General features: G+C 32.0%; 1 protein-coding gene across 1 annotated transcript; it reads left to right on the top strand.

Annotated features, from left to right (window-relative positions):
- The first annotated feature begins 7,240 nt into the window (after window positions 1–7,240).
- LOC126778259 (homeotic protein empty spiracles-like) lies at window positions 7,241–43,094 on the top strand. The gene is made up of 3 exons (XM_050501748.1): window positions 7,241–8,369; window positions 24,014–24,186; window positions 40,747–43,094. The coding sequence occupies exons 1-3, from the start codon at window positions 7,919–7,921 to the stop codon at window positions 40,945–40,947; spliced, it is 825 nt and encodes a 274-aa protein (XP_050357705.1). The 5' UTR covers window positions 7,241–7,918; the 3' UTR covers window positions 40,948–43,094.
- The last annotated feature ends 17,854 nt before the right edge of the window (window positions 43,095–60,948 follow it).

The raw sequence follows: 60,948 nt of genomic DNA, 5'->3' as shown, positions 1-60,948 counted from the left end.
TCAATATCGCATATCAATTTTCGATATTTTACGACCGTTTTGCAGCGGGGAGTTTCGAAATTGTTCTTAACTCATACCTATCCACTATCTCAACTGCTCTGAACGTGTATGAACGGAAATAAATATAACATTCTCTTGTCAAATTTCTTATTGAAAACAATTTAGATCGTCTTAAGCTAAAAATAAAATCCATTGACAAACAAAAGAAAATCTACTGAACTGTTTTAGTTTCGCCTATTTATATAATATATACTTATAACTGTATACGTAACTGTGTTTTTTCCTAATATATAACAAATAATTAACTGTTCATGTAAATAAACATGTATAATGAAGAACAAATATTATCGTTTTGAACTACAAATTTATTCCAATTTACATTTTAAGAGCGGTAAATGTCAGTAACTTTCGCTAGATGGCGTTAGTAGTCCGAAAGCGGGTTGGTCCTGAATTATAGTTTTATTTGAATCAGATTACAAATGAGCAACATTCTTATTGCAAAATGTTGACAACATTATTATGAAGCTTATAAAATGTTAAAAGAATATATTTTGTGTAAAAGTTCTCGAGTAATAGATTTTTAATTTATGCGACTTTATACTTACTATTTTTATTTTTCAAGAAATTATTTTTAAAGTTGCAAATTTATGTTTATTTTTGTATGAAATAAAAAATGGAAAGGACAATTTAATTGTAAAAGGATTAATCTTTATCATTGTAAATTGTGTGTTCTTTGGATCAGCTTTTACATAAATTTTAAAAAGCTCAGGTGATAATGAATGGCTGGCTATAAAGGTGAGGCCACACATAGCGGAACTGAACTGCAGTGGAACGAACGCGGCCGAATATTTTTTATGTGATATCCTATGTGATTCACAGGATTACGTGGCCACAGAATTACGTAGCTTTATATTACGCGGTAAGTTGACAAGCTGGCCGAAATAGTTGACGGCTCTGGTTGCCATTGGTGCTGTATTTTTTAAGTACCTCGCTGGTCAAGTTGCTAGTTTATAAAGCTACAGCCATGACCCTTGGATCAAAACCCTGGTGCCGCAAGTGGGCAGTGACAACTCTTGGCTCTTTAGTTGTGTCAGATTACTGTCCAATTGTACTATTAGAATGAAAGAATAAAGTATCTGCTTTTACGCACGAATGTGTGGATTATTATATACTTGCGCAATTGACTAATCTTCATTGAGTACGGCCACCACGACACGTAGCCCTTGTATTAATGTATGTTATGTTTGCCGTAGCCATAAGGCGAGATGGCCCAGTGGTGAGAACGCGTGAATCTTAACCGGTGATCGTGGGTTCAAACACGGGCAAGTACCACTGAATTTTCATGTGCTTAATTTATGGTTATAATCAACATCGGTTATAAAAATATCGTGAGGAAACCTGCATGTGTCTAATTTCGCTGAAATTCTGCCACATGTGTGTTACACCAACCCGCATTGGAGCAGCGTGGTGGAATAAGCTTCAAACCTTCTCCTCAAAAAGGGAGAGGAGGCCTTAGCCCAGCCCAGGACATTCACAGGCTGTTACTGCATGTTTGCCGTTATAGAAAACGTCATCCTACAAGTCTATTAACAAGTCAGTATCTGTAGGGCTATTCTGTAAAAACAAAACTGACTAGAAAACGGTCGTAAAATCTCAGAAATTGATATGCGACATTGACCATTATAATCATAACATTTCAAGCATACACGCATCAAAATAGGATATCACCGTAAGACGCTTGTCAATATTTCGCGGCTGAGTAATGAAGTGAATTCTTATAGAATAGATTGCTGGACTTTCAAAATGAAAATTAGATGATAATTAAAAACTTTATTTAGGAAGATTCAAAATTCTATTAAAATGCAAGATTTTCATGCAATAATGTTGCGAAACGATTGATAGCTACTCACGGCGTCGTTCCTGCGTTTTGCTGACGTTATGGATGGAACCGCATCATGCTGCAGCGTTCTACAGAGCAGTTCCTCTTAGTGTCACCAAACCCTTAGATTTATTAGCTCACTACGGGCACAAAGATAGTTTTGAATGCTATTGATTGTATTATAATAATTGTTTATAAACATTCATTTGAAATGAAGTAAAATCTTATTTGCACTTACAAGATCGGATATCAATTTAAGCAGAGATAATTTATTGCGTCTGCATATAAAATATGTTCCAATTAAAATTTCCACAAACGAATCCGCAGGCAACAATTAGTTTAATTTTATACTAAGTTAATCAGTCATTCAAATTAATTGCAAGCTTTATGTTCAGCGCTTGTTAGCGCAGTCGCAGTAATTTGTCATTGTTTAAAGATAAATAGCTTACCTAGACTTTATCTCATTAAATCTAGGTCTGATTTTAGTACTAGACAAATATGTATTAAGAAAGTTTATAGTATTTGTTTGGTTACGTATTTAAAGTTAGTTATTATTATGTAAATAAAAAAATATTTTATTATTTGAAAAAGTTAAAAGTAAACATATGTTAGTAAGCTTTAACTTCTCTTTACATAAAGATAATATATAATATAAGTGCATGAGCGTCTGTTGCGTAAGATCCTCAGCCCAGGGCATGTGCCCTCTTGGCCAAAGGCCATTGCACATACTACTGGAGCAGTGTGGTGAAATCAACTCCAAAACTTTCTTTTTAAGTGGAGACGCGTTTGTTCAGAAAGCAGTAGGCAGTTTCTTGCCGGTCCTTTTCAGTAGAATTTATATTCCGAATAAGTTGTCATTCACCTTTTCTATCGCCAATGAGAAATAAATATAACAAAACTAAGTCCCAAAGGTTAATGCTTCTAACAAAGTCAATGTATATGGGTAATGTATTGCACATCTGCTTTCTTATATATAAGAGTATATATTATATGCATACAACATATATAAGCCAAACCTTCAAAATTTCCAAGCCTTCTCAAAAAAGGAGAGGAGGCCTTAGCCCAGCAGTGGGACATTCACAGGCTGTTACTTACTGTACATATATAAGCCAAACTGATCACGCCTTCGACTGCATAATCAATAGTTCTTTTAAAGAAATGTGAATTTGAAAATGATATTTACAGTAACAGCTTTTTTTTTGAGGAGAAGGTTTGGAGCTTATTTTACCACGCTGCTCCAATGCGGGTTAGTGGAATACACATGTGCCAGAATTTCAATGAAATTAGACACATGCAGGTTTCCTCACGATGTTTTCCTTCACCGTATAGTACGAGACGAATTGTAAACACAAATTAAGCACATGAAAATTCAGCGGTGCTTGCCCGGGTGTACCCACGATCATCGCTTAAGATTCACGCGTTCTTACCACTGGACCGTCTCGACTCATGGGTGTCCTGCTCTTCTTGGTAACGCGTAAATACGTGTGCTGACGTAGATACGTCATGAGGGGAATTCGACTTTGGCCACTCATTTTAACACAAGTTCAAGTGTGATTGATTCAAGAACATCCAGACATTTCGAGATTAATTTTATTAGTAAGATGAGATTTCAGAAAAAAGGTTTCTCTAGTAAAAACTGCATTATATGGATTTGATCGAAACATAAAGACAGATCGAATTGTGAAATAAATTGAAATTGTAAATTAACCAGAAATAATAGTGGCAATTATTTTAATGAAATACATTATTTATTCAAATTAATTATAAGCATTATAAAAGCTGGGGCCCGTTAGTGTTAGTATGGTAATTTGTCTAGATTTGTATAGGATACCTAGACAAAAGTCTAGCCTGAGGCGATTTTATTGGATATAAAGGTGTATGCATATTATAATATTTATTAAGCAAAATATTTACATGTCTATGTACGTCGGATGAAAATAATAGTATTATTTATTCAAATAGTAGTAGTAAGTAAATATTTACTTATTTATTTTTATTTTAACAAATTATGCAAAGGTATGTGACGTAATGCCAAAAGGCATTCCTATCCAGACAATATATAAAAAAATCTATTAAATTGCTCATCGTAACGATTTATCTAATTAATACATTACATAAGTTAAAAAAGCGACAATATATTCTGTGTGTATACAGTTTATTATTTACGTATAACAGTTGGCCTTATCATTAGGACCTCCTTTAAGCAACTTTTGTGAAAGGATACAGAACGGTACGAATTTAAACTATATTATAAACATAATCAAAACACCTTCGTTAATCAATATATACATATAAAAAATGATGTTTATTTGTTTGTCCCGCCTGCGTTTCTGAACTATTCAACCGAATGAATTGAAGCTTTGTACTCTAGCATGAAGATTCTCGCATAACAATATAAAATTGATAGATGACATGTGATCTAATAATATACATAAATACAAAAAATGTAGAGATGACGCAATGCAAAGTAGATATTAGCTATAGTCCTACTCATATTATAAATATGAATGTGTGTATATGTTACCCAATCATGCAAATATGACTGAACAGATATAGATGTCTTTTTAAATAGCGACAGCTTATAATCTGACGTAGGCTACCAAACTTTTCCCCGCTAACAGGTGACACTAGTACACTTATATTATTCAACTACTAAATGTTCCAGCGCTGGGCTAAGTTTATTTCTATGGCGGTTATGACGTCATGGTATTTTCCTCTATCATTGAACACGAGTTGAATTATAAAAAGACACTTAAATAATGAGACACGTATTTGAATTCGCAATATTCGATTAAAATCCACGTGTCCTATGTACTAAGCATAGGTATACCTATCAGCTAGTATACGTCGATATATAAACAGTTAAAATGAGGAATAATACCTTGTGACCGTTGCATTAAATAAAAAAAATATATTAAAAATGTAAATGATAAAATAATGCGTTCCAGTTATAAAATATAAATTAGACTAATATAATTAATGTTATACTTATATCCCATATATATTTATAGTTTAAATAATCAGCTAATATTAAATTACGTAGAATAAAAAAATATAGATACTAAAAATATATCTATGGTCAAAATTGATCTTAAAATACTAATATTACAAAGTTATTTGTTATTATTATATTAACTAGATGTTAGGAACAAACATCATACATAAGTAGGTTTTATTGTAAATCAAATATTAGATATTTTACTATATAATCTGTTTTTCGTGTACGCGATTCAGAGTTAGACTCTAACGAAATAAATTAGCAATTTTAATATGTCTACCTAGTTATTTTTTTAAATCGCTTCAATACATACATTTATACTATATATTATACTTTAAATTAGTCTATAATATTATAATTAGTTTCAAATTAAATATGTTCTTTATTCACGTGGGCTCGTGTTTAAGCACATAGGTACATGTGTTTACATGTTACAAGATTTAATATTTATTCTGCTGATCTATTAGAGATTATGAAAAATTCAGACGAATGAACGATATGACAAAAAAAAAATTGTTAAAATAAATCGTGCCCGAGATTTGTTTTATAATCTTGTTAATTAATAATTTTAATAACGATTATTAGTGAGCTTCTGTTTTATGCTATTAAGTATTGGATCTGTTTTTATTTTTAATTATAATATTTAATATATTATCCTGGGACTTTCTGACATCATTCACACGCGGCCATCTGATCCCAAACTAAGCTTGTACTATGGAAACCAGACAACGGATACACTTCATATAGGTACTTCTTTTCCTTAAGGCAAGTATCTACCAACCACGCCAACCGGCCCATCATTTTTTCTGATATTGATATATGTAATTCGAAACTTGCTTAATGTTTAATAAGAGATAAGTTTGTTGTAGATTAAATAGATAACATTTTACATCAAGTATCTATATACCCATTTGTTATCATCAATATTACAATCTCAATTATATGTATATACATTTTACTTCTCTGTGTTTAATATTTTCAGGTAGTTGCCTATTTATTTTTAATACTAGTTAACGTACTTTAATGGTTAAATAAGTTTACAATGCTTAACAAATCCATTTATATTTAAAAAAGTAACAACAAACAATATAAAAAGTTAGACTAAGTTATTTGAAACTTGGCATAACATGTTCGTTCATAGGCTACGTATGTAACTATAAAAAAACTTATTTGTGTTTTTTTTCCGAAATTTATTGATGTTCTTTTTTTAAATCTCGTTTCTTGTAACTACATTTGGACGTAATTTTTTTTTGCACCAATATATTATGACTACGATGTTAGCTAGGCGCGGTGGAAGCGAAATATTCTGTAACAGTGGATGCATAAATGGAAAAACAATTCAGATGCTTTCTTTACATTACGACCTTTATGTGTCCGCGGAAAGTTGGTCTCTTAGATCAGTCATTACACAGGGGGTCAATTCTCCTGACAAACCGTTACTTTATTGCAATAGAATCGAAGCGTGATCGTTGCCGTTTATGCGTTTTTTTACTCTTTAATTTAATTATCGACTATTGGTATGAAAGTTAACAATTAAGTTTGGTTTTGACACAACGGTATATGTTAACATCATATCGGTTCGGTTCCGATCCGAATAAAATTAGCATAGTCGAGTTGGATTAGAATTGAATCGGGAACGTATCGTTATTGTTATAGGTTAGTAGAATTCAGAGGCGGTCATCTCCGTTGATAATTATCGCGAGGAGATTGCCGAGGCACAATGCGAAACGTCTCAATAATTGTACCTAGCTGTGTTTCTTTCAAAATTATTTAGAGGATTTAATGGTCTTTTTTTATTTACGATTTGGTATTCGATCATGAGGCATATCAACCTCTTTTCGGATCGCGCTTGGGTCTACCTATCAAGAGTGAGCCCTATATACCTTTAGTCCGGAACACATCAATACTGAGCAGTTATGACTGAATGAAATTTTACCTTAATATTTATAGGTATATCTATAGCAATTACTGATTTATTTGAAAGTTAATTCAAAAATAGTTTGTTAATATTCAATATCAGCAACAAAAATCAATGTGAAGTTAAATTGAAACGAACGCAATGAAAATGAAACGATCAATTATTTATCTGAATGGTTTCTTAAATTTATTACATTGTTTTACAGAAGCAATGAAATATATGCAGTTGTAATCAAATGTGCACCAAGTAGTTACATTACGTGACTGACGTTAAAATTACAATCAATATTATTAAATTGAAATCAATCGTCTCGTATATTACAAAACAATTTTTAATTAAAAAATCATACTATTTACAAAACACTGTAATATTTATGACGGCGTTAAATTTCCGTGAAATATAAACTTTATCGTATTTCATTAAAATTTAAATAAACAAGCGAACGGTGAGGTCGCTTCAGCCATTATATTATTGTCGATAAAAATTATTACGAACGCAAAACACCGCGGCGAATCAGCAATTTCGCACCGAATCGATTATACATCACTCGGAAACCGCTGAAAAACTTTATCTCGAGACATTAAGCTAATAAAGCATCTCAGTTAATTAAAGAGCATCGCTGTGTGGACGACGCGACCGGCTCCGACGGACCAAAAAAGACCAAAGAGTACCTCGCTAACCTACCCAATCGGTGCCTTAATTGTTTCATACCCGACCAAGTTCGAAAGCCTCTCAACCCCGCTTGAACGCGACGATTTTGTAGCGTCTCTCCATCTATCCGGTTGAAAATCACGAGTTTCGAACCGAATCCGCCCACTCAGGAAGGTTCTAAATTCAAATTCCACCTCTGCATACAGTTCAACCAATGAAGTTCTCGTAAGTTGTCTAACGAACGTTCTTAGGAGATCGGACGCCACCCATTGGAGATCGGTAGCCAATCGGAGGACGGGCGTCCATGTTCGTTATTTTTTTTTCGTTGGCCGGGCGTCGAGAGAACGCGTAGGGCTCATTCGGCCGCGCGCCGCCTAGGCGTTCGTATCGCGTGTTCGCGTAACGATGGATTGTGCTTGTGACATGTGGTATTGATTTGGTGTTATTTGTGACGGAACCGTTGTGTGAAAGCATGATGCCTCTCGCACCGACCCCTGTGGTGGCGGTGCCATCTAAGCCCAAGATTGGATTTAGTATAGACAGTATAGTTGGTGGTTCGGAGAGGCCGAAACAAACGTCGCCTCCGCTGGCGAGTCCTGGGTCGCCGTCGCCGGTGGCGTCTCCTCGTAGTCCATCCCCAAGGCCGTTATTGAGACCTAGTGCGTTGCCAGCTGTATTTCCAACTCCTGAATTAAAGAGGCTACCGTACTTAGACGCTCAGAGCCATCACCACCAGTTTCTGGCCCATTTCCAAGGAGCGGCATTGGCCGCGGCACTCGCTCATCAGCAACAAGGTTTTGGAGCTCCTCTCCCTCCACATCCACCCCCACATCCAGCAGCGCCTGTGCCTAGAGAATCTTACCAGCTCTACCCTTGGCTGATCAACAGACATGGCAGAATATTTCCTCACAGATTCCCTGGGGGTAAGTTTTATTTCACACTATGTTAAAATTTGATTGGAAGTTTTATTTTAATGATAGAGTCGATTGTAGAGCTTTCTAATTCCGTCGCTACAATTTGATTTTTATAAATTTTGTAGTTCATCGCAATCGGTTTTAATATAAGCAAGTAAAAAAACTTACCGGTTTTTATTAATTAGTAAATAAACGTTAACAAATATCTTTATTAGGTAACTGAAATTTACATAATATTGTCCAATTGTCATTTCAAACACACATCACATTCTGTAGCGCTTAACAGATTAAGGAAAGGATGAATATTTCTTACAGTGCTAATATTTTTGATCTGACCACTCCTCATCAGATCGCATATTTATCCACCTTCGTGCCTACTTAACATTAAAAAAAACTTTACATTACATTGATAGTAGAATAGTTTTGTTTTTTTTTTTTAAACGGATATTTCAATTTTATTTCCGAATTCTCGTTTATAATGTTTACCTATATAAGTTTTAGTTTTAAAAAAAAATTTAATCAATGTTTGTTTTTTTTTAATTCACTATACAGTCTTTGACCGTGAAATATTAAATTAAAAACTTGTTAAACATTAATACGGCTAATTTATTCATGTTTTACATAATATAATTACGTTTATAAATCTTTATAATTGTAGAATTTATTTAAGACTTGTTTTAAAATAATATAAAAAATAAGTTATTTTATAAACATATTATTGTTTTGTAAAACTAAGTACATACTTTTAATTTTCAAGCCTTTTATAAGTATTCATTGTTTTTGATAGTTGGTAAAATAATCAATTTTATTTTCTATTTTTTTTCGGTCCGGTCGATTAACTAAAAAAATAAAAATAAAAAAATATACCGATATCTAAGCCGCATGACAGAATAAATTATTTATCACAATTTCAAAAGAGGTTGTTATCGAAAAGTTGTCACTTCCCGCTAAAGATACATACATCGAATTAACCGCATAAAAAATAGTAGCTTATCCGTAACATGAGGCTATTAAGATAAAAATTTATCGAGAAGAAACATTTCAGATCGTTGTTCTCTGATAAATAAGAAAGTGAAGATTGCGCGGGAAACGATCTTTCTTTTTTTGAATTTTAATGGCGGCGAGTTAAATATTTGGGAAACGTCAAACCGATTATTATTAATACTAAGCTATATTCAAAACAATAATTTAAAAAAAATGTTTTTCTGGTGTTAGGTATTAGGGTTTTTTTAATATATTTAATAGCTTGTTCTTATTAACTTTGCATAAATTATAAATTTATTCGTTTTGAAAACTTGTGCTAGAATAAGCTATGCTCATCTAACAACATATAAATAATATAACAATATCATTAAATCAATTCCGGACATTGACATTTTTTGTCACTCTCCCGCAATCTTAAGAAATAAGTTACTTAATTATTATAAAATGCATGATTAGTTTTAATTAATACTTTTAATAATTTTGAATGATGATTTCGCCGATTGATTTTTTATTATAATAATGACATTATTTATTATTTAATTTTGACATTTTTTTAAAATAACTGATGATTTTTTGTTACTTTTAATTTGAATTTGATTAGATGAATCTGGAAGTGCTATGTACACTTGTAATTGATATGCATTAGATATACTATAATTGTTGTATAAATTAATCTTTTCAATGCTTTATATGTACGCTGTAAGTGTGCTATTATAACTAAATAAATAAATAAACATATATATACGGACAATCAGTAGGTATTTAATCTTATGTCTGTAGGACACCTAAAAGGCTATAAAAGTGCCAGTGAGCCAGTGTAATTACAGGCACAAGGGACATAAAATCTTAGTTCCCAAGGTTGGTGGCGCATTGGCTATGTAAGCGATGGTTGACATTTCTTACAATGCCAATGTCTAAGGGCGTTTGGTGACCACTTACCATCAGGTGGCCCATATGCTCGTCCGCCTTCCTCTTCTATAAAAAAAAAAGTCATAAACGACTAAAAAAGGTAAAATCGGAGCGAGTATCCATATTTATTATCTGTCAAAAAGTTATCGGCTAATTCTACGTATGTATTAACACGTTTGTGTATGTTATTTAGTACATATGTCTTTGATTAGAAGGTAACGCGTAATTATGTGTACATTTTAAAGTCTGTATTAATATGTATTAATTATAAGCTTATAGCTAAAGAGACTGGAGTTTTGTTTGAACATTCTCGCATTTTTTTTAAATCATAGTTTTTCTTTTGCAATTTATTGAATATAATATTACGTATTTTATAACAAATAATATTTTTTTTTTTTAGTTTAAAACTAATAAAATTTTAATTCCGTGTTCAATTGTACAAATGTAATTAAGGTATATACCAAATTCTATTACACGCTGAGAAGTCGTACGAGCGCGATGGAAGAAAAAATTAATAATTAGAGTAACATGTATTTTAAGTTGTAATACATTTTGATAATGCTTAACATAAATTAAGAAATGATATTTCTCCTTTTCACTTTTTAAAATTCAGATAAATATCACCCCTGACTCCAAAACCGCAATTATATTTGATTGAATACAACAATAACTCTTTGCTGTGACTTTGTTTATTCAAACCATTCATTACGCCGTCAATACGCCGCTATAGGACCCACGGCGTTGTTCCTTGTGCCCGTTCCGAATTACAATAGCTATTTAAAAAAAAACAAAAGAGCAAATGTTTGCTGTGACATCGTTTATGTGGTCTTCAATGAATTTAAAATGATTGTACTAATACTTTTACTGGTGGTAGGGCTTTGTGCAAGCCCGTCTGGGTAGGTACCACCCACTCATCAGATATTCTATCGCAAAACAGCGGTGAAGGGTGAGTGAGCCAGTGTAATTACAGGCACAAGGGATCTTAGTTCCCAAGGTTGGTGGCGCATTGGCGATGTAAGCGATGGTTAACATTTCTTACAATGCTAATGTCTATGGGCATTGGTAACCACTTACCATCAGGTGTCCCATATGCTCGTCCGCCAACCTATACTATAAAAAAAAACTAAATAGTAAGTAAACTTCGAGAACGTTCGCAAAACTAAACAAAATATCATCACAATTATATAAATGTTAAAGGAACGGACGCCATAAACATTCATAAATAACTATTCATTGTAGTTTTGGGGATAAGTTACGCGTGAAAATTAGACAAACTTTTTTTTTGAAAATGTATGATTAAAGGTACGGTGTTTAAAACATAAATACTGTCCTATTTAATAAATTAAAAACGGCTAAGTTTATAAACATTCATGTATAAACGCTATCGTTGCAGCAAAGATGATTAATCTGTAAATAAAATTTATATTTCTAGTTCAGCGCAATAAAATTAACAGAAGTCATGTAAAAAGGTTAGTTAATTCCAACAAACATAAATTCCTTATATTTATAAAGTGCTAAACCAGTTTTATTATGTGAAATAGTTCAATAGTGCTGTAATGGCTGTACAAACACAATCGTTAATCATTATATTTTTTATCTGTGCGTGGTTGACAGCAAAAAATATGGCGTTCAGAACTAATCTTGTATCAATATTTGTTGTGAGTAATTTGAATAATTACTTATCCAATAATATTAGATGCTGACAAGCTATTTATATTAATGTTTAGCAAAAAAGTGTAATGAGGGATGAAATTGGTTTTATCAGTTTAAGCGCTGTGATTTTTTATTACTTTTTTTTTTTAAATTTAGAACGTAATATTTAATTTATTGTTATTAAAGAAGAAATAAAGAGAAACTTAGTATTTGTGACTGTCATAAATTTGTTATTGTTTTTAAATTTATTCTGTAAAGGTAAAACTTCGTTTGTATGTGCCAGCACTGTAATAAACTTAAGCTCATAACGTTGTTAATTCTTCGCCAACAATGGGCCTTAAGACGTTTTCCCTTGTGTCTGTAGTGAATTGAACTAGCTAATAAAAAAAAAACATTAAAATTATCTTTGTCCGTTTTGATCTTGTATAAACGTCCTCATTAAAATCGTTTATTAACATTTAGCTTAACAATGCTGGCATAATATAATCTAATTAAAAAGTTATTTTGATATATTATCTGTGACCTGCCAGCACCATTTCGTAATTACTATGTCTTGTGTCAGATAACCTCTTACAATGTAACAATCGCTTCATTAGTTGTAATTATTTGAGATAACTTAATTATAACGATAGTATATTCAATAAACATAGTTTATTACGATTCAAAATCTCTTTTTCGGATGATTGTAAACAATCTGTCAGGTTTTAATAGTATGTTGCATATTTTATAATTAGCATATTTATCTGTAATAATATTATAAATTAGCGAAAGTAACTCTGCCGATATGTTACAGCTGAACCGATTTTTTGAAATTTTGTATTAGGCAAGCTTGAACCCCAATGTCTGTTTCTGAACCCCAATGAAGGACATACACTTTTTTATACATGCAGGCGAAGACGCGGTCGATAACTAGTTATCTATACTGATATTTTTTAATATGGTAAATAAATAAATATAACACAATGATCGTTAGTATCATTTCATTTCGATAAATGTAATTGAATTAATGACAAAAAGTAAGTACACAAGTAAGTTACACATGTTGTGATTCTTGCTTCTTACTTAACCAGTAGCTTTAAATTTTATTCATTCTTGTAAGATAATAATTCAAATAATATCAAGCACTGAATAAAGATTGGAATGTTCTTGAATAAAGTATAAATTTTATTTTGAGTTCATAAATGCATTAGAACTGTTTTTTTTAAATTATAGTGTTATATTATGGACAGTAACGTTAATGTTAACTTCTATCTTTTACTTTTATTAATAATAAAATTATTGAAAACAGTAATATTGGAATGGGGAATTAAAAACTAATTAAATTATTTTAAAGATGAATTAAAAATATTAAAAGCCGTTATGTATTTTTTTTCATTCAATAGAACAATAAACAAAATGTTGATATCGTTCCAAATTCAAACTCCGTTCCAGATTTAATTACTCGCTACTGTTCCCAAACCCCTCATAAAATTCTCCATTATCTGTGTCAACAAAAAAATATAACGATATACGTAATGTATAACGCTATAAAAAATATTGTTCGACAAATAACTGAGCGCCCTGCCTCAATTGACTACCACCCTTCTAACAACAATATTATTTTTATGAACAGAATAAAAATGGTTTTTAATCAAACCGGCTTAACGCGTCAAAATTGTCGCCTAAAAGAAAAAAAAAATACAAATGTAATATGGAAGCGGGTTGACAAAGAACTTTTGTGAAGGCGGGAATGAACGCCTGCGATTATCAGCCAGCGCCATTGTTGTTCCAAATTTGATTATTTCCTAGAGTTGGTAGCATTCTATCGATACTATTTTATCGCATCATGAATGTATACATTATGAAACAATTTGTAGTGTTTTTTTAATTATATCAATAAATCGCTGGTATAATTATAAACATCACATACTTTACTATTTGATGTCTATAAAATGAAAAAAATTACATACCTAATAAGTTAACCTTGGTTATCTTTGTTCCTATAATCACTGTTATTAGTTTTTTTCAACACATTATAGAGTAATTATAGTTTTAAATCGTTTAAATATATGGATAAACGTTGACATTTAAGGTTCCATCGATACTAATTGTAAACCTTAAATGGGACAAAGCGAAATTAGCTCGTGATAATCGTCCCCCATCTATCGATAGACGAGCATCACTACTCGTCCGCATCGTTAAGCATGTTGGTAGCTCGAAACGTCAAATCTTTCGTTACGCGCCTTTTTTCTTAATGACCGCGATTGTTACCGGATGTTTTTTTACAATATACCTCTAAAAGGATTGAATGGTATATAATTGGATGTAATTTGAGACTTTGTTGTTGAGTGAGCGAGATTAACAGGCGTCCTAAATTAAACTATTTATGTTCGTTATGTTGGCAGCGGCAGCCATCTTGAAACAAGATCGGTGGTTAGATGAAATGATTTACGTTTAGGAGCCGAGAATATTTATGATTAATTATTTTGTATGGATGCTGTGTTTAAGTGAAGTTCAAAAGTTCGTTATATTTAATAGTTGTTTACTCTGTTGTACGGTATAATTAAGTGTTTAACTTGTAATTGCGTGGAAATATAATAAGTGCCTACGTTCGTTTAAAAAATGTTATTTATTGCTAGTGTTAAGTGATTTATGAAATTTAAAAATGTTTATTTGGCCATTATTGTATTAATAGATACGAAAAAAACAATATTCCATTTTTTATTTTCTCTCGAAGCGTCATAATTAAAATGGAACAGATAAAGAATATTTTCAATGCTTTATCAAGTGGGATCATCAAAAAGGTTTTAATTAGACGAATTAAAACATCGTAACTAAAAAAACTTAATGTAATTTTTGTTTGTTACAACTTTACCTGTTAACAGAGTCATATATCACATAAAGTTCATGTAACTTTACTACTTTTTGATAAATAAATTGATTCCTAATACGGCTTGGACTAACGTACTAATTATCTTAGGCATTCATTTTTGATTTCTTAACTTAGCGTAAAAATGAAAGATTATACCAAACTAGACACAATTTAAATGTATAAAAATATGTCGACGTTACAAATAACTCGTTATTAATAATGAGAAGCAGTTATTTTGATTAATTCATTGATAAATTAAAAGGGTCTTCCGGCTATGAACGTTTTATTTAGCTGCGACCAATAGGAACGCTGTAAATCGAGAAAGTTATGGAACAGTCTGGAAGTCTACCTACATAAATATACTTCTCCGTTTTGTAAGTGAAAATTGTTTTTTGTTTGTTAAGATTCTGTCAAAATCGAAATAATATGCAACGATTTGTTATAACGTTTAAATTAAACTTTTTTTTTTCATTTTTATTTAAAATATGAAAGCTAATGTGTAATTGTGAATTTAATTGCAACGATTCAAAGTTTAAGTGAAAACGTTTTGGTAGTAGAGTCGTACGTTAATATATATATTTTAATTTAATTAACAGTAATAAGGCATTGGATAAATGTGTCACATGACGCTTGCAATGCGCTGTCAACGAGTGGGCTTAAAAGAGTAAGTCCCTTGCCATATTACGCTTAGTCACTCAAGTTACATGAGCCGAGATGGCACTGTGGTTAGATCACGTGATTCTTAATCAAAGATCGTGGTTTTGTCCGAGGCAATTTATTTTTTAAATGTTTAATTTGCGTTTGAAAAAAAACTTCGTGAGGAAACCTGCATTTCTCGACCTTTTTTTTTCACTGGGCTGTTTCAATTAAGCAATCACGCAAACATCAAAATGTTTAGAAATGACAGAAGCATTTGACATGTCATGTGACCATAGATATACGAATGAAAATTTGGTAGAAATGGCTTCACTAGAACCGAATAAAGATTCACGTGCTATAGAGAACCACGGAAATAATTAATATATAATACTTGATAAAATAGCTGATTATTAGTAGCCGTTACATTTGACCTTTGGAATTTAAGAATTTATTATACGATTATATAAAAACAGTTAGTCAAAGTAAAAAATAAAATACGCATTACAAATTTATAGAAAAAAAAACGCCGTCCAAAAGATCCAAAAGGTCGAGATCTAAAAGGTCCTGTGGCATTGTACCCAAGATGCTGGCACTATTGCCTCTCTGCACCGCTAGACTCAGCCTTTAGGCTAAATATGCGCTAGCTCTTGGGTCTCCAGAAGCGAGGACCACTTAGTGAGATTTTTTATATTATTTTAGTATCAAATGACCGTGGACCTAATGTTTCAAAGCCCAGCCCCGCAAATTCAATTCAATTCAATTCATATACGATTTGTTTATAGTAGCTATCGTTAGAGTTTGGCTGGAACAGATCACTACTTCCATGAAAAGACCGCCCCTTGCGAGCTTTTATATTATATATATATTTATATATATAAAATAAAAGCTCGCAAGGGGCTATTAAATATATATATATATATATATATTTATTTATAGAATAGGAAGGTGGACGAGCATATGGGCCACCTGATGGTAAGTGGTCACCAAACGCCCTTAGACATTGGCATTGTAAGAAATGTCAACCATCGCTTATAGCCAATGCGCCACCAACCTTGGGAACTAAGATGTTATGTCCCTTGTGCCTGTAATTACACTGGCTCACTCACCCTTCAAACCGGAACACAACAATATCAAGTATTGCTGTTTTGCGGTAGAATATCTGATGAGTGGGTGGTACCTACCCAGACGAGCTTGCACAAAGCCCTACCACCAGTAAAAGGTGGAGGAAAATATCGCGAAGAAACTTGAATGTCCCATCAAGTCACAAGGAACCTTTGCCCAGCCGTGGGAAACATACGAGCTGTTAATTTAAATTATTATTTTAAGTAAAAAACATTGGAAGAAATATCAACATCTTGAATGATACAATAACCAATTTAATGACAGTTTTATTCTTACGTATTTTTTCAAGACATTTCAATGCAGTAAATGATTCGTTCATTTAAAAAAAAAGATTGATGGCGTATTGGCGATGTGAGGAATGGTTAATATTTCTAACATTTTACCATCAGGTTCGTTTGCCCGTTAGCCTACAAATAATTTAAAAAAAAAGAGATAATACAATCCGGCTATGTATCTCCATAATAATAAGTGAAATACATTATCCTCCTATACTTCTGTATTCGGTTAAACATAAGATATCAAATATTGATAATACAAACGTCAATGGAATTATCAGAATCGTTAAACTTCCAATTTATGTAACTCTTGGCTCTAAGGTCACTGATAATAAATAAGAGCACGCACATATTTTCGTTGTTATATTGAAACTAGTTTTCTCCCACGGCTTCGTCTGCTTGTTAGAGGGGTAGGTGGTAGGTATAAAAAGAGTCCTTATTACTTCGAAACCACTTATTTTTTTATTACTCACTTAATTCTATTTCTTAATCTATGTGACTTAGTCGCGTGCATTATGTTTATATTAATATTTTAAATGCGAAAGTAATTCCGTCTGTTTGTCGCGCTTTCACGTCTTAATTACTGAACCGAATTTGATGAAATTTAGTATGAACCCCAAGGAAGGACATTTTTTTATGGATAAAACCTGCCCTCCCCTAAAACGTCTCACAACTGGGTCAAAGACCTCTTCTCAGGAGCTTATTTAAAACAGTGCTCCATTGCGGCTCTTATTTTAAATGAATTGATGATATGATGCCTTCACTTGGTGGTAAGGCTTTGTGCAAGTTCACCTGGCTAGGTCCCACCCATCTATCACTTATTTTACCTCTAAACATGGGTAAGCCATTCTTCCGAAATTATAATCATATATATACTTAAAATTAGTTTCTCAAGTGATATTGAAAAATTGAAGTTCTTTTAATATTTAAAAATACCCTGAAAACCGGGACCCTTGAAAAGCTGGCAACTCTACTTTAAATGTCATTAAGGAGTTAAATATAATTTAATAAACACGTATTCGTAATTTATAATCCTACAGGTTATGTATAATTTTTGACAGCCATAATGATCTTTTTGCGTGTTCACCCTGAAGAGTTTTGTTAATAATCCGTATGAAATGGCATAATTATTAGTGTCAAACTTTACATCTTTATAACTGTTTTTTTTGACATGCTCGTTGGTTAATTGCGTAGCTTTCAAAGCTGTTGGTCTCGTGGTAGAATAGCTATTGAGTTTTTCTACCGAGATGCTCGGAGTTAGGTATTTCTTAGTGTTTTAATATCGTGCCTCAGAAAGCGCGTTATAATTGTTTGGTCTTGCACTTAATTTCTTTTCAGTATGTGTATTTCTATGTTAATCAATTATCCTCGAACTATGGGATTCTAATGAAATGGGGTACTTTTTATATTTTAACGTACGCCTAGTTGTATCACAATCGTGAAATGTTGTAAACCCACATACGTTGATACGCTATTTTGATCCATGTACCCTTTTATTTATAATTATTATAGTCAATGTCGCTTATCACGTTTTGACATTTCACGATTGTGTTTTGCGGTGTTTCAAGTTTGTTCTTACAGAAAAGCTACTGCTAGTTTTTAATTAATTTATATTTTAATAAACAAACATACATCGTTTCTTTTTTTAATGTACGTAATATAGTTGTATCCTTCTGTCACTATGGAATGTGAATTGTATTTTTTCTTTGTTACAAACAAATGTTTATGTAATATTTATTGACAACTTGTTGCCTTATTTGTTTCTATATGTGTGTTGGTTGAATTGTCGAGGTGTCGTATCCGCTCATGTAATTGAATAAAGAATATTTTGTGTTTTTTTTAATTAAGTGTTTTTCGTCACTGTTCAATAAATCCGAAATAATTAATATATATAAATATTAACTAGACTTAAAACCTCTTTGATAATAATGTAATTAATAATAACCTCATTAGTTGAAATAGAATAGTAAATTTATAAATGGAATGTCATGTTTTAAAATATATTTAAATTTAGAATCATCAAAAGGTCCAATTTTAATTTTGTTTACGTAAATATAAAATAGGATAATGATTGGGCATTATTAAAAATTTGAAAACAGAATATATAATTATAATATGATTTAATGATAATTATGAATATGCATGCTTCGATATTTTTCTGTACTCTCATTTCTCATTTATTTTATCGATAGCGCTAAAGGTCTTCAGGGAAAACCAAAAAAAAAAAAACGAATTTTAATTTAGTTTTATTTATTTTTCTATAGATATTGATAAGCATGTTTATCGCGATTAATGTTATGAAAATACATTATGTACGAATAACAATGTCTCGTTTATTTAATTATATTTAAAGACATGTTTTAAAATTGTATTGTCGAGTTTAGCTCAAAAAGAACCGTGGTGCTAGTCTGTAAGAAAAAACGCGTTACTCACCGCAGCAAATGATCGTAAAATATCCGTGATATGCAACATTGATTATAATAGTTATACAATTTAAAGGACACACGCATCAAAATAGTATACCACGATAAGTCGGTCGTCATAATTTCACGGGTGAGTAATAAAGTGAGTTCTTACAGATTAACACTTCTGTAGTGCTATTCTTTAAGAACAAACTCGAAACTTTTTTTTTTTTTTAAATGTATAGGCTAGCGCTTGACTGTTATCACACCTGATGTAAAGTGAGCACTCACCGCAGAAAACGGTCGTGAAATATCAGAAAATGATATTCGATATTGACAATAATAATTATAAAATTTCAAGAATACACGCATCAAAATAGTATATCAACATAAGTCGATTGAACAACATTTCATGAAGTAAATTCTTACAGAATAGCACTGCTGATATTGGAGCAATTGATAGTGGACTCCATATTGGATACTATAATGAGTGAGAGAGATGGTTGTAGTACATGTATCATGTTCTCTGTCTTTATGTATTTAAATATAAACTGAATTACATATTTATATATTGTATTTGATTCAATAAAAATATAATCGGTTTCAGAATGTCATTTTTATTTTTTGGTAATAATATAAAAAAATAGTTTTCACGCGCTTTTTTAATAAAAGAAAACTATACGACTGTAATCGAATTAACAAAATATGATGTATTGTTTTAATTAAATTTAAAATATCTCATAAGTTTATTACATTAAAGATATTAAAATGAACAAATAAAAAAATTATTACTTCTACTGGTGAATTTATTATTATGAAGAAGAAAATTCACTTGTAATTATAACGCTAACTGTGGGAACGAGTAATTACTAATTAGGTATTTTTATTCGAACATATATTATGATTTAATTTTAATATGTGTTAAGTTGTTAAATTATATACTTAATTATGTTTTCATTGCATTCATATAACTCAGTGAATAGGATGGTAGGATCGTTTTTTTTTTATAGGATAGGAAAGCGGACGAGCATATGGGCCACCTGATGATAAGTGGTCACCAACGCCCATCAACATCGGCATTGTAAGAAACGTTAACCATCGCTTACATCACCAATGTGCCACCAACCTTGGGAACTAAGATGTTATGTCCCTTGTGCCTGTAATTACACTGGCTGGATCGTAAATAAAAATCTCCTAGTCATAAGTTTGGTTTTACTAAATTATCTAATGCCTTTCTTGTCAGGCTTTTATTAAAAGATAGACTGGTCTTGATGTCAGTGTGCCTTTCAATAATTACACGAAACATGTTGTTACTTGAAATACATAAAACTTTTATTTGTATATTAATAAATTTTTCATTTTAAAATTATTTTTCTATCACTTAAAAAAAAAAACGAAAAATATGAAATGTTTTAATTCGAATATAAAAAAGGTAATAAGCAAATCAAAGCATTACTTTGTCGTCAAAAACGTTTCATTCTGAATCGTTACATACATAACGTTGCACTTATATAATAAATCTCATTGCGTCCTAAGAAATTAAGTCTCTAAATCGTCTTTACATCGTTCACTTGCCCATTAAAAGTTATCCTACACCGTGCCGACGGTAAGCGTGGGTGGCGCTGTGGCCTTATGTTAATGTCCGCAATTTGCTAATATTATTGCACTGACTATATCATTCGTAGACCATTTAAAGTGTGTCAAAAACTTTAGATAATTATATTAATTGAAACTTTATGCATTTATGTTTTTAATAAGTAGTAGGCTTGATGGCACACCCGGAGGTCCTCGGTTCAATTCACAGGTCAGGCCAATAAAAAGTTATTGGGTTTTTCTGTCAGAAAATTCTCAGTAGCAGACCGGAGTCTGGAAGTTGGAAGTGTGAACACTTCCGTGCCTCGGAAAGCGCATAAAGCCGTTGGTCCTGCGCCTGAACTCTTTCCGGTCGTGTCGGATTGCCATCCCATCGGATTATGAGAGTTAGGGAATAGAGAGTGCACTTGTGTTTGCGCACACATTCGTGCACTATAATATGTCCTGCGTAGTTGGCTAATCTCTTTTGAGATTGACCGCCGTAGCCTGAATCGTTCGGAGGATATTTTTATTATTTGTTTTTCATTAATTTGAATTTGATTGATTGTTTTTGACGTATTTAAGAGTATATGCATAGAATAATTGTGTTGTATGTTCAAGACTAAATAAGGTACTGTTTAAGTGTTGAAATTTTGAAAGTAAATTCATTTTGTCTTAGTTCTCATTGCATTTGTTATAAATAGAAACTCAACTGCATTTTATTTATTAGTTAGCTCCTTTTCCAAACAAATAAATATTGAAACAAACAAAATTATTCATACGCGGGCAGAATATTTTTTTTTTTTTTATAGAATATGAAGGTGGACGAGCATATGGGCCACCTGATGGTAAGTGGTCACCAAGCGCCCTTAGACATTGGCATTGTAAGCAATGTTAACCATCGCTTACATCACCAATGCGCCACCAACCTTGGGAACTAAGATGTTATGTCCCTTGTGCCTGTAATTACACTGGCTCACTCAACCTTCAAACCGGAACACAACAATAACAAGTACTGCTGTTTTGCGGTAGAATATCTGATGAGTGGGTGGTACCTACCCAGACGAGCTTGCACAAAGCCCTACCACCAGTATGAATTAACACGGTAATTATTCTGAGTAAAATTTATGTTCGAACGAATCCATAGAGAAAATCTATGGTTTTAATACTTGGTAATACGATAACGAAACTTTTAATTATAATATTAAAAAAAACATCCCTCATACATGACCTATCAAACCGAACGAATCTATTAGAAGTTTCTAGAACATTGCCAGTATTAATATAAAACCTATTTAATGATGATAATAAGGCTTAAGCCTAGTACACACGTTTGTTTTTATACACGTTTATCTACAATCTACAAACTGGAATTATCTGGTTTTTACTTAGCAATATAATATTTTCTACGATAATTAACTAACATTATAATACGAAAACGTTCGGTTAGATCCTTACTCATCAGCGTTAAAGTCATGAACAACATGCAATTTATAAAACAGTATTATTTCTTTCCTTACTTAATAATTCTTCGTAAAATGTATGTATGTAAGCGGTTGATAGATTAACCGGCTGTTGGTCGCTTAGCGGTAATCTTTGCTTAATTTAATTTTAATAGCTGACCGCCATTACAAAGATACTCCGTACGAAATAGCCTGTTATTATATTTGCAAGCTTTTAGAACTTGAAATGTTACGGAGATTATGTTTAATGAACGTACAGATAATTAATGTATTTAATATTTTGTATAATTAACATAAATGTTTGTATAAATGTCAGTATAATTGAAAATGTCTGAATGTATTAAGTTTGTGTTTAATCAATGTTTTATGATGATTTATAACTTTAAATATAACTAATAATGTTTCGATAAATGGTTTAATTATTTAATTAATTACAAATGAACCTTAATTATATTTAATTAATTTATGCGTACATAATGCACGTAAACACGTTGGTTCTGCCTGAACTCTTTCCGGTCGTGTCGGATTGCCATCCCATCGGAATATGAGTAAGGGAATAGTGAGTGCACCTGTGTTTGCGCACACACTTGTGCACTCTAATATGTGCGCAGGTGGCTAATCTCTTCTCGGATTGGCCAGCGTGGTCAAAAGCAGTCAGGAGGACATCATTCACTGTTAGCACGGCTTTCAAATGCTTTCAAAATATTTTATAGGTTAAATCTTTATAAAGGTAGACAAGGAAAAGACATTTCAACTCATTCAGTTTCTCCTCTATTTGTCAAATTAATGTCTAATTAATCGTTATATTTGTTTGGTAGTTATAAACAAACCCTAAAGTTATCAATTAAAAAAATAAGAATAGAAGAAAAAGTTCGAAATTAAAACTAAACATATGTTTTTTTTTTAATTTTTAATAATGGTTATGGTCTTATTATTTAATGTTTAAAGTTTCATCAAAATCGATAAAGCGTTTGAGATTATTAATATGATAGTAATTATTATATGGATATATCATGTGTTACTTACGGTATAATAAACTACCCTTAAAGATCATGTTAATGGCTAACTTTAAATTCTGCATACCCTAAATCGGGTCAATAAGAACTGCTGGGTTTTTCTATTAAGAAATTCGTTATTATTTAATTCAAGTATTTAAGCTTTTTTCATTAATTAAATTGTATATTTTAATTACTTTAAGTTAATTTATACGCATGAAAACAAATGGATACTAACCCCATCTAAATGAATTAGCGTGCTTTAAAATTATTTCATTTTTATATAATTACTTATAATTAAAATGTCGACACGTCCCAGTATATAAAATCAGAAAATATTAGATTTGTGACAAAAAAACCGCGGCTTCAGGTATGTATCTATTTTTACTGGTGGTAGAGCTTTGTGCAAGCTCGTCTGGGTAGGTACCACCCAATCATCAGAAGTGTAATTATAGGCACAAGGGACATAACATCTTAGTTCCCAAGGTTGGTGGCGCATTGGTGTTGTAAGCGATGGTTAACATTTCTTACAATTGTTGATGACCACTTACCATCAGATAGGCCATATGCTCGTTCGCCGTCCTTTTCTATAAAAAAATGTAGCAATTGCCATGTCTCATTAATTTATTCTATTATTAACTGATTATGACAATCCGGTTCCAACCGGTTTAGAGCTTTGATAAATCGATAATAAGTATTAAATAATTAATAATGTCTACAAATTCCTTAGAATGAAAACGTCTATTAGTTCACTGAAATACATTTTAATAAGTCGATTTTGTCACCAGGTCCAGATATCCCCGGCTTCCTCCTTCAGCCGTTCCGCAAGCCGAAACGAATCAGAACAGCCTTCTCCCCCTCCCAGCTGTTGAAGCTGGAGCACGCTTTCGAGAAGAACCATTACGTTGTCGGTGCTGAAAGGAAACAATTAGCACAAGCGTTGAGCTTGACAGAGACTCAGGTAAATGACCTCTCATTTATTTTATATTATTTATATCCTTGAATTTCGGGCATGTACTCTAGATTGCTAAGTTAGGTAGAACTTATAAAGATAGCCAATAAATATATATGAAACAAAATAAAAACATAGTTTCTAATATATATATAAATATATATATATATATATATAAGCGAAATACTACTCATTACGAGATCTCCTAAACTATACGCACGATTGTCACAGTTACTCCTTCCCCGACGTACACGCTCACTAAGAACTGATTTTACGCGCATCCTACCCAAAATACACTCTTCTACCCGTGCCAAGCCCGGACGCTTAGCTAGTATTATATGTATATGGACGTAAAAAATACACATGACAGCGGAGAGGAGTAGGACCAGATAAGAGAGCGTCATTCTTAATGTTTCACATCAAACAACCGATATCGAAAACTTTAGTCGACCTCTTATTATTGTCATGTAAATTTTTCATTCACTAATCCGATTGATCAATCAGTAACAGCCTGTTAATGTCCCACTGCTGGGCTAAGGCCTCCTCTCCCTTTTGAGGAGAAGGTTTTGGAGCTTATTCCACCACGCTGCTTTAATGCGGGTCGGTAGAATACACATGTGGCAGAAATTCAATGAAATTTGACACATGCAGGTTTCCTCACGATGTTTTCCTTCACCGTCAAGCACGAGATGAATTATAAACATAAATTAAGCACATGAAAATTCAGTGGTGCTTGCCCGGGTTTGAACCCACGATCATCGGTTGAGATTCACGTGTTCTAACCACTACGCCATCTCGGCTTTTATCAATCATTCGTTCGTTTTAATTTCAAATGTTAAATTTCAAAATCATTATGATATATAATATCAACGTAATGTTGGTTAAACTGTTCGTACTAAAACAACTGCAGTATCTTAGGACCGTATAGAACTGGTCATTTTAATTTTGCATTAACCGCGTTACTTATAAATGATAATAAGCGCCTGTTTAGTTAAACACTGATTTCACTCTCTATGTAATTAGGTTTTGATTTAACATTCGAAAAAAGAAGACAGCGTTGTTTTATTAATCATACGCTTAACTTTTATAAGTAAGGCCGCAAAAAATTAATTAAGAAAAAAAAATTTGAATATTAAATTATAAGATAAAATTTTTTTATTGAGATTGCTTTAATTGTACTAAAAAATTGTATTCATGGTAAAGATTTTTAATGTTTAATTTCAGAACGTAAACAAAAAAAATATGCAATATAATAAGATCATAAATTTTGGCAGTTTAAATATCAATTACAGATAACAAATCGGCGTAATGTTAAATATAGATGCAATATTAATTGTTGCTGACGTATGTAATAATGAAATCGGCAAAGGTATCAACATTGCGTTTAATACTAAAATTGATAAAAAAACTCAATAATTACGTTCATTAGGCGTTGCGTGCGTCCCTGTCCGAGTACAGATAGCAGAAAATATAATTACATGGTTATATAGATTAAATATTAACTCCTTGAAGCTTCTGTTGGTTTTTAGATATAAAACTTGTTGTATCTTCTGGATTTACTTGAATTATTGCTTAAGTAATATCTATTTGATTTTATTATTATTGCAATCTTTATTTGAATTGAATCTCCAGTGAATCAGTAGCGCAGCATCATTACTTTTGAAGTCTGTTAATAGTAACTATTTATGCATTTTTTTTATGAAAGAGAAATTTATAGCAGTTGCAGTTGTTTTATGTCAGGTTCCTTAGAATATAGTAATAGTAACTGTTAATGTCCCACTGCTGGGCTAAGGCCTCCTCTCCCTTTTTGAGGAGAAGGTTTGGAGCTTATTCCATCACGCTGCTCCAGTGCGGGTTGGTAGAATACACAAGTGGCAGAACTTCAATGAAATCAGACATATGCAGGTTTCTTCACGGTGTTTTTCTTCATCGTCAAGCACGAGATGAATTATAAACACAAATTAAGCACATGAAAATTCGTGGGTTCTAGTCCATGATCATCGGTTAAGATTCATCCGTTCTAACCACTCCATCTCGGCTTTTTTTCATTAGAATATGCAATTTTTTAATTATGTTGATCATAATATACGTAAAAAACATAACGTAATAATACATTGAGTGATTTGTAAAATATGAGAACTGTGTCATAGTAAATTAAATAATATGCGCTTCTTCTAACTTATTTGGTGATTAAGCCCGTTGGTACTTTGGTGTGTAAGCCCGTCTCGGTAGGTATCACCCACTGACCAGATGTTCCACAGCCAAACAGCAATACTTACTATTGATGTGTTCCGTATGAAGGGTGTAACGGGCACAAGGGTTCTGACCCTTAATATAATATCTTAGCTCAAGGTTGGTATAGAGTGGCTGATATTTCTTTGTACTAATGTCTACAGGTCGTGGTGACTACTTACCATTGCCAATTTACTTACCTAATACAATAAAAAGAAAACTTAATCATACTTAGATTCGTGAAATTATTATCATATGAAATATTCATCAGCTGTCTCCAGCAATATCATATACAAGCCACCACTGATCAAATAACTTGATACCTCTTTAATAATAATATCCTGGGACATTATTCACATACGACCATCTGATCCCAAACCAAGCAGAGCTTGTACTATGGAAACCAGACAACTGATATACTACATATACTACTTTTCTTTTGTAAATACATACTTATATAGATAATTATAACCAGACTCAGGACAAACAGACATGTTCATGCACACAAATGTCTGGGTGGGAATCGAACCCACAACCTTCGGCGTGAAAGGCAAATATCTACCAACCACGTCAACCGGCCCGTCATCTTTAAGTAAATATAAGGCCGTTTAACATCTGTCGCATTTCCATTTAAAAATAATATAAAATATAAGTAAATGATAATGTTTCTGCGAACCATACTAAAGACACGCCCGGGTGTGGCCGGCGATTATTAGCCCAGTTTCTACAGCATTGATATTATTTACAGCTGAATGCAAACGATGATTGCAAGAGTTTCACATTTAGTGCATATATATGTGGGTCATATATATATATATTTATATACTTAACTATTTAATTAATCATTCCGTCGTCTAACGTCATTTCTGTTTCTTTCATTGCCGTTTTGATTTGACGTTTCTGTCATTTCCGCGTTGTCATTTAATTAATCTGTGCGGATCATTCAATAAATTAAATGAATTTAACATTTCTTATACACGTTTATGTTATCTAAGTCAGTATAAATGCGTCAGATTATTAAGTTATCGTTTAATAAATTCAATGTCAAACGTTACTGATTAAAAACTAACTTCGTTTTGGAAATAAAATATTCTGATGAAACTGTCGAAGGAATGTTAGCGAGTTTTGTTTCATTCGAACTTTATTTATAATTTTCATTATGATTCATCATAATACGACGGGTAATAAAAAATAGCGAGCCGGTGTTTCGTTTTTGTTTTGAAATATCTTTACCTTTTAGTCTTAAGTTAAATGGATTTCATTTTGATAAACATATCTTATAGTACTTTACATAAATGTTGGTAATATTATTCGCATTCTTATGAACAATAAAATTATTTAAATTATACCTTTTTAGGAATCGTCATTCTCTTTTTTACTTGACAAGCCACTCTGTCATTACCACGTCAACAGCTCAAAATTGTATAATTATTATTTTTTTAATTTTTCATTTTAAGGTTGGCAAAATGTTTTAATTACGTATAATTTTATGGCTAATTAGACGTTCGACATAAGGTAGGATTTAAAACGCTAGCCATTTGTTACTAAGATGAAAAATGAATAATATTTTATAAAGGAAGAAAATAAAAAAAAAATGTCCAAGTTTCTAATTTAAAAAATAGTTAGTAATAATTTCATTGGGTTATCTAGATATACATAAGAATTATGTCAAATAACTTTTTAAATAAAGGTCATTTTTCTGAAGATATCAGTTAATACTTTGAGTTAATTAATGGGACACTTTTAATTGGAATAATGAAAAAGACTTTCTATATTTATTTATTAGACTACACTGGCATAATATAAAAAGGCTACTCATATAATAAAAAAAAGATTATACCACTAAATTTTTAATAAATTATAACATAAATGAAATAATTTAATAATAGTATACACTTTATCAGAACAAGGTTTTAATAACATTAATCATTGATACAAGTAAAAAAAAACAGCTCATTCGTTGGGAATCGCTTAAAAACTATTCGCTAGATTAGACTTACATAAACAGAAAGACTGTGGCGCTATTGTAAATCTGAATTACTAGGCTTTATCTTTGATGTAGCAGTCACAAATACAAATAAAAAAAAAAAAACATGAAATAGTTATGACTAATATCTTTGAGCTTCTATAATACAAGTAATCTGCTATCAGATACATTTCATTCGTATAGGTATGTCATATTAAACATCACATACTGTATATATACTGTATATACTGGTGGTAGGGCTTTGTGCAAGCTCGTCTGGGTAGGTACCACCCACTCATCAGATATTCTACCGCAAAACAGCAATACTTGATATTGTTGTGTTCCGGTTTGAAGGGTGAGTGAGCCAGTGTAATTACAGGCACAAGGGACATAAAATCTTAGTTCCAAAGGTTGGTGGCGCATTGGATATGTAAGCGATGGTTGACATTTCTTACAATGCTAATGTCTAAGAGCGTTGGTGACCACTTACCATCAGGTGGCCCATATGCTCGTCCACCTTCCTATTCTATAAAAAAAAAAATATATATATATGTAACATCGCATAAATGTAGCTTATTTATTATTTAAGGCATATTATATAATGTTACAAGATTATTTTATAAAGATGTCGTAAGTATATTTATTACAGCTATTTAGTTGTGTACGTTTAACATTGTAAGTGTTGTCATTCGATAGTGATGTATTTACAACAGAATCGGGCATTATAAATAGACAAACATCGGTTATAATGTTATCGTGAATTTATTAGCTGCATTAATTCTAATGACCATGTGTGTAGACGACATTATTATTTATTGATGTGTTAAATGGAACGTTTTAATTTCTATTTAAATTGTTTCTTTAAATAAAGATATCATTTTGACAGTTTAAATTTGTATTTTTTTTTTAATTATAAAAAAGAAAATTTGAATTAAAATAAGGAAAGGGTTTTCTTACCTTTTTTAATTTGATGTTGCAACAACTTGCTCTTTAAAACCTTCCGTACCTGAAAGCGTTAAGAATTCATCCTTTAATCGAAGTAACGCACAAACAACAACACATTTAAAAAAATATACACGCCAAATTAGCTTTTATTACATTTACATAAATGTGAATGTAATGTGGATTATTTTTAAAACATGTATCTTATTTATTATATTGCAAGCTCAGTCATTCATGACAGTTGCTTTTTCTGTGTATTTTTTTACAAAGCATGCGTTGTTCTTGTGTACAATTAACATCGAAAATTGCGAGGTAATGAGCCTTGAATTGCTGTTATATTTATTACGTTTTGATGAGGTTTTACTCATTTTTTTGTGCCAATTGAAAGTTTTTCATGCGTGAAGTCGAGAGATCTAGATCTTTTTACGATTCATATTTAATTATAACATTAAAACTCTTTCGGTATTTCTTTTGAATTCTTATATCAAAATATTAGATTTTAGGCATTATAAATTAAATCATAAGTCAACTTAAATAAGAAACATTTCCTTGTTTAAAAAAAGATATGTCAATATTGTAAAGTTGGCTAATAGAACAGCTCGAAAGTAAATAAAAAGCGTATGTTGATTTATTTCAACATTTTCACAATTCCCAATAATCAAATTATCTACATAAACATTTTATTATAATCGCTGCAGACCGTATGAGGCAGGTGTACAATTTACTTAATAATATAAAATTACGAGGCTCGACCAGTTTTGATCATCGAAGAATTTAATGTCAGGCAACATTGAAGCAAAAACAACTTTAATTATTATGAATGCGATAAATGTATGTTTTTATTAATGACACTCGCCTATATTTGTTAAATTTCATTTATAGTAATAAAAGTATATTGTAATTACTTTTACAAAAGAGTTTCTACAGATACATCGTAAATAATCGTTTGGCTCAGCTGCTAGTGATGATTGTTTTTTTTTAATATTGTCAGTGGCAACAGTTAAAATCGGAAATCCACAAAATTGCTTTATTTTATTTGTTTTTTTATTTTGTATATTATAAAAATGTTGTCCATAGTTAATGACACATTAAAATATATCAACTTTATTTTATTATTAGAAAAAAAGCAAATTGTTAAGGACTTCAATATTGTATATTTATAATAATGTTATGTTATATATTAAAACTTAGGCCTCAGGGGGTTAAAGGGGGTTTTTATGTAGAGCTATGTAATAACTGCAATTTTTTACAATAAATAATTCCTTTCTTTCTCATAAAAAAAATGAAGTGGTTATATATCAGTAATAATAATTAATTAAGTAACGAAAGTAATCGAAGTAATCGAAGAGTAATCGAAGTTCATTAGAATACATTAATATTGTAACTGAAAAATCTTACTTTTGATTTGACTTTTATATGGAATTTAATTTAAGTTTTGGCAGACATTTTTGTTTTAACTACATCGCAATAACATGGTTCGGTTAAAGAACACGAAGTTTAGAAAGGTGACTATTTTGTTGGTACACAATTTGACATGTCTAAAACTATTGTTGTCTCTTTCTTATGTGTTGATTTAAACGCATGTTCGTATTTACATTTAAATGAATTCACTTCTCTCCGTGTAAAGTCCGCTTGGTAATGTTCTCTAGTATAGATATTTTAGAAAAGCACGTCAGTTATTTACCGGTTCATCTCGGTAGAATGTTAATCACGTTACACATTGAAACGTTACATTAAAGTTTGATCTTGAAATCCAAAAACTATTTACAAATAAAATATATTTTATTGTACTATTTACGGATACATATACTAAACAATATAGATAGGTAGAATGTCTATCTTGGCGCTCCCCCTATTTGGCTTAGGGAAGCGTTGATAATCGTCGGCACCCTTTGGCCACGCCCAGGGGATCATCTTATATGCGTCTTTATAATCTATGTAATCACATTTGCAATTATATATTTAAATTGCTCTCTATTTATCTTAATAATTTAAAATGTTTGTGTTAGGATTTTTGTGTCTCAATAACGCCCAAACTGATGCAAACAGTCGAAATATAGTAGTATATGTATATATGTTTATCATATATTTGGATATCGGCTAACATTATTATAAAATGACAGTTATTTTCTATCCTTATCTAATTACTAATTAATTAATTTAGTATTTATATTTCAAATTAGATACTATGCCTTATTAAAACATGTTTTTGGGTGGCTAACCAGAATGCTTATAAAATATATTTCATCAATATTATAATGGTATCATAAAGGTGAAGAGTATGTTTGTTTGAGCGCGCGAACCTCAAGAACTGCGTGGGAGAATTTAAAATAATGCAATAGATTATTTATTGAGAAAGATAGATTACACAAGACAAAATAGTTTAAATAATAAAAAAAAACACTATAATAATAATTTTGATGTCAATTAAAATAGATTTCTCTTTTATGTATAACCCAGTTTCCTCTTAATATTAAAATAATTTTCTATGAATGAAAATATACTATTAATGACTGTTTTTTAAATTACAAAGGAAAAAATAGCATATCATATCTTGTTATGATATACAATCGGATATATTTCTTTATTTGATATGAAGTTATTTCGTTTAACGCGCAACCCTGCTCCCTGAGGGCGCGCGTGTCAACACGACGGCACCCCGCGGCTCCGCCCAGGGGATCATGACACTCGTATCATATAAGATTTATAACACGTATTTATATTATATTTTATGAAAATACCAACGGCTTTTCGCAACATCCGCTTTGAGTATTCATTCTTGTTCGATTTATCTTAATATTAGTGATATCAACTAATTAATATTTTATTTATTAGTATTGCTTATTATAACCTAATCCAATTTGGAATGGATTTGGCGATCATTTTTTAATTTTTATATTTGTACAGTTGGTAATATGTTTGTTAAAAATATATATATCTGTTATTAAATCGGTTATGGGTTTCAACACGAGTGTTGCTATGTTAGATAAATAATAAACAAGCAAGTTTATAATGAAAAAGGAGGTTGGAAACCAAAGAGTTTATAGCTGTAAGAGTAATTGAATTCAAACAAAATGTATCTGTTCTGAAATTTATATCTTACAAACACCTTTATACAATTGGTACTTCTTACTTCGTATCTCACTCGTGAACATTTTGATAAAAGACTTGTGGTGATGTTATTTTAATTTTATTATTATTATTAACGTTTATGTGTATGATCCCAGTCTTGGTTGGCTTCGAGAGTGATTTTACGGAATAAATATATCAAAGTAATTTTATTATCGTAAAATTTAATGATTACCTCGTTCGTATTCTGTGCTTTTTTTTCTAGTGTTAATTTGCTTTTTTTTGTAGTGTTAATTTGTAGTTAGTGTTGGTGTGAAGGTTTCTGTTCTGAAGTAAAACCATAATCGTATCTTAATTATTTATAAAACAATTGAAATAAGCAATTTATTAAATTGGCAATTATTTTGTTTATTATAGTTACCTATATTTGTATTATATTTCACGTTCGTTTTCTGTGGTGGGTATCGAGTTTTTTCTTACAGTATAGTCCTACGGCATAGACAAAACATATTGTATAGAAAAGCTTGCTATTAAAAATGCTTTTTTTTTTTACTAATAATTTATTTACATTTATATTTATTTCAGCAAATAATTACGGTATAGTATTTCCTTAATTAAATCTATGACTTCTCTGCTTTAGACTATGTAGCACCAGTAAAAGCGGATACTAAGTATATAATAGTTTATTTAATTTTCATCGAATGTATTATCAATAAATAAACCGTTATAAGTTATGACAGATTCAGCATAATAATTTGATAGTAATGAAGTAACTCCAAATATATTAAGTAACAGCAGTATCCGGGGTAAAACAGGATATTACTTTTTTTTACATCGATGAATGACGATGACGTGAAGCTGTAAAGCCATAAAGAATAAAAATAATTGAAAAATATTTTGATGAATTGCGTTTTTTTTTCGTGAATAAAATTCAGATGATTTATTTCGTTCGATTGATTGATGTAAATTCAAATGTTTTAGGTTTTATAATTAAAAACTTCGGCAACGTTTTATCTTCGAGTAGGTATTTTACTGGTGGTAGGGCTTTGTGCAAGTCCGTCTGGGTAGGTACCACCCACTCATCAGATATTCTACCGCAAAACAGCAATACTTGATATTGTTGATCGATGGTTGACATTTCTTACAATGCCAATGTCTAAGGGCGTTTGGTGACCACTTACCATCAGGTGGCCCATATGCTCGTCCACCTTCCTATTCTATAAAAAAAGAAGGTATTTTCATGATGGCAATGAGGCAGTTTGATAGCAACTCTTCTATAGACTAAACTCAAATGCTAGAAAGTGATATGCGAAGTTTATTACAATAATTATTATGTTTAAATTGATACACGTATAGCGTATCTTTTATATTTTATTACTGTTAGGTCAAAATGTCGTAAGAGTTAATTACACATAATTTTACTTAACATAAGACTGTTTGTTTCCTTTCGTTTTATTAATATAACATTCATATATTTACTATTTACATGTTAAATCATAATTAACGTCTTAACCTTTAAGTTAATAAATAAAAAACTACGACTTAAAACGTGCGTTTTCAAGTTTTAAATTGAACATAAGCTAAGTAACGTAAGTAAACCTTTACGTGTATTATAAATGCAATTGTTTGTTTTTTATTCTTTCACGTTAATATCCGTATCCGTCCGTAACAGCCTGTGAATGTCCCACTGCTGGGCTAAAGGCCTCCTCTCCTCTTTTTGAGGAGAAGGTTTGGAGCTTATTCCACCACGCTGCTCCAATGCGGGTTGGTAGAATTCACATGTGGCACAATTTCAGTGAAATTAGACACATGCAGGTTTCCTCACGATGTTTTCCTTCACCGTAAAACACGAGATGAATTATAATCAGAAATTAAGCACATGAAAATTCAGTGGTGCTTGCCCGGGTTTGAACCCACGATCATCGGTTAAGATTCACGCGTTCTTACCACTGGGCCATCTCGGCTTTTACGTCAATACTACTTAAGTTATCATCCAGAAATTTTTCACGTTTTTAGGGGTACTGAAATGGACGTCGGGTATCTAACAACTGTCCCCCTACAAAACGATTACTCTATATACTTAGTAATAAGTGTAAATAGATCCGGTATTGACATAGTCTTACTGTCCAATATCATAGATACCTAGATATAACCAAAAACATTAAGATGTTACCATATACATTTATTACATTTTAACTTGTTACAAGTATTCCTAACCATTACATATTAAAAATCGACAATTTATTACTAAACTTTATATGACGTTTATATAATTATGATAAACAAATTTTTAATATAATATACACGACCATCTATAATTTTAAATAAGCACTCAGTTTAACATTCTCACGTAATTATTATCTAAGCTAACAAAATGGCCGCCCACAATTTTAAGAGCAAACATTAGTCAGAACTAAACTACTGATTATGAATCGACTTACCAATTATATCTGACAATGCGCTCATTATTAACAAGTAATTGATCTTTCGTAACCGTGACATTAAGTTCTTTACAGCCATCTCTTTTGCGCACAACGAAAACGTATCCAACGTCCTTGTCTTACAGTAGCGAATTGCGAATAGGGCGTAAAAATTACAATCGCCTAACAACCCCAATTTGTCGCATAATGATGTCCCACTCTATCGCATACATCTGTCCTGTTTCCACACTAATGGATCGACAATAAAGTAATATAGAGATAAATAGCTTTTCGCTTAAATTTTGGCTCAATTCGTATCTACCCCATAATTGCGCATCTCCCCCTCTAGCTATCCCTTTCTTTCTTACTGCGACCGCTCCTCCCCTCTCGCTCTAATCCGTTAGGGAGTATAATCGCGTATATAAGCACTTAATCGTATTTTGGGGCATGTTTTGAATGACACCCTTTATTTATTCAGCGCGGGTATCGTTATAACACGGGTACCCTTCTATCGGAGTTGTTTGCGGAGTCTTACAACGTTTATGGGTCCAGTTATTTAAGAGCCCTTTTGACACTGCGAGTTAGTTCAATCGCGGGTCTATTTATTCTAGTCAGTGTAATAGCAGATGCGCTGTTTAAATTATCTTCATTGTGCCCTCGTATGAAATGTGTTTCATATAATTTGCATCAGCTCGTCGTAATTGTTTAATCACTTTTCACATTTCGTTTGTTAATCGCCACTTATAAAAGATTTACTCCCGCGCGAGTGTGACATTTGCATTTTATTATCTGTGGTTCAGTTTTGAACGGATAATGGCCATTGTATTATTATGTATTTATAAATGATAGATTCTTCTTCTTCTTCGTCGTGACACTCTTGTCAGAGCGGTCGTGGTCGCCATGAAGTATTATAAATTATTCGGCGTAGATGTTATTCGCCTCACGAGCCTGCGCCATATGTCCCTGTAGTGGCAAGCCTCGTGCTTTCATGCAAAGGACCGCCAACAGTTGTTTTTATTTGGTCGGTCCATCGCATGGGCATCCTTCCACGTGGTCTGATGCCATCCATCTTGCCTTGAAAAACCAGGGCTGAGTAGTCCGCGCACATTCCATGTCCCTATTGTTTGGATTTGGCGTAGCTTATAATACGTTTCAGTAGCTGAATTTCCATGGGGAGCCTGGTTCCCTGCTACCCCGTGGCCGGTAACATATTTCACACCACCTGCCCCGGACTCAGAACGGCGCCGGTTCCTACGCGGGTCGTATGGCAATCGTATTCTCTCTGTTCGTAGTTTCATGTTGACTTTCTTGGGAAGGATAGTTGCAGTGGTTTCCCATTGCCTTCTGCACCAAACCTTTTGGAAATTATTTGTATCCCCAGGCTGTTGAAGCCTCTTCTGTCAGGTTACCCAGCCAGGTCTTAGTGGTTATACCGCCACAGCTCGGTCGCCAGAGCCTCGTCAGTTATTATAAATGATTATAGCATATATATAGGGATATATATATGCTATAATCATTTATAAGGATAGAAGACCTATATCCTTAATCTAAGTAACTGCAAATACACAGACCAGACCAGACCTCATTATTGCTCCGGTCTTGTAAAGTTTTTTTTTTTATTAATGTTGTCTTTATTATGTCTCATATAAAACATATATAACATTAATGTATTAAAAAGCTTTTTATATTGTTATGTAAATGTTTATAACTAACGTAAATAACTGATGTAGGTAAGTTTTAAAAGCTTTTGGATATATCTGCGTTAACTTTTTAAAAAATGTATGTTAGAAATAATGATATTTTAAAATACGTATCTATAAATGCAGTTTATATAATAACCTTCTTCTAAAAAAAATGGAGAGGAGGCCTTTAGCCCAGCAGTGGGACATTCACAGGCTGTTACGGATTACGGATAATAACTAAAATTAACATTTACACTACTAATACTATAACACTAAACTAAACATTTTTTTATATATAATTGTTCGTTTGTTTTTGAATATTAGCTAATAAATTTGAAAGCTTTATATGATACGAATTTTTTACCAAAGAATGTTTCTATAATCAAATCAAAGAAATCACCTAAATTTTCTCGTCGATTATATAAGACAAAATCTCTAACCCTCATAAAATTTCCCATTACTCGTTAAATTACAAGCGTATCCGACGGGCTCGGGTCCCATAGGCCAATTTATTGGTACCGATCGAACACCCCATTTATCATGGTAGATCCCATGGGGTTACAACCCTTGTTACATTATGGGGTTGGTGAGGAAGTGTAAGATGAATTGGTGATCAATTTGATGATTATCTTTATACATTATGTTACTATAAATTAGTTGTGTAACGTTTAAAAATGTCATTTCACTAAATCGACTTTAAATTAAAATCAAAATATTTTGTTCAAATATTTAGATTAGTACTTAGATTCTTATAAGCATAAGAATGGTCGTTTCTTCAAATTTTTTGTTCGGAAAATCTGTTGTTCGGACTGTAGATTCTAATAAGAACTGATAAGAAACTCAACAGTTACTGTTTTTCTTTAATTTATTTATTGGAATGCCAACGTTATATACTTAAAAATAAATTTTCTTAATGCCTATATAAAAGTAGCGTTACAAAGTATATACTAACTTAACATGCAAATAAAATTGACGAAAAACAAAAAATCTACAACTCACATAAGTGTTAATAAAATATATATCTGATTTACAAAATAAACAATACATATGCACTATATCATAAACTAGTAAATATTAATAATAATTATATACAATTAAAGTTATGTAGGTTATCTTGTTTGGAAATCAACGATGTATATAATCGAAAAATGTTATATACCTAATTCATAATAATTTTTTATCAGGAGCTTTATTGATAAATGTATAAATAGTCCATGAAATTTTATAATACAATCAAAACTTGTGTCTTTTGCTAAGTCGCTGTAAGAAATATTGCAAGAAATATTACAGCTTAATTGGCAATGGGTTACCAAACCCGGGAACTAAGATACTTTTACCCCTTGTGCCTGTAATTACACTGACTCACTCACCCTTCAAACCGAAACACAACTATAACAAATATATATAATGCTCATTGGCGAGAGAATATGACGATTAGGTAGGTATCTTGTCTTGCACAAAGCCCTACCACCGAGTGATGAGAGCAGGCTATAAATATTATCACTAATTCTTGTTTATTACATTGTTGAGAATACACATACATACATATGTAATAATATACATACTTGAGTAGGTTCTTATAAACATATATAAACTACTGGTGGTAGGGTTCTGTGCAAGCTCGTGTAGGTAGGTACCACCCACTCATCAGATATTCTACCGCAAAACAGCAGTACTTGGTATTGTTGTGTTCCGGTTTGAAGGGTGAGCACAAGGGACATAACATCTTCGCTCCCAATGTTGGTGGCGCATTGGCTATGTAAGCGATGGTTAACATTTCTTACATTGCCAATGTCTATGGGTGTTGCTGACCACTTACCATCAGGTGGACTATATGCTCGTCAGCCTTCCTATTCTATAAAAAAAAACATATTTGAATCGTCACTACACGATTAAATTCAATGGAAAACTACCATCGGTTAGGAATGTACCGATAAAACCTGGCAAGTTACTTACGGCCTTAAAAATAAACGTTGTTTAATTAAGCAATACTGCGTCTTCTTCTTTCGAATTTGAAATCAACGATGACAGAAAGAGCGAAATCATTAACTAAATAGCCAACATGTTACTTATTTTAAATGTAAGGCCGAAAGCTTTTATCAAACGAGTCGAATTTACCAAATCAGATTAAATAATCAAATGAAAATACATACATAAGTTAAATGATTGCAAAAATAATTTTCGAACATATTACAATTTCAATAATAAAACAAGAATTTGCTAGCTCATACGTACACATATATAATAGTATGAGCGAGCAAAATTCCTTTAAATTAAACGTACACATTTAAGTAAATTTCACGCACATAACTTAAGCCAACCCTGGCTGTATAACTTCATTCAGTGAACACAAACGGTTTTAGAAACATACCTCAGATCATATGTTTAGGAGCTATAAAATTTACAATGGCTTTTACAAACATATCGAGTTAACTGCTAAAGTTCCTTTCTTAAGCCGGCCTGCGTGTCATTGTGAAGGAAATTATCGTTTCACGTATGAATCTTAATATTCGGTTTGTTGTAACTTGTTTATAACTTATGACGTTTTACGAGACGATAATGCGCTTAAAATGTTTATTATCTGTTGTAGTTTGAAACGATGATTTGTTTAAATTACTCTCTTACGCTTCGGTTTTACTGTTAACCGATTAGGCTGTTAAGTAAAGTGCTGTGTCTGTTAATATGTAGGCGATTCCAATGGCAGGAGTTATGATGAATAAATACATACTTATATTTGTTTTAAATAATCTGTGGTATACGTATAATCTGTATATCTTCTTGACAAAATGGCGTTGAAAATGTATCGGAGGTGTCCTCGTGAAGTAAAATTATTTTGTATGAAGGATTTACAGTCGTTATATAGATACATAGAATAATACCTAAGTTCAAATGACTTCATCTATCTGTCCCTGTCCGACACCTTCCATCCCTTTCTGTCACGGTCCATTACGTCACTACAAAGGGTGTTTGATTGATATTTGATGTCGATATGTAGTGCTAATGTACCGTGGCCGCTCATTGTTATCTAATTTTAGGGGAAAATAGATAGATAGCCACGCTTTCCGGATTATAATGACAAATTGAAAAAAATATCTTAATGTTTATATCACATACCATTAATAATTCTTTGAAATATTTCAATATGAAAATTAGATTTTTTTTATGAAATGCTTAAGGAATATTTTAATTCCGATATAAATCATAATTAAATAAGTTACTATATTATATATATGGTATTTCTCGCTGTTCTTATAAACTAAACTTTAAAATAGTTAATTTTTATGTTTACTTTGTGGGAAGAGTAATTACTGCATCAAAGTGCGTGGCTTAGAAGGCTTCATTAGCAAAAATATTATAAAAAAAAAAAATGTATAATATTCTATCTCGAGTAAACTCATAAACCTTATGAAATCATTATATAAATATTACCTACTAAGGTTAAAGTTGTGTGTCAAGAGATAAAATGTTTTAACCTTTTTGGTATACCTACCGTTTGAATACTTTTATAAAGACAAGACCTAGACGCAGTAAAATACTTAAAAGAATCCAGAAATAACGTCGTATTTTCTATTTAATATCGATAACAGAGGATGTTACATACGTACATTGTTAAACTTTATTGCCAAAACCGGGATTCGCTTCCATTAACATATTTTCTCAAAACAGTTTTCAAACTCCGTGAATAGATTTCACCCGCCATTAAACACGTGACAGATCGCTTCACAAGATGGCGTCCGGTAACGCGGGAAATCTCTTTGTGTTGCCAGTAGAAAAATTTCGACAATTTTCTTTCAATGCGATGAAATATTATTGGGGTTGGATAGTTTTATTTCTTTAACCCTTTACGGTTGAGTTAATCGAGTGTGTATAATGTATATTTTGTTAGGGGTAGAACTACCCTTGTTATTTAAAAATATATATCGTATTAATTAAATTTAGTTGCTTACATTAATTAAGTCTTTTAAATGTATATACTCAGGCATGGTTTAATGCCCTTAGTGAATTTAGATAATTTATTGATTTATCAATTGAGTTACAAAAAAATGATTTACTCGTACATATAATAAACATAAATTATTTTATGAACTAGGTATATGGAACTTTATTTATATTTTTTACATGATTAATAAAGGTTAATAAAAGTTCATTTGAATATACCATTTTTCAATTTAAATTAGATTACATGTTGCCAGTTTATAACACATGCTATTTATATTTTGTTTATGTCAGAATTTCTAAACGTTGATTTCTTCTACAGGTGAAAGTCTGGTTCCAGAACAGAAGAACGAAGCATAAAAGAATGCAGCAAGAAGAAGAAGCAAAAACCGGCACCAAATCTGGTTCCTCCAGTTCGAAACCAGACGACAGTAACCAGTTCAACAATTCCTATGAAGAAGAAGATGAAGAACTAATAGATATGGATATGGATGAGTTGAGTGAGAGTGAAAATGAAACGTAAAAACAATATATAAAATGTGACAGGACACTAAACTGTAAATAATAATGTAATTTAGTTAAAAATAGTATATCAATTATTATTTATTTCTTCTAGCAATTGGAAAATTATATGTCAAGCAATTTTTGCCATTGGCAACAATTGAATTAAATCCTACTCATTATAATTTGTTTAAATGAAGGTAAGGAATGTTATAAAAATAAAACAGCTATTTAAAACTCATCGCTCAATTAATCTCAATTCACTAACCGTCATTTATTTTCCCCAAACAAGCAACCGTGTCATTAAATTAACGGAACGCATTCAAAATGGCGTCTGAACAACTCTTGTTAGCGCGTCACGAATTATTAGATAACAAAATTGGCCGCATTATAATAGTTTTTGGGATTAAATTAATTAAAAATGCCTCCTTTGATGCGTTCCACTGGTGATGTGGGTATAATTAGACAGTTTGATTTTAAACGCTGATACGTAGGGACTGTGAGTTCTAAACGAGAGCTGTCAACGTGTGAAAGGAACGGCTGTATGGTTAAACGTGCTGTTGGAGAGAGAGAAATTATATTTATAGAGATGGAGGTAGATTATTGTACGTCGTTTGTGGGCCTATTATTAAGAGATGGTTTCTGAGACGGTATCTCGGGTCGAAATCTTCTTAGTAATTGCTTGCGACGTAACAAAATTGTTTTTAAACTGTTGACGATTGTTCTCTACGGCTATTTGTCTACGCGTTTGGAGTTCGATTAAGATCTCCAATAGTCTTGTTAGTGATCACTTTCACGCGTAAGCTATTGTATGACCATTGTATTGGTCGTATTTAATTTTGACAACCTGATTTTAAATGTCAGAAGATAATTGCGGAGACAATTCTTTTTATTAACTGTTTCGATATGTCTAGAACTTGATATAAATAAGATATTTCTTTCTTTTATTTTAAATACCTATATTGATATTTATATACATAAGTATTAGATTCAATAAAACTAAAACATTGTTTTTAAGTTTAATTCCATCTGTTTCGAATTGCAACTATTGCCATCTAATTTTTTTTTTTTTTAGATTTTGTCATCAAGGCTGAGATTTTACGAGCCTGAGCCTATAACCTCCTGGTTATATAATCTATTCTAAATTTGAAAAAAATAATTTCACTATATTTTTTTAATGTTGGAGAATTCTGTTTCAATCAAACTTAAAAAATATGTAAACAAATGTTATAATGTCAAAATATTTACGTTTTACGTTACGTTTAGACCATTTCGCGGTAATTTTGTTGGTCTGGTGTCTGCTATTACTCTTATTTGACAGGTTTCTCGGTCGTTCAAAGTAACTCTTGTAAATATTTACATGTCAAAATATTTACACATAGGTAACATTTGTGTATTTTAAATTTTGCTAATTATATAAAATTTTATAAAATACCGCAGTGTCTCAAGTCGAAAGTCTTCGACCAGTGTGTGCCACGCCATGCCACCACATGCCAGTGATGACTTATGGATCAGAGATGTGGTCGCTCACAATTGGCCTCATTAGAAGGCTCAAGGTCACTCAAAGGGCAATGGAGAGGGCTATGCTCGGAGTTTCTCTGCGAGATCGAATCAGAAATGATGAAATCCGCAGGCGAACCAAAATAACCGACATAGCCCAAAGAATTGTTAAATTGAAGTGGCAGTGGGCGGGGCACATTGCTCGCAGAACCGAAGGCCGCTGGGGCAGAAAGGTTCTCGAGTGGCGACCACGAACCGAAAACGCAGCTTGGGCAGGCCCCCTACAAGGTGGACCGACGACTTAGAACGAATCGCGGGAAGCCGTTGGATGCGGGCAGCGCAAGACCGGCCAACGTGGAAACCCTTGGGGGAGGCCTTTGTCCAGCAGTAGACGTCTTTCGGCTGATATGATGATGAAGATGATGAATTATATAAAAAAATATAGAACAAAGAATACTTAATATTATAATATTTTTATTTCTAATGAATAAAATACTTGAAACTATATCTACTTATACATAAAATATCGCAACAACATATATGTCATTCAAGTACTACTTACCCATAAGCCCAAAACATGCCCAAATAAAAAAAAAAATACAGATTTATTTTGTTTTAATAACTCACAGAGAGTTTTAAATCATCATTTTAATATTGATTAAGCTTGAAGTAGCTACTTACATAATACATAATTCGTTAACTAATTAATTATGTAAAAAGAAAAACAAACAGTCAGTTAAAATCGTTATAAAAACTAACGTTCAATTTTGCTTCTGGTAGACGCCATTGTTCCCGCTCTTTTAAATTAAGTACTCGGTAACATTACCGGTAATAGCTTTCATTTGTATGAGCTTGTACTATTGCTTCAGTTGTGGAATTGTTTAAAAAACAATTGACGTACTGAGGCTTAATGAAATTGCAGATGAAAAATATATTAATGTACAATGTCTTCTAAGTCTACGCGCGAGAGACAGTCTCGATGTCACCGCCTAACTGTGACATCAATTCCATCGCGCAGAAATAAATTTGGCAACTCCTTTCTTTGTCGCACTTCCAAAAAATGGAATTCCTTATCAGCTTACGTGTTCCCCTCCTCTTACAACCCGGGTTCCTTCAAAGGAGGCGTGAAGAGGCATCTTGCGGGCCGGCAAGGCGAAGGCGGCTAGTGCAGAACATTCTTTCCGACTGTACTGGCCGTCGTCGCGTTTGGACTCTACTACCACTTACCACCAGGTGGAGTAGAGTTATTTCTTTTATATTAGAGTTCTCCCGGCTAATAAGTATATAAAAAAAAATGACAAACGTTTCTACAATAATATTTTATATAGTACTATTGTTATCAAAACTTCGAAAAAACTATTATTTATTTCAAAAAATTAAACCTATATTGTTTTCACATATTATTAAGTACCAATAGACAAACATTTTTATCATAAATGAAAAGTTTTGATTAAAAAAATCGTAATCTGGGTGGCAGCTGGCAATAAAGCATTCCACAGAAATGTCCATAACGCGATTATAAGCCTAATTTGTATTTACTTTTCCGTCCTTTGTTCGAATGATTTACGACTGAGATCGTATTCCCGTTCATTCGTTCATATTCGTTCATTCCAAATTAAAACTCTTTATTTCGCGTAATGCCTTGTTATTACAACGCAATTGGCAATGCTTTCGGTAACATAAGAATAAAACAATGCTTTTGTGTTTTATTATCTGTGAAATTAAAAATCTTTTCATTTTAAAGGAGACATTATAATACGGAAAAACATTACCGTTTTGTATATATGCGATATTTATAACAACAAAAAACGAAAGCTATTAATAATATTTGAAACCGATTGACACTTAAACAAAATCGAATTATTTAAAAAAAAATCAAGAAAATACTCTGTTAAATATTGCGTATAAAAACTAAAGTATAATATAAAACAAATCGAAAAACCATAAATTTAATTTTATTCCTTCTTATTTAAGATAATCAATGCAAAGTAATGAAACAGATTACACTTAAAACATATTTAAAAAAAAGTCAATATTAATGTCAATTTCATTACTTGCATATTTCCATTTTCCGCTCAATTGACCGCCATTTTGATTATGGTTTTTATTCATTAACTGTTTCTGATTAGCGAGCATGTCGATATTTAACGATTCCAATCGATTGTTTAATTACATACATCGTTACTGATTAGCTGAATTATTCCTTTATTTGATTTAATCGCAATTGGATTAAAATCGATTCGTATATCAATATTTACAGGATTTGTTCAATTGTCATACCGGTTTTTTTGCAATAAAAAAATAAAATAAAACGAACTGTTTGAATTCTAGGATATTAACTTAAGCTAGGTACTTATTATTCATTAAATTTCTAACAAATGTCATACAATAGCGGAGTTTTTTAACATTTATTTTAGGGAAATTATGAATATCAACTTAGATACAATAAAATATTATCTATTATATCTTTTGTAAATACAAATCGTAGTTTATTCCATATTATATTTAGAGTGTATTTAGAATATATAGACAGAAATTAATATTATATTAGACGATACAACACGCAAACATTTTACATATACATACGTGTGTGTAAGTTGTATTATACTTTACTTTTTACTTTTTATAACAAGTTGTCTTATTAAATATTTGTTTGATATAATTTAAAAGAATACTATTCGTTTGACCCATCTTAGTCCGATTTTTTTTAAATGCGATGCAAATCTTCCAATTTTAAAAATTATAGATAACGTAGCGATAGTTCGTTATTGATAATTCTATCAATGAATTTTGATATATGAAAATAAAAACGTAGGATTTTGATATCGTCAGTTAAATTTAAATAACTTAGTAACTTTTTGATGTGTTCCGCTGTGTTCTAATTGTATTATATTATTTTGAATTGTCTGTCAATATTTTTAAAAATACTTTTATTTCTGATTTCTTGAACGTTTAGCAACTAGGACATTTTATGCATTTCTTAAATCGTGCTCAAAGATTATCCTGTGTTATACTACATACCTTAATAGGTTACTTTCTAAAAAAATTGTTATCTCCATCCAATGTTACCTGTGCGGCTGATTTTGGCGCGAAATTCACATTGAGTTTCTAGGAAAAAAAGTTTTTATAACATTAATTATTATAATGTATTTTAAACAACGAGGTTCAGAAACGCGTAATGTTAATGTAAAGTACGATATCGCTCAAAATATTATAGTGTAGAGTTCCTTTAGAATTATTGTTAAATAATAAAAAATATAATATCTACGTTTCTTTGTGATGAATTAATAATAATTAAATGTTGCTATATAATTATTAATTATGTAAACATATCCTATATCTGATTATCTTAAAGCCGTATAAACTTTTTTGTAGGCTAACATGGAATGAAAAATGCATCGTATATATACAAGTAATATGATGAAAAAAAATTGATTTCATTGTTTATTTTTTTATTCTTACTTCTGCAATAATCATAATAAGTGGTATCTGTAGTCATCGTTTTGGTGTTTTTTTTTTTGTATTTTGAAACAAATTAAAAAAGTATCTGTCTGTATATACTAGCAAGATAATATTATTTTTCTTGGTATTTAAATATTTGTAAATTCTCGTACATATTTTTTTTTTTGATATTGACGTCGTTGGGAATAGATTTTTAATATTTTTAAATCGTATCTTTATTGGATGCAGACTAAAGTGATGATTTTAATAGTCAGGAACTAATAATAATTTTTGTAACGAAAAATCATCGTTTATTTCGCTTTCGCTTAGATTAATTAAAGAAATTAAGAAAAAAAAATCTTACAAAAGCATATATGTATATTTCATAAGTATGTATTTGTGTATTGTTAAATATGCATTTGGTTTGTAAATCCTAAAATACAAATGTGAAAAAAAACAAAACTTTTTTTTAAGTCAAATAAGTTTTTTTTTTTAATTCATTGTTTGCATAATTAGATGTAAGATGTGCTTACATATCAATTAAGTTACAGTATTTTAATTTTTCTTATTCAATCGCTGTTTCATTGATTGTGTGAATATAAAAACAATATGTAAATATACATTATTTATTATAATTTGTGTACTTAAATTAAGTGACTTAATTTGAGAGTATTAAAAATGTCATACTGGTAAAAAATATGATTGCCACGCTTTAATATTGTTGTTAAAGCGCTTAATGATTTAAGATCAATTTCCTTTACAACCTTTGCTAAACATTTGAACTGTATAATTAAAAAAATTACTGTCACAAAGATTATTACTGCTACTTAAAAAGTTTCTAATATACTTTTAAAAATAGAATCGATAGCAAAATCTATGCGTTTGTCTAAATATAAAAACTTATCATGTTTATGAAATAAATCCAGTATGATAAATTGTTCCTTTAACCTTGGAATTTCATGCCATATGAAGTGAAGGTTGTAAATATAACGTAATATATTAATTAATATTATAAATTGTAAATTACTATTTAATTATTTAAGTGTAAATATGTGTGTTAGTTTCGATATTATTTTAAGCGTATGAGTGTATATTCTCCTAACTCTATGTGACTGTAACCAGTAATGTATGAGTAGTAAATAAACAACGAGTGATATAAAAATATATGTTTTTACTCATTTATTTTGTCGTTTTATTATTTGATGAATAATATATTTGAAATACGCTTGTGACGTCAATAGTCCGAATTTAAAGCGGGTGAAACTGCGATGCGCTACTTATAATACTAAAACCATCTTCTAAACGCGCAGCATTTTCTGGTATAATTTTATGTATTCTGTTTTACCAGTTTTTTCACTTATGAATAACAAAAAAACATCTCATTTATTAGTATAAATATGAAGAAGTTCAAACTCAATTTCAAACGTGGTGCATGAATTTTTAGTAAAGTTAAATAACTATGCCTACTTACTACCTACCTTACCTACTATTCACCTACTACTTTTAATAAGTTAGCTTAAGATCGCTTATTTGCATTGTGAAACTCCGTGTAGTTATCACCCACACATCAGACATTCTACCAACCAGCAATATTTAGTATTGATGCGCTCCTGTTTGAAGGGTATGTTAGCCAGTGTAACTACAATCACAAGAGCACATCTTAGTTCCCAAGGCTGGCAAGGCGCATTGGCGATGAAAAGGCGGAATGTTTAATATTTCTTACATCGCCAATGTCTATGGGCGGTGGTGACCAATACCCCAAAAACAATATTTATAAGTAAGGTCGTTTGTCTGAATTGTAACACCCATAAATATTAATAAAAATTATTTTTATTGAAATATCCTTAGCAGCTTGAATAAATATAAGTTAGAACAATATATTCTACCTCAAAGAGCAGCAAGTAACTTGGTAGTTTTTCGTCTAATTAGTTAATTATAAAAGGCGAAAGATTTATACGTTTTAAAGAGAAACCAGAGTTATAAGCCGAGATGGCCCAGTGGTAAGAACGCGGTAATCTTAACCGATGATCGTGGGTTCAAACCCGGGCAAGCGACACTGAATTTTCATGTGCTTAATTTGTGATTATAATTCATCGCGTGCTATACGGTGTAGGAAAACATCGTGAGAAAACCTGCATGCGTCTAATTTTACTGAAATTCTGCCACGTGTGTATTCGACCAATCCGCATTGGAGCAGCGTGTTGGAATAAGCTCCAAAACCTTCTTCTCAAAAGGGAGAGGAGGCCTTAGCCCAGCAGTGGGACATTCACAGGCTGTTACGGAAATTACGGAGTTAATTATAGATTCATGAAAATTTACGTCTTTAATGAAAGCGAAGTTGTTATCAGGACTTTGGAATTGAAAATGAAAGTAAACGTGAGCAAACAAAGAACTATGTTTAATGCATATTATAGCTGAGCTCTTAGCAATTCGCAATGTAAATCTAAGGTTCACCTTCTTCAATTGAAGGCTATAGAATAGGCTGCCTAATGAGAGAGTTAGTTATTGTTAATGCCTTTTTGACTGCCTCGTTAGTCTAGTGGCTTGATGTAAGGCCGCAGACCCGGAAGTCCTGGGTTCAATTCCCAGGTCCGGCCAATAAAAAGTTATTGAGTGTTTCTGTCAGAATTCTCAGTAGCAGTTCGGAGTCTGGAAGTTGGAAGTGCGTACACTCCCGTGCCTCGGAAAGCTCGTAAGGCCGTTGGTCCTGCGCCTGAACTCTTTCCGGTCGTGTTGGATTGCCGTCCCATCGGATTATGAGAGTGAGGGAATAGAGAGTACGTCTGTGTTTGTGCACATACTTGTGTACTATAATATCTTCTGCGCAGTTGGCTAATCTCTCTTGAGAGTGGCCGCCGTGGCAGAAATCGGTCTGGAGGACATTATTATTAATGCTATATTGTTCGAAACCAATTAAGCATTAATAATAACTGTCTTATTACATCTAGGGAGCTGTCTCATTACGGATAGAAATCCGTATGGCGAACTCCTTGGTCTACAATCGTAACCGATAGTTGCAGTATATCTGAAGATGTCTTCTGACTGATTTCGCCAACCGCGACCAAACTCAAGCGAGAAGCCAATTGCGAAGGACATAGCACAAGTATGAGCGTGAACATAGGTCTATTGTCTAGCACCCCTCTGTCTCTGGATTCCTGTCCCAATGGATTACAATCCATTGGGACAGGAATCCGACACGACCGTAAAGAGTTTAGGCGCAGGACCAACGGTTTTACGTGCTATCGAAGGCACGGGACACACTTACAACTTCCAAACTTCTACTATTTTTCGAAAGAAAAAACCAGTTACCTTTTTATTCCACCCATCAGGGATTTGAATAGAACCTCGGGATCTGCGGCTTTTCATCTAGTCATGAGATTATTTAGTTGTATAAGTCGCTGATGTTAATGAGTTCATAGCTTTTTTGAGCTTAAAAGAATTAAATTGGGAGCAAAAATGTAACCTAAGGACACACGTGTCTTCGGAAAAAGATATAATAAAAAAAACGTAAAACGTTCCAGTCGGAGCACTTAGAAAAGATATTGCTACTTATCTAAGACTAGCCGGCGAGACAGTCACAAATATAGCGTAATGTCTATTATTAGGCCTAGGTAATCGACCACACAACACGATGACGTCACGCATGACCGCATGCAACGCTTGCATACCGATTCTCACGTGACAGGAATTTTAATACAATTTTATTGACGAATTCGCTTAATGCCAATTCGGGCTTAGAGATCCTTGTTCTAAAAAAAAATCTTAAATATAGTTGAAATTGAAGCGCTTAAGCGCTTGATTTGTCGATGCACTAAGTATTTACTTAATTGGCTCTGACGACACTCACCAACATATCAGTTGGTTCTGTTATGGAATCACTTGAATTTATTTTAGCACGTGATATTACGGCATTTTTTAATCATTTACTGTACATAATGCTACAAATATTACTAAAAATACCCGTATAATAAACTTCATTTAAGAAAAGCAAGTACTTTTAAAACGTTATGTTACAGGATCCAAATAAATATAATTAATAAATAAATAATATCTTGGTACATTATTCACACACGGCCGTCTAATCCCAAACTAAGCAGAGCTTGTACTTTGGAAACCAGACAACTGATATACTACAAATACTACTTTTCTTTTGTAAATACATACTTATATAGATAATTACACTCAGACTCAGAACAAACAGACAGTTCATGCACACAAATGTCTGTCCTGGGTGGGAATCGAACCCAAAATCTTCGCCGTGAAAGGCAAGTATCTACCAACTACGCCAACCGGCCCAACATATAATATAAAACTATGTTCCACCTTTTGGAATGTATTGAACAATTCTATCGATAATAGGGCAAGCTACTCTTTAGCTTTATCAGGTAACTTTTTCTTAAGCATAAAAATATTTGTAATAAAGAATTAATCTTATAAGAGTATTGAAAACTTGAAAGGTATAGATACAATATAACTATATGAGTAACTTATATCTTGCTCCTTAGTTCATTTTTAATATAATAATTTATAAACATGTATGTATTTATAATAATAATGTCCTCGAAACCGATTTCGGCCAATCTCAAGAGATATTAGCCAACTGCACAGAAGATATTATAGAGCACAAGTGTGTGCGCAAACACAGGTGAAACAACGGCTTTACGTGCTTTTCGAAGCACGGGAGTGTATACACTTCGAACTTCCAGACCCCGGGCTGCTACTGAGAATTTTCTGACAGAACCCAATAACTTTTCTTAGCCCGACCTGGGAATTGAACCCAGAACCTCCGGATCAGCGGCTTTATATCTAGCCACTAGACCAACGAGGCAGCCTTTAATGATAATTATGTGAAATATCATACACACTCACTGCGGAAATTGGGCAGTGTTTGAACTTAGTAGTTATGTTGTATGTATTTTCTGAAAATCCATTGATCAAACTATCAATTTAACACAAAAGTGCAAAGCCTGGGCTTGTTCAAAATGTTTTCAGTGCGCTTGAAGAGGCGAGCCATTAAAATTTACTGACAATAACGTAATTAAAATATGTAAAATCGATTGATATCAGATAAGTAGCTAGAACTTATATAATATGCATATGCATATAATCCGTCGTCTAATTATTATAATCAATATTGCATGTCTTTGCGGAAATTTCACGATTTGCATGAATTTCAATTAATTACATTTTTTCTTACAGCACAGCTCCACCAATTGTTAATAAATGAAGTCCGTTCAACATATTTTATCTAGGACATAGGAGTATAAAACATTAATCTAATATAAGGTGTAATGGGTAACAATAAAATAGTTGGTGGGCTTTGTGTAAGTACCACAATACTTATTATTGTTGTGAGGGAGAATGAGCCAGAGTAACTATAGGCACAAGGGACATAACATCTTGGCTCCCCTAGTTGGTCACACATTAGTTGACGATATAAATGACTGTTTGTTTCTTACAGTGCTAATGTCTAGTCGATTATAACAACTTGATCAGTCTGACTATCTATTAAAAAAAAAAAGTTAGAAATTTATAAATATTTGAAGTGACAAGTTCATGGCGGAAAGTGGTTTCATCATAGTTTCTTAAATCATTAAAAAAAAATACTAACCAGCCATAAACAAACAAACGTCGTAAAAATAGTGTTGTATGTATGTATCATACAGTTTAATATGTAAGCACTTGTCATATAACTTAACGAAATGGCCTCATAAAATGTTAAGTATGTTTTTACGCCTTAGATTTTATACCAAGCAAGTGTCTGTGACTGTTCGCTTACATTACGTTCTGTCATGGTTAAAAGGGCTGACGGTCCATAGATAGAACTCGTGGATCTTGTGCATCGGGTTCAACCCGGGCAAGCACTGTTGAGTTCATGAGGCTAATTTATGTTTATATTTGCTTGGCAGTGAATTATATCATTGTGAACGTATGCACGACGTGTCGGATGTCTTCCAACCAGCATTGGGGCAGCGTGGTGAAATAGGATCCAAGCCTGCTCAGAATGAGAGAATGCCTTGGTAAAGCAGAGAGAAATTTACAGGCTTTAACTTTTTTTCTAATCGGGTAATGGGACGTATATAATCAAATTTCTTGTATATGAGTTCGAGGAAAGGGTTAAATTCACCTTCGCCCCCTGAGGCGAGCTCCACCAATCTAAGACTTAGCGTAAGAGGGGTTCGAATGCGTTATGTCGACTCGACCCCGCAACCTTTTCGAACCATGCCTCTTCGGCATCGCATTGGTTTTAGAGGTTAAGAATAGTATATAGCCCAGTCTCCTCCCAAGGAGCCAGTTACCTTTTGAAGGTTTTCCTTATCTAAAAGAAAAGACTAGCTTATCAGCTTGGAGATTCCGAGATTCTCATTTTCATTTTCGAGTAAGCGATTCGGTTATTCGATTTTTCAATCGAAAAAATCTAAATAGCAATGTTATTATATTCGCTTGACGCGGAACATACATAAAGCCGTTGGATACTGCGCTTGAATGCCTTTCCGAATATGAGAGTAGACCTGTGAAACTACGAAATAGATAAATATACGCACATGTGCAATTTCATGCACATGCACATGGTCTATTTCGTGCAGAGGGACATAATATTTTTCAACTAATAATTTAACTTCAAGTGTTACCCTATTAAAAAAAATACGGTAAATAATTTCTAAGCGAATCCACAAAGCCGGCACATATTAGACATTAAAAAAAATCAAGTGCCGCGATCAGCGAGCCGAGAAAAGTCAAATTGGTAAAGGGATTACACAGGTAGTTGATTCGATTCCCAGCCGCAGTTAGTGAAAATTCCACGAAACGACGCGGGTGGCGTGTTTAATGACATTAGAAGATTTTACAAACAAATATAAGATTAGCTTTGAGAAAATAGCTTGAATTTTTTTGCCTTCAGGATTGAAAAGTATTTTTTTTTTCCTTTGCCATTTATAATTTATAATAGTTCGGATTTCTCTAAAGATGGCGGATTAGGCGATGTTTTCAAGTTCTTTTAACGCCGAAAGAGTTTTAAACTGTTTTAAATGCATTATATATTATCTGTTGTCTATTTAATTGATCTTTTCAGCTAAGCACGAAGCGGAACGTTTGGTGTTTGAGAATGGACGGGTTTTTTTTCTTCTTAACATTCACCCATCGTTAATACTGTTTTGAATTGACTTTAAATGTATTATCCACTCTATAAAAGTGTATTCTATGTTCTGTGCCTGAGTTTTTATATAATTTACAAGCAGATTATCTGTTTGCATTAATCAAATCTCATGAATGTGCAAGATAATTACCATTAATTAATTAGTCACTCAACTCGGTACACGTGGTAGAAGTTCTAACTTGATGCGTCAGAAACTTGATTTGACGAGATTTGAAACCAACTTTCAGGTGTCTTATGGCACCACCCCGACTTCTCGTCCAACGTTCACATTGATATATGTTATAGGCAAAGGGATCCCCCAGTTTTTGCTTTTGCATGGGGTCTGCCCGAAAGAGCTAATAACGCCACTGTGGATACTCATTTAGTAGAATTTAGTCTGTCACATGTAGGTTTCTTCGGGATGTTTTCCTTCATCGCTGAGCATAGATATTATAAGCATAAATTAAACTTATGAAAATTCAATGTTTTTGAGGCTAAAATCTGCGTTTTTTGGCTAAGATCCACTGACTTATCTCAGCTTTCTTAGTCAACTCTTAATGATCTCATAAATAGCGTTTAAGTTTTTCGAATCATTTTACTAACTTAATAAGTATCTTGTGTTACGGAAGACTTTTTTTCTTTTTCTTGCGTGTATCTACGCTAGTTGAGCGCTAAATATTCTGCCAATGATACGTATAAAGTGATTATACATATGAGATCAATCGGTTTCAAATTTGGAAGTGCTGAACTATGATGAGTGAAAACTATTTAATATTAATATTTTTTCTTTTATCTTTCTGGTAACCCAAGAGCTGGCGCTTATTTAGCCCAAAGACTAAGTCTAGCGGTGCGGAGATGCAATAGTGCCAGCATCTTGGGTACAATGCCACAGGACAGTCTTTTAGACGGCGTGTTTTTATATTTTATTTCAATGTTATGTTTTTTTATTTTAATTTTATATATTATAGAAATGACGGTGCATAACTTAAATTAAAAAATACTTTAATGTTACAGTTACTGAAGACTTGATTATTATAGATATCAAATTATGACATAACCCGTCTGTCAAAATCTGATAAGTTGAATTCATACATTATTTTAAAGTCGAATTAATATCATTTATTTTTTAATTTATTATACAGTATATATTTATGTACCTTGTAAATATTTACGAGTGAGGTATAACTTTTATTAAATACTTTAAGGTTCATTATAATTGCGTTATAGGTCCTACCTACTGTTTCCTTTTCTATCTTAATAAATATGACTAGTTTTTTGCAAAAAGAAATTTACATAATCAAATATTTATTTATTGATTATGAATTTATTTTTAATTTAAGTATTTTGTGTTATAAATATTTAATAAATAACAAAAGTTAATTAATAAAATTCTATATAATATGGATACAAAAAGTATTATTATACATTAGATATATACAAATGAAAATTAAAATTTTACTTTATATATCATGACAGCGTGTAATGGTGGCAAGAATGCCTATTTCTCCTTTGAATCGCAATTCTAATCCTCTTGGCGCGAAATGAACCAGATCTCCTGTCACCTGCAGAAAAAAAAAATTTATACAGTTAAAAATATAATTTTTCAATAAAGCTAAATCTTAAAAATTTATGGCTAAGTTTTTTTTTTTAGTTATATGAAACCGTTCGAAAATCAAACGACTCTTCCATAGCTGTCAAAATGCTTCTAATAGCGATTGACAGCTCCATCTAGATAAATATAATCAAATTATGGTGTATAAATAGAGAATATGACCGCCATTTTAATCGTGTTCCCGATAAAACAAGATGGCGTATTCGATGCGATAGAAAATCACCTTTAGGTGGTTGGTAATAGGGTTCTTTGAAATATGTTTAAGGTAGTTTCGGAGCTGTAATATGTATGTTTGTTTGTTTTGTGTTTTATCATCGAATCTCAGTCCGTCGACATTCGTTTGCGCTTCACAAGCGGTTAAGGGGAATTGTATGCTCAAATTAGTTTCCATATCTGTTACTGATTATCATTTTGAAATCTTAACAAAAGGATTATTTTGATTAATGTCTTAATTTATTTCATACTTTTTTATTTGAATTATAATTTAATTCGTGACGTGTTTTAGTTTAAATATGTTTTTTTTAATTTAAAATGGCTAAGTGAAACTAAAAAACTTCACTATTTAAGTTGATAGTTTTCTAACTTATAAAATCATGTTAATTAGTTATGAGATAATTTGTAACATACAAATAGACTTATATACATTTTACGTTTTGTAGTCACTTACAGAGTACATAAGTTTTTTAAAGAGTCGCTCTAATACCAAATCGCCCTGTCCTTATCTCTTGCGCTTGAATTAATCATATGTGTGACAGTGACATATGATTGCCAAAGAATTTTATAAACTTAACATATTTATTAGTTCAGTTAATTTAATTGACAATTAATATTATTATACTTACGCGAAACACTGACTATTTGATCTTTCGTAATAATGACAAAATAAAATTTACATATATACTATTTTATAATTGCATGTATGTTACATACTCGCTGTGTTTAACGATTTCACATGCGTTTAATTTCAATTTGACATACCTGTTTCATGAACACGATCGAGATTAACTAACTGTACGGTTATGTAAATGACGTCATCGTTACTGCGTAAGCACGCCATGGTGTAAAGTTATACAGTCTAAAATATATATCTCTCTCAATACATGGGCTATATATGTTGCGTTCAAAGATAAGGGAATAAAGTATACCTACGTTCCATTTTTAAAATATAAGAAGGTACAAATTGAGCAGTTAAGACGTGAAAGCATAACGAATAAATAAACAAACAAACTTACTTACATTTATATTAGTAAGAATAGCATGATAATTAGTGATCATTTGAAATTTTAAATTTTTTTTTCTAACAATGCATTGGCAAAGACAAATTACTACACCAGCTGTCATTGGCAGTTATTCATGGTATTTATGTTTATTATATTTTGTTTCCTATTTAAGGTCTTAAACAAATTCCGACTTCCGCCCGTAAAATTTATCACGGTAAAAAAATTATATGCGTAAAACTTTCCGCTATGATTTTCGGTTAGGTTTGAATATAGTATAAATTTTATTCTATTATAGGAAACATTGTTGATACGAGGAACGAACTAAAGATATTTTTTTCTGCATAACATTAATATTATGTTGATATTAATTTTAACGCGCGCCTAATTTTGACACGTGTCAAACATTTCAACGACCACAGATTAAACATTGTATGTTTTAACAAGCTTAATATATTTCGATATTTAAATTCTAATATCTACCAACATTATCACATTAATATTAATCACAATGATTATTATGATTTACTGGTTTTTGTTTAATAATTCACATTTATAAAGTATTTACATATATTGTGTTTTATAAATATTTTTAATGAACATGTGTAAAAGATTACTGCTGTAATCTTATAAAGATATTATTCTTAATTAAGTTGTTTCCTGGATTTTGATTTGTGGAAGCAATTAATTGAGTTACTACTGAATTGTGTTTTTTATTTTTATTTTTAAATTGTCTAGTGCCTTTGTTCATACAGCTTATATTTATTTACATTGCACATATTTGTTTTATTGGCGTAAATGATGTTTATAATACTATTTAAAAGTAGTAACGTCAAAGTAGTCAAGTAAGTAAGTCTATTTATTTCTCGATACACGATAACAGTTTTAGATGAATTATTTATATAAATGTTGAAAGAATCTCCTTAGTGGTATATAAGGTATATCGCTATATAACAGCGCCAAACAGTAACTACCATATTTACCATCAGGTGGTCCATTTATCCAACTCACCTACTTATTTGAAATAAAAAAATGGGCGTATTTTTCATAATCAGCTTAATTGTTTTTAGTTATATATTAATGTAGCTTACAATCACGCTTAGTGAAGTTCTCCACCTTCCGATAGCTATAGTTAAAATTATATGACAAAATTAATCGTCATCGAAATCAATAAATAAATTACTGATCAAATGTTTAATTTAAAGTGTAATAATTATATCGTTTTAAACATAATCATATATTATTAAATACATGACTCTTAGTGACATCAAATTCTCAGTAGCAGCGCAGTCTTAAAAAATTTATAGTGTTAATGCTCGGCAAGCACCTAAAGACGTCAGTAGTATTCTGTAAGAACAAGTGGCTCGAGAACAAGATGGTACGCGAAACTGACCATAATAATTATAACATTTCAAGGATACACGCATCAAAATAGTATATCACCAAAAGTCGGTTGTAAATATTTTACGGATGAGAACTGTAAGATTCTTTAAAAACTACGGCGATCGGATCGACTTTTTTAGTTAGGAAATAAAGAGTGCACTTTTGTTTGCGTAGTAGACTTATGAATTCTATTAGTTTACGCCCGGGGCTTCACCCGCTTGTTAGGTGAAGAGTGGCAGGTTTTATGTAAAAAATTATTATTATTATTTTTATGTCCTTTCTTATGGTTCAAGATTACTTCTTACAGCATTTCACCAAATCGATTTAGCCGTGAAAGCGTAACAGAAACATTATTTTCGAATTTATTATATTAGTAATTATATATTAATCTTGTATAATACTAGTACATATATACCAAACATCTTTGCCTAATATTCGTTGTTGTGTGTGTGAAGTAAAAGAACAAGTACTCCGATATATATGAACTATATTTAATACAGTACAGTAACAGCCTGTTAATGTCCCACTGCTGGGCTAAGGCCTCCTCTCCCTTTTGAGGAGAAGGTTTGGAGCTTATTCCACCACGCTGCTCCAATGCGGGTTGGTAGAATACACATGTGGCAGAATTTCAATGAAAATTAGACACATGCAGGTTTCCTCACGATGTTTTCCTTCACTGTTAAGCACGAGATGAATTATAAACACAAATTAAGCACATGAAAATTCAGTGGTGCTTGCCCGGGTTTGAACCCACGATCATCGGTTAAGATTCACGCGTTCTTACCACTAGGCCATCTCGGCTTTTTTATATTTATATTTTTATATTTAATAACGATCTAAATTTAAGAATACACGTGCGTTAGAGGTGAAGTTCGGATAGTGACTCTTGAGCGCGTTAGCATCCAGGGAACATTATACAAACAAATACACTTGATTTTCTTGAACATTATACAACAATAATAAATGAATATAGTATAGGTAGGCACACATAAATGGCTCATATTTTTAGTACTTAACTTAATTTCTATGTTAGCATCTAATTAACCTATTTACTTGATATGCGAGTCATCGCATTCATTCCTTTCCGAGAAATGGCGCAGCAGTGGCTCACATTTCTGTCTAACCTGTTCGCAATAACTTTCAGGATGTTAATGAGACTGCTGTGCAATCTATCCATGTGCATATGTAATCTTCTCCAGACCGATTTCAGCCACAGCGGCCAATCTCAAGAGAGATTAGTCAACTGCGCAGGAGATATTATAGTGCACAAGTGTGTGCGCAAACACAGGTGCACTCTCTATTCCCTAGCTCTCATAATCCGATGGGACGGCAATCCGTCACGACCGGAAAGAGTTCAGGTGCAGGACCAACGGCTTTACGTGCTTACCGAGGTACGGGAGTGTACACACTTCCAACTTCCAGACTCCGGGCTGTTAATAAGAAATTTCTGAAAGAAAACCCCAATAACTTTTTATTGTCCCAACCTGGGAATTAAACCCAGGACCTCCGGGTCAGCGACCTTATATCTGACCACTAGACCAACGAGTCAGTTAATATCCATATGTATATTTGTTATATACTTATTGGTTCGTCAATCTAGAAATTTGCCACCATGTCCAAAATCAACCAGGAAAGAAATATTTGCTTGCGTGATATACAAATGAAATAACATCTATTTGATATTATTTTCTGAAATTGCTTTTTGATGTGTTTTTTGTACATCTATCGTCTTATAAGCAGTTTAAGAATAATAGCTACGGTTAAATAATTAGTTTAAACTTAAACGAAACTTACAAGCTGCGGTTTAAGTTAATAGATGAAATTTAACAAAAAATATACAAAATTATTTCGGCCAACAAAAAACTTTCCTAAACACTTGTTATAAGTAAGCGGCGCCATTTGCTATGTTTTTATCATTTCATCGTGCTTAGATTTTTATTTTTAGATATTTCTACTGAAATCGACTGAATAGAATGGATTTACATATTGAATATGCAATTTATTTGTGTCCGGGTAATGCGTTATAAAAGAAAAGTAACTAAGTAACAGCCTGTAAATGTCCCACTGCTGGGCTAAGGCCTCCTCTCCCTTTTTGTTGAGAAGGTTTGGAGATTATTCCACCACGCTGCTCCAATGCGGGTTGGTGGAATACACATGTGACAGAATTTCGATGAAATTATACACATGCAGGTTTCCTCACGATGTTTTCCTTCACCGTCAAGCACGAGATGAATTATAAACAGAAATTAGGCACATGAAAATTCAGAGATGCTTGCCCGGGTTTAAACCCGCATTCATCGGTTAAGATTCACGCGTTCTATACACTTCCATCTCGACTTTTATATGCGTTGTTATAGATAGACAGAGATAACAATAGATATTAAAAAAAAACATATAATTTAAAACATTAATAGCTGTATGACAAACATACATATCGCAATAACAAAGTCATCTGTCACATACGACATTATAAATAAATGAAAATTTAGTTTGTTTTTTATTTTAACAACGCAAATTAGCTCAAAACCTGTGAGAACAGAAATAACTAAACAGGATAGGTCTTTGCCCAAGAGTGGGCTTTACAAGATTTACAAGCTGAATTATCATTCCTGGTCGCATCGTAGTCGAGTTAAAGAAACTGACTAATTTTAAAATATATCTTTTTGTTTGAACACAAGAACATCTGTCTGACGTTTCTAAACCCCGAGGTAAGGGATGCGTTCATTTTCTAATAAATTAACATTTAATAAGGAGCTATCGAGCACAAATCGTATCCACGTAATGGGCAGGAACATAATTATATTTATATAAATGGGGTACGCCTAAACGGGAGTTGCGGGTGTTCATTATACAACGATAAAAATATTCTATTATGACAACCTCTTAGTACAGGCAAAGGTCTTGCAGCCACTAATGATTGTTTGTTATCGTTCAGTAATTGAAATTAAATAGTTTGAATTAATAAAACATTCTAATGACTTTTATATTAAAAAGGAAATTTTGTATTTATTAAGCTTGATTTGTTTTTTTTTTTTATTTAGACTTGAACGCGCTTTAATGCGCTTTCTGTACTTGTGAAGCTTTAATGAGGCTAAGTGATGTAATTTAAAAACATAAAGAACGGCAACATTATAAAGTATGTACCAACTTATTTATTGTATCCAGTTTTGCGAACGAAATAAATATTCAGCTTAAGATACATTCCTGTGAATATTTTTTATTTACATTTATTCTCGGTTGCATTATCAAATTACACAATACATATTAGCTAAGTAACTAACATTGATTGATCACATATATGTAAACATATATTGTCACAAGATATCTGAATCCAATTTTCCAATCAAATAAGGATATCCTTGTGATTGCTTATGTAACCTACAGGTTGAGATGGTCTCTATTCAACTCCGCTTGGGACGGTTATATTATCAGATTCCATGTTCAGACAGCAATATCAATACTTACACAATAGCCATGGATACCAAGTGGCATATAACAGGGAAAGGGTTTATTAGTTTTTATTAATCTAACATCATCATGTAACAATAATAAAAATATAATATGGAGATTTATTTATTATTAATTTTTTTTTTCGAGCAGTAACAAAACGTAAGCTTACGTCGAGGACAACGATTGTGATTTTTTTTTGTAATCGGCCCTTTTAAAAGGAATTGTCTTCCTCATAACGATCCTTTTTTCATTTGAATTCCATACTATAGGATGAGTAAAGCGCAT

Source organism: Nymphalis io, chromosome 25 (assembly GCF_905147045.1).
Source record: "Nymphalis io chromosome 25, ilAglIoxx1.1, whole genome shotgun sequence".
NCBI classification, from domain to species: Eukaryota; Metazoa; Arthropoda; class Insecta; order Lepidoptera; family Nymphalidae; genus Nymphalis; species Nymphalis io.
The sequence above is the reverse complement of the archived record's forward strand: the minus strand, read 5'-3'. Positions and strand labels throughout refer to the sequence as shown.

What these genes read in the sequence shown, in the direction of transcription:
- LOC126778259 (XM_050501748.1), top strand. Translation starts at nt 7,919, where the DNA reads ATGATGCCTCTCGCACCGACCCCTGTGGTGGCGGTGCCATCTAAGCCC. An exon ending in TCCTCACAGATTCCCTGGGG is followed by an intron (nt 8,370 to 24,013) that starts GTAAGTTTTATT and finishes TTTTGTCACCAG; the next exon opens with GTCCAGATATCCCCGGCTTC. An exon ending in TGAGCTTGACAGAGACTCAG is followed by an intron (nt 24,187 to 40,746) that starts GTAAATGACCTC and finishes TTTCTTCTACAG; the next exon opens with GTGAAAGTCTGGTTCCAGAA.